We start from the raw sequence: 71,589 nt of genomic DNA on the forward strand, positions 1-71,589 counted from the left end.
CCTGAGTTTGCACATGTAACGATAACATTTCTGAATATGCGGTGTCCGCTATTAACACGTACGGCGTCATGAGTTTGCTTATGTGATGTCAGACATCTGCACACGTTTTTTCAGGAGTTTCTGCATGTGGTGCCAGGAGGTTGCACGTGGGGTTTCATGAGGTGGTATATCAGGCGTGAAGTGATAGTGTTGTCACTTGTTAGGAGTTTGTGCATGTGGTGCCAGGAGAGCTTGTACGTATTGTTTAAGGGGTTTGCACATCTGGTTTCCGGTGTGTACACATGAGGCGCAAGAAGTTTGCACATGTGGTTTCAGTAGTTTTCACATCTGCTGTCAAGTGTTTGCACATGCGTTAACGGGGAGTTTGCATGTGTGGTTTCATGTGCACATCTGTTGTGAAGTGTTGGCACATGTCCTGTCATTTGTCAGGACTTTGCGCATGTGGTGCCAGGAGGTTGCACGTGGGGTTTCATGAGGTGGTATATCAGGCGTGAAGTGATAGTGTTGTCACTTGTTAGGAGTTTGCGCAGTAGGTGCCAGGAGAGCTTGTACATATTGTTTAAGGGGTTTGCACATCTGGTTTCCGGTGTGTACACATGAGGCGCAAGAAGTTTGCACATGTGGTTTCAGTAGTTTTCACATCTGCTGTCAAGTGTTTGCACATGCGTTAACGGGGAGTTTGCATGTGTGGTTTCATGTGCACATCTGTTGTGAAGTGTTGGCACATGTCCTGTCATTTGTCAGGACTTTGCGCATGTGGTGCCAGGAGTTTGACTGAGTGGTTTCAAGAGTTTGCACATCAGTCGTGAAGTGCTTGCACGTGTAGTTTGCGCATGTGGTGCCCGGAGTTTGACTGAATGGTTTCAAGTGTTTGCACATCTGTAGTGAAGTGTTTGCACGTGTAGTTTGCGCATGTGGTGCCAGGAGTTTGACTGAGTGGTTTCAAGAGTTTGCACATCAGTCGTGAAGTGTTTGCACGTGTAGCTTGCGCATGTGGTGCCAGGAGTTTGACTGAGTGGTTTCAAGAGTTTGCACATCAGTCGTGAAGTGTTTGCGCATGTGGTGCCAGGAGTTTGACTGAGTGGTTTCAAGAGTTTGCACATCTGTCGTGAAGTGTTTGCACGTGTGGTTTGCGCATGTGGTGCCCGGAGTTTGACTGAGTGGTTTTATGTGTTTGCACATCAGTTGTGAAGTGTTGGCACATGTCCTGTCATTTGTCAGGACTTTGCGCATGTGGTGCCCGGAGTTTGACTGACTGGTTTTAGGAGTTGACAAATCTTGTGTAAAGTGTTTGCTCATGAGTTGACGGGGGTTTGCACATCTCTCTCCCCCCAACTCTTACACACACTTAAGATTAGAAATGCCGTGAGAATGAGCTGTCACCCGCCCCCCATGCCCTGCTAATCACCCCCCTGACATGCAAGTACTAACTCCCCATCACGATTTCAATTGCCTAAAAATGTGTACATGCAAAAGCAGCTGCTAAGAATGAAACGCTTTACATTAGTAATTGGCTGTCCTTTGTTAACTGTTAGTGGATGTGTGTATGTGTGTGGTCTGACCAGCACCCCAGTGCCAAGGCCTGGCTCCCTTAGTGTAGCGACTTCTACGTGTCTTAAACCCGCATTATTTCTGTTTTTCTACAGAAAGTGTTTGCAGGCGGTGCACTTTTACGGTAGGACACGTTGTGCCAAATGAAAGTATAATAACTTGGCAGATTGCAAATTGGTCTCCCCCTTTCGGCATATCCACAAACATACACAGATATTAAGGCCCACCTTGAGCACCCCAAATCTTAGCGTTGTAATGGTCTACCAGTATAAACACTATGCTCAGTTTCATTTTGCTTAAATAACAGTACCTTGTTTGTAATGGTAAACCCATTGAAATGTTGTTTTTGTTTTGCACTTATACCTGTTTGCAGTGCACCTCAATGAATCCAATTGGAAATTGCAAATAGGGCTGGCACTGGGCTGGGCTGGCTTCTTAGTGAGCCTGGCTGGGAGGGACTGGAGGAGGTGGAGTTTGCCCTGGCTGGGCTGGGCTTCAGCATTGCAAGCCTTGAGGGGGTGGAGTTTATCCGGGCCCAGGCTGGGCTGGGCTTCAGCATTGCAAGCCTTGAGGAGGTGGAGTTTGCCCCGGCTGGGCTGGGCTGGGCTTCAGTATTTCAAGCCTTGAGGAGGTGGAGTTTACCTGGGCCCAGGCTGGGCTGGGCTTCAGCATTGCAAGCCTTGAGGAGGTGGAGTTTGCCCAGGCTGGGCTGGGCTTCAGCATTGCAACCCTTGAGGGGGTGGAGTTTATCCGGGCCCAGGCTGGGCTGGGCTTCAGTATTGGAAGCCTTGAGGAGGTGGAGTTTGCCCAGGCTGGGCTGGGCTGCTTCAGCATTGGAAGCATGGAGGAGGTAGAGTTTCCCGGGCCCAGGCTGGGCTGGGCTTCAGCATTGCAAGCCTGGAGGAGGTGGAGTTTGCCCAGGCTGGGCTGCTTCAGCATTGGAAGCATGGAGGAGGTGGAGTTTCCCGGGCCCAGGCTGGGCTGGGCTTCAGCATTGCAAGCCTTGAGGAGGTGGAGTTTGCCCAGGCTGGGCTGGGCTGCTTCAGCTTTGCAAGCCTGGAGGAGGCGGAGTTTGAGCAGCCTGGGACTCAAGGAGGTGGAGTTTGCCCGGGCTCAGGCTGAACATTCCAGAATCACCAGCACGTGTCACAGTACAGCTCTGTTTGGGCTCCATCTAAAACCCTGCAGCCTGTCACACTTCCAAATGCTACAAGCTACGGAAATGTAAGGTGAGCACTGTTACCCTCGTTTTCCTCTTCCCTTTCTGTCTCGTGGCCTTCTTCCCCTCTGCTATCCCTTTTCTTCTTCCCTTTCAGTCTCGTGGCCTTCTTTCCCTCTGTTCTGCTTCCCCCTCTTTGTTTAAATCTAGTTCTGTGTGGTTGAGCATGGGACAAAAGGGGGGAACGGTGACCATCGATGTGACACATCACGTGTAGTCAGTAGTGCAGTCTTCCAACAGTCAGTCGCCTCAAGAAACAGGAGAGTACAGGCTACCTACGCCCGTTTGGAATTACCTAGCCCGAAATCTAGAGCATCATTTCAGGGTGGGAGGAACGATGAGGCCGATTAACCTGAGGATCAAGGATCAGGGAATGTTATGGGCAACAGGGCACTGCAAGGGTGTTGCTTGGAGGCAGAAACTACTGATGGGCATTAGAGTTGCTCCATGCTGCAGAGGGGGTGGGTGGGCAGTGGTCTGTCGCTCCCATACTTTTTATTTTGAAGTTTCACTGTTCCTATACTTTTATTTTAAAAATAAACTGTTCCGGAATGGTTTCGTTTTGAAATAAAAGTGTAGGAAGAAGTTGAAGCATGCACTTCGGTGCACCGCACTGCACCTTCCCATAGCAGGTATATTTGTTTTGGGGTTTGGATTGTGTGTGGGAGGGGGCGCAGGGATGGGGTTTGTGGGGAGAAGGGCAGACCAGCAGGGAACATACTTCCATTACTTCTTTTTGTACACCTGGAGGCACTTGCCTGTAACAGGTGGGACTAAACCACTCTTCTGCTTGGGCGCGGCTGGGGAGCCATCTTTCTGTCTACGAGGCGCGTCGGTGGGGGATGAGCACATTTCGTGACCTGTGACGGGTGTCATTGCCAGGAATCTGCCTGTGAGTTAGGATTTGCCTTCTTCCCATAAGCATGGGACAAAACCATGCTGCCTCGGGGCAGAGACAACGGGAAGGGCTGAGGTCTGTGAGAGGTTGAGAAAAAGCCAGCATTTTTTTTGTGAGTGGTACGTTGACCAGTGCTGGCGCTAGGGCCGGCTCTCGCCGGATGACGGATCCGGCCAGAGTCAGTTATGGGGGAGTGGGGGGGGGGGGTGTTAAAAAAATCACCCGCGAACTAGCTGTAACTTCCACTGGTGACCCGTGCAAGGGGTCACAAGAGGAAGTTACAGGCCTCGGCCCGGACCCATATTATTAATTTATTTGTGCAGTGTTCGTCGGATACATGGACCCAAATTATATATTTATTCATGCAATGTTTGTGGGATACCTGACTATGCGACGAACATTGCATAAATGAATAAATAAAGCGGGTCCATGTCACAACGATGCAGCCACCCAACTGCTTTCGGAGGGGAGCTGCAGGAGCTGTGCCAGGTGTGTGGTCCAAGTAAAAGAAAACGTTGTTTATGGCGAAGTACGAACATAAATCACCCTGTTTGAATAGTACCCACGTTTTATTTTTTATAGAATGGGATGAAAAAGGTGCATTTTAAAGAATATTTACTCAGCAAGATGGGTCTAAACTATTATGTGCAGTGTGAAGTAACTCATCACCAGTGCCATGGAAGTGGTATAAAGTTGAACTGATATATAGTTTGTAAAAGAAGCAGCATGAAAGAAATAGCGCCATTTAAAACTCTTATTTTGGACCTTTCCTTTAATCTGAGGTCAACTGTCAGCTCTGCCCCCCTAAACCCTGTCTCCCCGGCAGCGCCCCCCAAACTTCGCCCCCGCCCTTGTAGGCTGAGACCCCCCCCTAATTCATTTCCACCACTGATGGTGACCTCACTCTGCCTCTTGTGAAGGCGGAGGCTCGGACTGTTTTCCATATGTGGAGGAAGGGCCTAACACGCCCCGGAAGATCAGATATAACACGAAACACTACAGGTGTAGCCAGACGTTGCGCAAAACCAGCCTGGTACCTTATGCTAGGCGGGCAAAATAAGCTCTCTTTTTGCCAGTCCGGGGTAGGGCGAATGGTGGTGTGGAAGGTGGCAAATGCCCTGTTGCTGTCAAGAGTGGGGAAGAGCCACCTGCTGCCTCTACCAGTTTCGTTTGCGGAAAACAAACTGCTTTGTGTAAAGGGATGGTGGAGACCATTCACACCACTCCTGTGAATGTGAGAGGGCGCAGGAGCGCAATAGCGACCATTCACACCACCCCCTGTGAAGGTGAGAGGGCCCAATAGCGACCATTCACACCACCCCCTGTGAAGGTGAGAGGGCGCAGGAGCACAATAGCGACCATTCACACCACCCCCTGTGAAGGTGAGAGGGCCCAATAGCGACCATTCACACCACCCCTGTGAAGGTGAGAGGGCGCAGGAGCGCAATGGCGACCATTCACACCACCCCCTGTGAAGGTGAGAGGGCGCAGGAGCGCAATAGCGACCATTCACACCACCCCCTGTGAAGGTGAGAGGGCGCAGGAGCGCAATAGCGACCATTCACACCACCCCCTGTGAAGGTGAGAGGGCCCAATAGCGACCAATCACACCAGCCTCTGTGAAGGTGAGAGGGCGCAGGAGCCCAATAGCGACCTTTCACACCAACCTCTGAAGGGGAGAGGGCGTAGGGGCGCAATAGCGACCATTCACACCACCCCCTGTGAAGGTGAGAGGGCGCAGGAGCGTAATAGCGACCAATCACACCACCCCCTGTGAAGGTGAGAGGGCGCAGGAGCCCAATAGCGATCTTTCACACCACTCCCTGTGAAGGTGAGAGGGCGCAGTAGCGACCATTCACACCACCCCCTGTGAAGGTGAGAGGGCGCAGGAGCGCAATAGCGACCATTCACACCAACCTCTGAAGGGGAGAGGGCGTAGGGGCGCAATAGCGACCATTCACACCACCCCCTGTGAAGGTGAGAGGGCGCAGGAGCGTAATAGCGACCAATCACACCACCCCCTGTGAAGGTGAGAGGGCGCAGGAGCGCAATAGTGACGTTTCACACCACCCCCTGTGAAGGTGAGAGGGCGCAGGAGCGCAATAGCGACCTTTCACACCACCCCCTGTGAAGGTGAGAGGGCGCAGGAGCGCAATAGCGCGTGCCTCGTGGGTCCCACCATGGAAGGGCCGACTCTTCCAGCCAATTAAAGGTCTCGGGGACTCACATACCCTACTCACCCTTTAGATACCAGTCAAGTAGTTTATCTGATAGCCAGGCTGTGCTGATGGATGGCTTTCTTTGGTTGGGAGGGGATAGATGTTGCATTCTCTGAGTAGAGGTGGGGGGAGGGGTATTGAAGATCCTTCCAGATGCCTGGGGATGGAGTAGACACTGTTCGGCCAGATGTGTATTTCCCCTTGTTTCTGCTTTCCTCAGCACCCGCGGTTCATTTTGTCCTTATCAGTGGCGATGCATTTTGCAAAACATGCCTTTTGTTGAAATGGCAAAACTAGTTTTCCTGCCTTTTGCTTGTCTCGTTCTGTGGAAACATGCTTGTAAAATAATTGTTGGTGTGCCAACAAAAGGCATGTTGCAGTGCTGTGCAGTGCAGTGCCCCTCCCTCCCCAAGGACCAGTGCTGGTACATGGACGGTTGGCAGAACAGAACCTTTCTTCGGAAAGTGAATGGCGCACATGCAGCGGGGGCCAGCTCGAAGGGCCTGGCAGAATTCATCCAGACGTCTCGGGAATTCACGGATGCGCGAGGGCCTTCTTTAGAAGAAGGTCATGAAATGCTGAAGCCACGGTGCATGTGTAGAGCGCGGGGGCTTTGTGTACATCGGGAAGTGGGCCACCTGTTGCAGCCGGGAAGGGGGGGGGGTGGTGCTGCAGATCATGTGTCTGGCCGTTTTGCTGCATTGGGCATGCGTCAGATGCGGTTTCTGGTGCTAGAAAGGACTCGGGGTGGCCCTTTATTGCTGGCGTCATTCCCTTCTTGCCAAATCATTGGATGCATGCACCGCAGGGAAACGGGGGCCCCTGCAACCGCAGCAGGATGGAGCCAGGATCTTTTCTCACTAGGATGTGTGATAGTTTTACATTATGAATACAGTCAATCCCTGGGCAAGGTGACTGCCCGGAGCAGCTCCCAGACTGAAAAGCCACCCAAGGCTTTGCCCTCTGGTGACCAGGTGCTTTTAGACGCCCCCTTCTGACCACCAGTACCGTCCTCAGCTACTGATAACGCACCCTTTTCCCATCCAGATCAAGTGTAGGGTGGCCCAATACAGACGGAAAAAAAACAACAATACAATAAGTAACTAAAAGGCCCTGGGTCACTTTCTTCAGCACCTCCCCAGGTGCTTAATACTCATGCCTTTCTGCAGAGCTCCTGTCTTCACTAGCAGGGCAGATAGCTCAGTGAGTTAAGTGGTATCTGTCGAGGGCCCTCTCGGTGTTCCATCCTTCCACTGGACCATGCTAGCAGCGCTGTTTATTGTTACCTCTGAGAGAAGAGAAGCCCGGCCACTACCTTGGGAAGGAGACTTCTTGGCAATGAGCGCCTAGTCTTTCACAAGCAGGGCATCTAAGCACAAGGTGTTCAAGGTGGTGTGAGTGGATTGTCTAAGGGGGAGCAGGGGTACAGGACAGGCCAAGGGAAATGCTTAAGAATTGCTGGGTGCCCTCCGAAACACACACACAGAGGTGGAGCGACAGGCGTGAAACACTGCAGGGCACCAGGGAACGGAAATAAAGTTTATCTCTTTTTATGCCACCACCTGGAGATTTAAAGGCAGTAATCTCCTCGCCAATGTAACACAATATAAGACCTGCTACCTAACGAGACTAGGGATGACAACGCAAGATTGCAGTGAGGGAACATTTTAGAAGTGGGAGGTGAGGGTTTATAAGGTCCGGGACACACTCATTGGGCAAGGTCTAAAATGTATTCTAGTGCCTATTTGTTCCTTTCTAGTCTTGGTGAAAAAATGTTATTTTCCTCTTGTAGTGCATCAGAGGGCAGACTAGAGAGTGCATTGGCTGAGAGCCTGGAGGAAAGCAGAGCACCTTCCGGATCTCATGTTACAATTGAGGTAAAATGTGGGCTGAGAGGAAGAGATGACTACTACTAGTGGGAGGATGGGGGGGAGGGCTCGTGGGCCTATTGATTGTATTTGCCTCCATATACCTGACAAGTCGGCTAGATTTCGTTTCGTGTTGTTGCTAATGCACTTCTAGCGCTTGCAGACTCACTCCCACCCCAACCACCAGCTCCTTCCCACACAGTACCTTCAATCATGGGTGGACTGGCCTATAGAGAACTCTGGGGATTTTCCGGTAGGCCTCTACACCCTGGGCCTCTTCTGTGATGACCCTTTTTATTTCCACATTTTCACATAGGAAAGGGGTTGGGCTTGCTGAAAATATGTAATATGGGGCCAATTTGAACATTATTTCCAGGGCCTCTTGGTCCAGTCCACCCCTGCTTTCAATCCACCCGACTCCTTCCCCAACCACGCTCCGGGATTGGGTTTGTTGCCCTGTGTCAACTTCTGTGAGGGTCCAAGACATATGCCACTATCCATCCATTTGAGTCTGTCCTACAAAAGTTCTTTGCGAGCGAGTTACGGCACGGGTCATATGTTTATAATTAAAAATCTAACCTATGATTTTATACTTGCACCAAATAGTGGAGGTTTGTTGCAAAGAATCTTCATATCTATGTTTATTACACAACTTTTATTACATGTCTTAAAATCCCTGAACGTACATTAGGCTTACATTGATTTTTCAGGTCGACATTATTTTGCATTCTGGGACTTAAAGTTTACCATTCTGGATGTAAAATTTTAAGCCACAATATCATTTTGGCTTTTGGGATTTACATGTTCATGTGGCTTTAATGCCCAGTGATGGCGGGGGAGGCAGTTGTTTGTAAATTAAAATGAAGGGAGAGAGGGGTGACTGGGGCAAGTGGTTCTCCATCCCATCATTTTATTTAGCAAATGACGTGTCCCTTCCCCCTGCTCGAGTCTGTCAGACGCGTTCTGTGCCTCACGTCAGATGGCGCCAGGGTCTTTAAACCCCTCAGGTGGAAAGGGGCCACGAGTCACTCTGAAGGGGGTTACTCTACAGCAGCTGCCCCGATTATTTGCAGTGCCACCATCAGTGCCAGCAGCAGGTTTTGAACACGGCGATATATTAGTTACATTCATTCAGGAGTTTTAAATGTGGGCTTTGAGCACTCACCTTAAAATTTCAAGCTGTGTTTGCTGGGTCCCTCCGGCTGTCACTTTGATCCCATGTTATCACCTCAGTCATTGCCTTAACAATCGTCTGTCCCACTTCTTAGCTATGGCATTTCGCAGGCCATAGGCAATTGGGCAATGGGCATGTAGTGTTTCAGATCCATGTTGGCCGGTGGTCATCTCCTGTGACTGTCTTGATTCAAGACACAAGATGGACATCCAGCAGGGATCTGAAACACTAAATGCACATTTGCCTGCCCCAATGCCCATATAAATCCTTCTTCGTTAGTCACTAGAATCACTGCGGCAGTCGGAGGCGCACCTGTGGTGTTAGAGTATACATTATAATGCAGACAAAAGAAATATAGCCCGTGGGTGGGTGGGGTTGCTAAATTTATACAGTGCAGCTAGAGCAACTGTTAGGTGAAGTAGTGAAAACCAAATCCAACAATGATGAATGCATTGCAAATAGGGCTGGGCTGGCAGTGTGTTGTTCACTGAACCTGGGGGACTGGAGGAGGTGGAGTTTGCCCGGGCCCAGGGAGGGTTGGCTTCAGCAAGCCTGGGAGTGGTGGAGGTGGAGTTTGCCCGGGCCCAGGGTGGGCTGGCTTCAGCAAGCCTGTTTCTGTTTTTCAAGTGTACTGCAGTGCACTTCAATGAATGCATTGCAAATAGGGCTGGGCTGGCTGTGTTGTTCACTGAACCTGGGGGACTGGAGGAGGTGGAGTTTGCCCAGGCTGGGCTGGCTTTAGCAAGTCTGAGGGGAGGAGGCAGAGTTTTCCCAGGCCCAGGCTGGGCTAGCTTCAGAAAGCCTGTGAGGGGAGGAGGTGGAGTTTTCCGGGCTGGGCTGGCTCAGCAGCCTGGACTCCCTAGAGGAGGTGGGGTTTGGTTTCAGCAAGCATGGGAGTGGGAGGAGGTAGAGTTTGTCCAGGCTGGGCTGGCCTTAGCAGCCTGGGAGTGGAGGAGGTGGAGTTTGCCCAGGCTGGGCTGGCCTTTGCAGCCTGGGAGTGGAGGAGGTGGAGTTTGCCCAGGCTGGGCTGCCCCTCACTGCCTGGGAGTGAAGGAGGTGGAGTTTGCCCAGGCTGGGCTGGCCTTTGCAGCCTGGGAGTGGAGGAGGTGGAGTTTGCCCAACCCAGGCTGGAACATTCCTGAATTGTGCAGTGTCAGATATGGTTGAGGTTTGGGCTCCATAACCTGCTGTGACACTTCCAAACCTATGTGCTGTGACTGCTTGTACCACGGATTTCAACGGTTCCAGGAAGGTCAGCAGCCCCCACACCTATCCTCTTTTTCTTCCCTCCCTTCTCATGGCCTTCTTTCCCTCTGTCCTGCTTCTCCCCCTTTGTTCAAATCTAGTGCTGTATGATTATTGCCCCTTAATAAGTGTAATTGCTACTTATATGTGTTGTTATTATCTATCTACTATCTTGTGAAGGTCTATATTTTTAAACAATTGAACCCATTTGGGTGCATCAGGCAAGGACATCTGGCTGTCACGCTAAGTTGTCAGCACCAGCGCGTGACAAACTGTCCCCTGAGCTGTGCGCTCCATATACTGATAGTGAGGGACATGTTGTGTAAGGAGCGGGTCTTAAAAAGAGGCGGGTTCTACTAGTGCTGAAGAATGGCGTTGCAGTTGGAAGCTCGGGAAGGGGTGTGTGAGATAGTGTCCCAAACTGAGCTAAAGGAGATGTGCCCAGGGAGTTGCGATCACGTGGTACGAGGGTGGGTTGAGGTAGGGTTCATGCATTCACCAATGTTCCCAATAGTTGGGGTGACGCCAGGTTCTGAGACCTACCATGCCGTGGTCGAAGTGTGCAGGAGCGGGGAAACCCATGCTTTTCTATTTTGCATTTCACTGTTCCTATACTTTTATTTTTTATAAAGAAACCGCTCCGGAATGGGTTCTTTTTAAAATAAAAGTATAGGAACTATTAGAAAGTCTGCCGTCTGATCCGAGTAAGGGTTGTGATATCTCTGCAGCTGTGCCCGTGTTTTTCTGCATTAAATGCATGCAACCACTAAGGGCGCAGGCCCAGCCACAGCACGATTTCTACAGAGGGCGTGTGTTCCTATTGGAGTAAAGTACTCACTTTATGTTCCCGAGTTTCCCTTCAGTGAAGTCTGCAGAGTGACACAGAACGCTCTTAAGATTCTTCTGCTAGTGCGCCATTTCAGGACACCCCAGGGCACCGGCTCACACTTAAAGGTAAGCCAGCCTTATAATTAACCAGTCGTTTCATCCCTGGGCCTGGCCAAGTTCTATGGCAATCTGTCAGCAAACGAGTAAACGCACAAATGTTAATTTTATATTTGCATTTCATGACCGTTGGTTGGGAACCACATTGCATATGAATAGAGATCTTTGCCTTGCCAATACAACGGTCATGAAATACAAAAGTTAAAAGCTCAGTTTACTTGTGGTTTTTTTTCTATTACTTGAAAACCCGTGTTTTAATTCAGTTGTGTTGCTGTGGTGGGCGGGAGCGGTGCTCCTATACTTTATTTTAAACGTTTTACTTTTCCTATACTTTTATTTTAAAAAGAAACCATTCCGGATAGGTTTCGTCTTAAAAAAAAAGCGTAAGTAGAAGTTGAAATGTGGACCTCCATGCACTGCACTCAACATTCCCTTAAACAGCAGGTGTTTTGTTTGGGGTTTTGAATTGCGTGTGGGGGGAGCGAGATGATGGGGTTTGGGGGAGCGTGGTGAAGTCAGCACGAAGCATTGCTCCACTACTTTTCGCACACATCGACCACTGAGCCATCCTCCCTTACTCGTGTCTTGGGAATGGTTTTCGTTTAGAGACCTGTGTTTATGTAAGGGATTTGTTTTTGAATGAGCACATGGTCACTTTTGGCGGTTAAGTGATTGCCGCGTGAGGCCTTGCAAGGCAGTAACAAGCCTATGCTCTAATGGCAGAATGCACTTGCTGGTGCTAGGCAGTACTTTGCACCCCGAGGACTAGTGTTGTGTAGGATTCCTACAGAAAAACCCTCCACTGAGGTGTTCTTTCTGCCCCACCCCTACCAACTTCCTTCTACTTCCAACTCCTTATTATCGCTTGCACCTGCAAGGTCAAATCTGCAAGCTAATAACTGTTCCCATAAAGTGACAGGTGAACACCATCCTCCCGAAAAATATTGAAGTCCTCATATACTATTTCATTGTGCTCCAAAACCAACACTTTAGCCAAGCCACATTTTACCATCTCTATTGACACTCTTACTCGCCCGCTCTATTGAACCCTCACTTACTGCTCTCCTCCAAATTCCTTGGCAACAGTTTTGTCCACCCTACACTAGCCTTGGGCCATATATCCCGGACTCATACCAAATCCCTCTTCATTTTTCTCAGCAGAGCCACACCTGTGTCTCTTACTAGGTCATTCTCCAAAGCATGAATTATCACCCCACCCTCTGGAGGCTCTCTTTCAACCCCACCAACATAGGCAGCTGCTTATCCCAACGAAGCTCCCCTAAACCTGACCAGCTTACCAGCATCACTTTGTAGCTGAACCCCAATTGGGCGCCCAAAAACCCTTTTCTCCTCCTCCTTCCCCACCCAGTTAACAATAGAGTGGCCCACAATTCAAATCTGCGGCATTTCCCCCGACCTCCGCACTGCATCTGAAAAAGAAATTACAATATCACTTTCCAGTCACGATCATCCCGCAACATTCAGCCATCCCCTGCGCCCCCTGTCCATATTTCAAACAGCCCCTTTACCCAAGTCCCTGATATACCATTGTAGTTACCCTTGTACCTACACCGACCCCAACTTTTCACCGTATCTTCAGATAAACCCAACCGACTACCTTCAGATGCCGCACCCATCCTAAATGAATGAGTTCCAAACTCCTACACCTTTCCCCCACCCCTACCAACGCCTTCCTCAGACAACCCATCCTCCTTGATCAGCTCCTTATTCCCACTACGGAAACACCCCCCGGTCCTTTCCTACCTGGCCCCCTATAATTCGCAGCTTTAACACCCATCCTTTAAACAATGCACCTACCCCACTTAGACCCCTGTTCTTCCTCTATCCTACTACCCTTCTGTTCACCCTTGCCCCCTGCCCTCCATCACCTTCCTACTATTGCGCTGTGTTGCCCACCCTTCAACGAGGGCCCAGTGGACCCCCGTCCATGCAGGCCCTTTTTTCCTGATTACTCCTCCCACCACTGCACCAGGAGCCAAACCTGCGCCCCCGTCCATGCAGTCCAATCCATATAACTTAATCTTCCAACACCATGCGTCCATTACGTCCATTACACCATGTTTCCAACCTGCACCAGGGGCCCTCGTGCACCCCCGTCCATGCAGTCACCTCTCCTCATTTCCCCAACTGCACCAAGGGCCAAACGAGCCAAGTTCCTCCTGTGCTGTGCATACTCAGTTCCTGCGCTAGCATGTGCCCTGTCTACTGCCCCTCCTGCAAACCGGGGCTACTACCGTGCGCTCGAAGTTGCGATATCCTCTTAACCTCTGTGAGTCTCTCCTCATTAACTCTGTGCCGCTATAACCCTCTCACGTCCCCCCAAAGCTTGCTCACCTTGTCGTGTTGCAAGCGTGAGAGCTTCGTCGCCATCCTCCATGCCCTCCCAACGACGGCCACCACCCCTAACATTTTTCACAGTTACATCCCCCTGTGGCCCTCCCCCACCCTACCTAAACGTCTTCCTCCTCACCCCCTCCAACATCCTTGGGATCGCCCCCAAAACCTCTCCCCAACCTTTGCACCCCCCTCCGTTTCCGATGGAACCTACAGGAACCCCCCGCTTTAACTGGCATACAGTCCTTCCCCCCACCTCCATGCCCCACTCCTCGCCCTTTCCCTCTGTCCCCTGCCTGAAAACAATGTGTAATCGGATGCCGACCCGCACACCTGCTGCACTCGTTTTTAAATTTACACATTATCCTTGTGCAGCCTTCTTTATTGAACGCCCAACATGCTGCTGAGGGCTGACCTCTGCCTTATCTCCCCACCCCTTCCGGGGTGGGGCGACCAAGAAAGGGCCGGTAAGGCACGGTTAAGCTGCTTGCCGTGTGTACCGTTGGAGCTGGCCTTGTCGGCGCCATCCATTGCAACCAGAGATCCATAGCCATTTCCCCCCAAACCGCCCAACTGTCCTCGGCCAACCTTTCTCTAAATTCGTCATGAAGCACCCACGCGAAGCCCCCAAAACTCGTGAATGCCTTTCTAATCATTCCCTTTGCCCGCTCTTGGCAAGGGTAACAGGAAAGCTTCCTTTCAGAAAACCCCCGAAATTCCCAGTGCCCAACTACACGCACTAAACCTAACAAGATCTACGGAGCCCCCAACACGTACAAAGAAGGGCTTTAAAATCAGCCCTTATATATTTATTTTTTTATTCAGTGCCCCCCCCCCCCCAGTCAACCAACCAACCTAAAACCCTGGCAACTGCCCCTATTGCCCCCCCTAGCTCCTTAATTGGTCCAAGACTTACAACCCCTCCCCTACATATCAAGGCTGCCACTTCTCAGAAGGGCTTAGAAGCAGCAGTACACGCCGCCTACTGGAGGCGTGCGGGCGGAACCGCACCGCTATGCCCTGAGGAAAACCTGCCGTGCCTCTCCCCACTCAATACAATAATAACAGTGAGGTCCCTTCAAGGGATCCGCACTGCCACATCTGGCCGTGACCTCTGGCCCCAGCAGCTCCCTCACACGGGGCGATGAACGCACCCCAACACCTATCCCAAATCCCCCCAACCAGCACGGGAACACTACAGCAGGGGACAATTTTTTGCCCCGGAGGGGCTTGCCGTCCGCCCAGCAGCAGCTCTCCTCCAAACAGAGCCCCAGGGACCGGCAGCTACCACACTTCCCAACGAACTTCCAGCAACATGTAGGACCGGATTGCCTAAGCCCTGCCCCCCCTCTAAAGGATACCACAAGGAGGCTGCACAAATAAAATGCGGTAAGGGGGGGGTACCTTATCTATGGTACCCCCGGCTATTGCATAAACTTATTATATTTATTTTTTTATTATCCACAATAGTATTACTTAGGCCCAAGCCTAACCTCCCCCACTACCTACCAGAAACCCTACCTCCTTTCACTACCCGCCAACCTAGGCCCAGATCAGGGAAGGCTCAGGAGCAGGCAACCTGGACAAACGCTCGTCCTAATCGTCACCTGCTCCCGAACCTTCCCTGCCCCCCTTAAATAGCCCTGGAAGCACCCTATGCTCAGGCCAGCTAGCTGGCCTGTGCAGCGCCCACAATATCCCCGGGGAAACGCTTTGCGTTCCCCCCGGGGCCCCTCTTTGTAGCTTGTGGGGGTACTGTACCACGATATTGCTCTGGTCTTTACATGGTAGGTTTCTTTGCTAATTATTCTCCTGTTTGATTCCCGAATTCCTTGCAGAACTGTTGGTGTCCACTCTTTTTAGGACCATCTATTTCAAGCGGGTCTTTTCGATACCTATAGCGTTTAATAAAACTTGTATTTCTGTTTGCAGCCTCAGATCAACAGGTATTATTACTCAATTCAGTGGCACTTTACAAAACTCAATGGGTCTTGGTTAAGTGGATATGTATTTATTTATTTTAGGAGTTAATTGTATTGCATAATGCACCGCATATGATGTTGTAAGAAAAGGTTATCATTTGCAGGTGGTTAGAATCTTACTTGATGCTGGACTGGTCCTCCATCCCCTACCCTTCAGTTGCTATCCTGGGTGTGGGAGGGTTTAGTCGAAGGCTAGTTTTTAGAGGTTTTCTGCTACAGATAGTTTGGATCGTTGAGGTTGTTTCATACACTTGGCCCTTGAAGCAGCAACCTTGTTTGAGTAGCTTGAGGCATCTATTTGCTGATGGCTGTTTTTTAGAGGGGGTGAAAGGGATACATTCTGTAGGGGGTGAAGGAGATAGATTTTCTTGGTAATGTTGCCCATTTCTCCTGTAGGTCTTGTCTACGGTTCAGTATGTCTTGAATTTGATTCTGCACTGGGAGCCAGATGAGGGCGTAGGGGGATGGTTTCAATTAGTCCTGTTTTCCGATACTCTGGCACATTTCGGCAGCCTGATCTTTCAACTTACTGGCGAGTTTCTTTGGGAGTCCAGTGTAGAGAATGTTCAAGTAGTCTGTTTGTGCCATCACCAAGGCTCTCATCAATTAATGGTTTGAAGGGTTTTCCTGAGTAGGCACAGTTGGTAGCTGGTCAGTCTGAGAAAAGTGTTAAAAATGAGTCCTAGGTTTATCTCTGGCTTATATGGGTCTGTGGCATGCGCATTCGCTGTTCACACGTTTGTGTGATGCATGCTTGCATCCGAGGGTGCACACATATGCGTGTGACTGAATAGTGATCGGCCCAGCCAGTATTTTAAAAAAGTGTCCTCCACATGTCAAGATTGCAGTGGGGGAAGGGAACATGTTTGGGAGGGGAAGGTTATAAGGACCGGGACACACTCACTGTTTGGGCAAGGTCTAAAATGTATTCTGCCTATTTGTTCTTTTCTAGCCTTGGTGAAAACATTTTATTTTCCTCTTGTAGTTCATCAGAGGGGAGAGTGCAATTTGGCTGAGAGTCTGGAGGAAAGCAGAGCACCTTCCGCATCTTATATTACAATTGAGACAAGATGTGGGCTGAGAGGAAGAGATGAGCTGACTACTACTAGTGGGAGGAGGGCATTATGGGCCTATTGATTGTATTGCCACTATCCATTTATGCAAGACAAGTCGGCTACATTTCGTTTTTTTTTTGTCGTTGCAAAAACGCTTCTAGCGCTTGCAGACTCACTCCAACCCCCAGCTCCTTCCCAGCACATTCAATCAGGGGTGGACTGGCCTATTAGAGAACTCTAGAGATTTTGCCAGGAGGCCTCTGCACCCTGGGTCTATTTTGTGTGATAACCTATTTTATTTCCACATTTTCTCATGGGAAAAGGGTTGGGCTTGTTGAAAATGTGTAATATGGGGCCACTTTGAAAGGCCTCTTTTGGTCCAGACCACCCCTGCCTTCAATCCACCCGCCTCCTTCCTCCCCAACCACACTCCATGATTGGGCCTGTTTCCCTGTGTTAACTGTTGCCCTGTGTTAACTTCTGCAGGCTTACCAACCCATATGATTTAACATTGTGGCTGGAAGGTAGGTTTGGTGCAGCACTACTATCCATCCAAATGAGTCTGTCCTACAAATGTTCTTTGTGAGCGAGTTATGTCACGGGTCATATGAAAAAGTAACCACATATGATCTTATACTTGCACCAAATAGTGGAGGTTTGTTGCAAAGAATCTGCATATCTATGTTTGTTTATTACACAACTTCTTTTATTGCACGTCTTAAAATCACTTAAAGTTACTGTGGGCTTAAATAGATTTTTCAGGTCGACATTATTTTGCATTCTGGGACTTACAGCTGTGTTTGCAGAGTTTGCTGGATCCCTGTGGCTGTCACTTTCCTCCCATGTTAACACCTCAGTCATTGCCTTAACAACCATCTGTTCCATCCACTTCTTAGCTATAGCATTTTGCAGGCCAGGGGCAATTGGGCATGTAGTGTTTCACATCCATGCTGGCTGACCATCGCTTGTGACTGTCTTAAACCCGCACTATTTCTGTTTTCCTACAGAAAGTGTTTCCAGACGGCGCACTTTTACGTGGAGGAGTAGGACAGCAGTTCACTTCACGTTGTGCCAAATGAAAGTATAATAACTTGGCAGACTGCAAATTGGTCTCCCTCTTTCGGTTGATTAAGACTGCATATCCACAAACATTATGCGCAGATATCAAGGCCCACCTTGAGCACTCCAAATCAATGTTATTATCTAATTTGGAGTCAAGGGTAGGAGAGATCCTTGTGAAAGCAGACACAGTTCTCAAGACACTGATTGTTAATCCTGTACAAACTAAAAAAGGAAATAGAACGGATGGACTGGATCTCAACTATTGACGATATGCATAGCTCAGTCCGTTCAAATTCATTCTTAGTGGTTAAGAAATTGGAGTTTCCCAAGGTACCTAGTGAAATTCCCTGATTGGAAGGCTAGGAAAAACTTCCTTAGACTCCGGCTGAATTTGGTTCACACTGGTGAGGTTCTCGCCAGATGGGGGCAGGGGAGTCTGCCAATAAACTGTGTGTGATATGTAAGAACCCGGAGAAGCAAACCTTAAAACACCTCCTGATAGATTGTGAGGGCACTTAGCTCACAAGAGCAGCTTTTTCCAAATATTTGTGGGCAGAAGTGATGGAATACCAACAGGTATGTTTTGGGATAGACTTATCTCTGGTTGTGAGACAGCGTTGACAAGAAAGGTGATACAGGTCATTGAAAGAAGCAATATTATCACCTGAATGTCGTGCCCCTTCATACTTGGCCTTTATCTTTGAATCCTCTTCCTTATTTGTCTCTTTGGGTTCTGGTGGACTAAATTGTGTTCTTCATTTTTTGGGGGAAATTATATGTATATATGTTAATGACAATGTTTTCATTTTTTTTTAGTATTGTGAAGTTATTTTACATTTTGATCTGTATTTTGTTTTTGATACATATATTGAAGTTTAAAAATGAATCTGCGCTTAAAAGGTTTTTGTAACCATATACAAAAAATAAAAAAAAAGAATAATACCCATTCCAGGAGAGTCAAGTCACTGGTGGCTCCCGGTACATTATAAGCATTTTGAAAAATGATTCCCTTCCCCCAGCCCAGTTTTCTTTAATCTTTTGCTGATTGGCATGCTTTGGTGAAGTGAAGCGCACTTTTTCTTTTTTCACAAGTGTTTAGCGTTCCTGAGCTCTCGGGCAAGGCAGCATTGTGCTCTTTTTGCAAATTCTGTAGCGTTTGCAAAAAAGAGTACAATGGAGGAAGACCTTTAATGGGTGCTTGGGTGGCAGCTTCCACATAGCAGAACTTTCAAGTGTATGGACAGACGCATTCCCTGGTTGAAAGCTCGAATACGGATGGTGTCTGTCAAAGCGCAAGGGCAGACAGTTGTGCCACGCTGGTGCGGTGAGCAGCACCAAGCTCTGTTTGTTGTCTTGTTTCTGGTCCTGTCATGCCATGACTCTGTAGTTCAGCCAAGGCGAGTCAACATAACCCAAAATATAAGGGGGGGCTAAAGCCCGGTCTGCTCAATGGCCGTTGCGCCATAGAGTATGTGTTTGGGTGGGTCACACATGGAACTAAGCCAACTTCCACAAACCTGAATTGCGCTTGATAGAGACAAAATATATATAATGCATGACAAGACGGAGGGCCTATCTCGGCATCTTTATCTATGATCCCGCATGTCATTGCGGTTTTCCAAACTGGGCTCTTTTTACTGAGGGTGCTCCGGAAAGGTTCTACCCTTCCTGCCCCCGCATCTTCGGCCCAGGGTTGTTGCCTCTTGTTTCCAGTAGGTTGGATTACTGTAATGCTCTATATCTGGCCCAACCAGTTGGCCTAATCCATCGGCTACAGCTGCTTCAAAACATGGCTGCTCGGATAGCCACAGACACACCACACCGTATGGCTCTCACATCAGCCCAGTGTTACATCGCCTGCATTGGCTCCCGGTGAAACAGAATTGTTTTCAAATATCTGTCCTTCACTGGGCCTACCATCAAGTTGGAGAGGATTTTCTCTAGGACAAATTTCAACCTTACACTCCTTGTCTACCATTGCGTTCTGGCAATGCTTGCTTGGCCTTCAGCGAACGGGGGGCCGGCCTTCTTGGTGGCCCGCTAATAAACTTTGGAACAGTCTTCCCTCTCAACTCAGGTTGACTGGGAACCACCTGCTCTTTCGCCGTTTGTTAAAAACTGAACTTTTCATTCAGTTTTGAGGGTCGCTTCCATAGTTCTGTGGACATCCGCGCGCCAAGATGCCCTTGGGCGAATCTGCGCGCTATAAGGACTCTAACATAACACCTACCCTCCTCCTCCCATTCCTACAACTGACTCCTTCCCTGACACAGCCCTTGCCGATCTCAACCTCTATCTCCAACACTCTTGACACTCCTGCCCCTGCCATAAGGATCCGACTGAAGCCTTCCAAAAAGTGCAACTCTAGGTACGACTCCGACCTGGCTGCCCGTAAACGCAAATGTAGGGCAGCAGAGCGGAAATGGAACTCATTGAGCAGACCATCTGACAAACTGACCTGCACCCTCCTTCAAAAGCAATATCAACTCTGCATCCGCTCAAAAAAAAGTCTTTATTCAAGTCTGCATGTCCGAGGCATCAAACAACACAGCCACACTTTTCAAAGTCTGAAAGGAACTGGCCAATCCTTCAGTAGCCTCTTCTTCTGTCACAACCACACAGGACCTTTGCTCGGCCCTGGCTACCCACTTCATCACAAAAACCCAAGACATCCTTTTCTCCCCCTCTTCCACTCCACAGCACACACCAACACTGGAGCCTCCCTTGGCCCTCTCCTTTTACCCTCCTCTCTCTCACCGGTCACACCTGATGATGTCACCAGACAACTCCGGTCTATGGAGGCTTCATCCAAACAGGTGGACCCCTGCCCCTCAAAAACCATTAAGGACAATATTGATTCCTTCGCCCCAGCCTTGGCTGATCTCTAATCTCTCCTTCTCAACTGGAGTTTTCCCAACTGCCCTTAAGCACTCCCTTGTGCACCCTCTGCTCAAGAAACCCCCTGCCAACCCTCCATTCTGGCAAACTACCGCCCTATCTCCATCATTCCCTTCTTGGGCAAACTTCTGGAGAAATTGGCTGTCACACAACTGACCTCCCACACTGAATCTATTGGCTGCTTCCATGATCATCAGTCTGGATTTAGAGCATCCAAAGGCACAGAAACTGCTCTTCTGAACACCCGTGAAGACCTGCTCTCAAATCCTAACACTAACACTCCCTCTGTCCTCATTCTCCTTGACCTCTCCTCTGCCTTTGACACAATTGACCACAATATCCTGATCTCATGGCTCATTGACATCATGGGAGTTACAGGTCAGGCTCTGGCATGGTTAATCTCCTTTCTCTCCAACCGCCCATCCCAGGTGGAACTCAGCCTTTCCTTCGGCAACTGCTCTCTCAACCTGTGGCGTTCCCCAGGGTTCTAACCTCTCCCCCTGGTTCATCAACGTATATATGGCTGCCTTGGCATGTGTGATTGCCACTTTCACCTCTAAATTCCAGTGTTAAGCAAATGACACGCAACTATCTTTCAGGCTACCCTTAGCCGCCTACTCCTTCTCGCTCTTATCTGACTGTCTGCTATTCATTCATGGTGTGCTGCCAACAACCTCTGCCTCAACGCCAGTAAGACTGAGATTGTTCACATTGGAACCCCTGCTCCCGCTTTTCCACTTTCACTCTGTCCGGCCTCCCTTGGCCCTGCGCCCGCACCCACATGCAAGGCAAAAAACCTCAGGGTCATCTTCGACTCCACTCTATCCTTCTCCTCTCACATCGCTGACATCTCAAAAAAGTTAACTATCAGCTACACCTCCTCAGAGGTCCTCTACCTTTCCTCACTTTCCCCCAGCGGCGTACTGTCTCTAGAGCCTTGGTTCTCTAGGCTGGACTATTGCAACAGCCTCTTCTTCCTCCCTTCTTAGGCCCTGTGCCCTCTGCAACTCATCCAGAACAGAACCGCAAGACTTATGCTTGGCCTCAAGCCCAGTGACTGCATCTCTCCGACGCTGAAATCCCTTCACTGGCTCCCCGTGGCTGCAAGGATCAAGTTCAAGACCCTCTGCATTGTCCACAAGGCTTTCTTTGGCCTGGGACCTACCTACCTACAACGCTGCCTACCTTAATAATGTCCCCCATGAGCTCATCTACCTCCAACCTTCTGCGAGTGAGCCGGTTCTCCAAGCAGCAATTTGGAGGGAGATCCCTATCCTCAGCAGGTGCCTTCATCTGGAATTGCCTACCTGCCCTCCTCCGTCTTGAGCCTGACCTTCTTAAGTTCCAGAAACTCTTCAAGACCTTCCTCTTCTCCGCTTCCTTTGCTCTCCCTCTACTCTGCTAACCTAGCTCTCTGCCCTCTCCATCTCTCCCTCCTCTTCCTTACAGCTTGCTAACTGGCTGCCTGGTGTACCTCAGAGTCTCACAGGTCCCGGGCACCCCTGCCAGTCCTCTCTCGCACTTGCCTCAGGTTCCTACACCCCCCACCTTCACGGCACTTAGAAATAACCCAAGAGAGTGGCTCTCTCTGCACTTACCCCATTCCTCACCGTCTGGGTGCACTTGGACCTCCCCGAAGATCGTCTGTCTGTTCTCCCCTATCTTCCCTTAATTGTATTGCTAAAACTGCAGAATCGCTGTCAGGCCTATTTGCTGTGTCTCAATTGTTATTTGTATGTTACTTACTTACTCTTGCTTGTGCAGACTATTATCCTTTCAGCATTTCAAGGGCTCTGAATGAAACACTTTCTTGTGTGTAGGCGCTATATAAATGAACAATTACAATTGCATAACATGTGTTGTTCTGCTCAGGAGACTCAATGGAATTAAATAATTAAGCCATTTGGCCTGTGAATGGACCAGCTGCCACAGCCTGGGCTGTTTGATTAGCGGTGTGATGGTTCTTTAAAAGGTGTTGAAAGATATTTAAGTGCTTGTGTATTAAGGGATTGTGCTGAGGTAAGACGTTGCATGGGACAACCAGCACAGTGTACCCAGGGACGGACTGGGGCAAAACAATTGTCTCTGGCACCAATGAAAAAGTGGCCATAGTCACAAATGGAAGTTCATTGCTTTTGTGACGGACTGTTTATATGATGCAAATTGTGCAATTTAAAGAATATTTATTCAGCAACAATGGTCAAAACTACCAGCCGCATGGTAATTTCTTCACACAGGAAAGTGACGAGCATCTTGTCCAAAACAATAGTCCCTTAAATGAGCCATAAATATAAATTGCTCCTAATTAAAAACTCTCCTTGACTTTGCGTGGCTCCTCTTCTTATTCATAATGGTGGGTAGCCGAGTATTGTGTGCTTTTTATACTGTAAATGTTCTGAAAGTACACTTTTTATCCAATAGGTATCCAGCAGAATACGTTGTCCATAGGTGCAGTGAAACCGTGGAAAGGACTCAAGACACAGAACTTGACAATATTTATCACAAGGTGAGTGTGCAGTGGGCGGTGAGATCTCTGCAACCTGCATAAATAAGTGTTTTGCTTTTTTCATTGAAATGATTAATTGTTGAATTCACAAGTAGTAAAGAGAATGGGAATTCCCTTTGCCATGTGATATTCTAGTGCCCTTATTTAGATTTTGCATTTATGAATTTCAATATCTGCAGAAATGCCGAACCGTGATCGTGGCATTGCACGAAAATATGTGTCTAGTGCATTGAAGAGAAAAAGGAAGATGGAACTGAATGTGGATAAACAATCACAGAAAGAGTCTTTACTCCGATTCATAACTGGAATGTCTCTTGAAAATGTTTCCTCTGAAGTCATCCCCGTTCTAAAGTCTGAAGAAAAGAATCTGACTGGGGCAAGAGAAAGAAAATGCTGCCACTAGCACAGTCTACCAATCCCAAGGTCCAGAGCAAGAAATAGGACAAGGGCAGGTGGAAGAAACATGTACCACCACCACATCCCAACAACTGGAGCAAGAGATAAATCAGTGGCAGGAGGAAGAAGCTGTCGCTAGCGCAGCTATCACACCCCAAAGTGTAGCGATAGGCATCCGACAGGAGGAAAAAGAGCCCCTGCATTCAAGTGTAGAGCAGGAAAGTGCCACCGTCAGTTCAGTCTGCTCATCACAAGATCTGCAGGAAGATGGAGCAGTGACTGAGAAAAGGAAAGATGAAACGGTTGAACTGAGACAAACACAAATTGATGATGGTCCTGGGAAATGGCCTACCAGTTTAGATGATAAAAGTCGCTGCTACCAAGAGGAAAGAGGAGCAAGTCAGGCTCAATGTAAAATATCCAAATCTTTTCCATGTGACAAAGCAAATCGCTCTTTCAATCCTATTTATTTTAAAAGGCAAATGAATAATGGAAAACAAATTAGTCACCAAATGGCTACATTATTCTGCAAAAAAATGCAGTCGTTTGCTTCTGCTGTAAATTATTAACTCTTTCTTCACTCACTCAGCTTGTCAGCATTGGCTTTTGTGACTGGCAACATATTGGGCGACAATTAAAAGAACACGAGAATTCAGTAGAACACTTGAAAAATATTCAGAAATTGCTGAAACTAGAAATTCAGCTACAAAAGAAATGCACAATTGATGAGCAAAATCTTGCTCACCTCCAAGAGGAGACGATGCACTGGAGGAATGTGCTGGCAAGACTCCCTACAATCACTCAGTATCTAGAAGGACATAACCTTGCATTCCGTGGAAGCGTTGATCAGATTAACCACCCCCACAGTGGTAGTTTTTTAGGGTTTGGTGAACTTTTAGGTAAATTTGACCCTGTGATGAAGGAACACATTTGCAAAGTTAGCACGCATTACACTCATACTCACTATCTCGGCGAACAAATTCCGAATGAAATGATTGGGCTGATGTCTGAGATGTTCCAGAAGGTAATCCAGATCTTAAAACAAAATCGGCGTGCGTTTTTCACTCCTTGTGCATATCACAACTGAAAGCAGCTTCATCTCCTTATTCAACACAATTTTTTTGGTGTAATTCAACGGCTTTACACCTTGTTCTCTACATCACCAAAAAGATGGAAAGTGCTGACAGAAGTAGGTGTGTCGCTCTCCCTAAAAGGTCTCTGTTACTCGTTGGGAATGTCGTGTTGAAAGTGTTAAAGCACTTAGGTTGCAGGCCAGTTTAATACATGAAGCACTTCTTCAGGACGCTGAATGTGCTAATGATGTGAAAATAAGAAGTGAATCTACATCACTAGCATCAGAGCTTGCATCATGTGAAATCCATATGCTTGGTAACATGGTATGACATGTATGACATATTAGAGGTAAACACTGTCTGTAAAATTATGCAGAACATGCAACTTGATGTGAGGTGTCTGTAAAGCATGTTCAGGAAGTTCTGACTTTTGACAAAATATCGACAGGGTGGTTTTACAGTAGCGCTAATTTCAACAAATGAAATAGCAGACGAATTGGAGTTTTCAAAGAATTTAAACGTGGCAGAAGAATTTCAAAGAAAAATAAAATGTTTGATTACGAGGGTGCAGACATGTCAGTAGAGGACCCACAGCAACAATTGTGCACTCCGTTTTTTGACGCTGTGGTTGATTCAGCAACAGCACGCATTGAAAGGAGATTTGAGCAACTAAACAATCACCAGAAACTATTTGGCTTTCTCCTTGGCATTTTCAGCCTAACAAACCAGATCAGTGCATACCCAAAGAAATATTGTGAGGAGCTGGAACATCTATCAGATAGTAAAGCATGTGGTGCTCGATTATCTGATATAGATGGCATAGAACTGGTTTTTTTTTTTTTTTTTTTTGAAAATCAATTTTTATTAAGTTTTGTATATGTAGTACTACATTACATAGCATGTGTAAGCATGAGTTAACAAACAACCAATCGTAACACCCCACCTCCCCCTCCCCCCTGTCCCTCCCTCCACCCCCTACAGTTCAAGTTCTCGTTAGTTGCTTGTTGCTTGTTTGACAGACTTTCCTGAGACAGTAGTATCGTTCCACAGTGCACTTGGCGCGCCGAGATCATGGGTCCAACTGGGAGAAGTTCACAATCAGGTCGGTGTGCAATGGTCCAGCGCCCCAGGGGGAAGACCCCAGGCGCGGGGTGTTAAGTTGGTCGGCCGTATTTGTCAAAAAAGGGGAGCCAGATTTCCTCGATGTTGGACTTGGACTCATCGAGTAGGTGTGTGAGAAACTCCATGTCCGCACCTTGGTCACCCACGTTTTTTCCCCCGGCATTTCCGGGTGTTTCCATTTTTGTGCAAGGCAGCATCTGGCTGCCACCAACATGATTTGGAGCATATGGTCTTGAGTGCCCTCCTGACCCTCCCCAATGTTGATTCCAAAGAGGAGGAGCCAAGGGCAGGGAGACAGCTCAACCCTGTCCATGATCCAGGCGAGTACCTTTTCCCAATAGTTTTGGACCACTGGGCATCCCCACCACATGTGGATATAGTCCCCCCTCTCAGTCCTACATTTCCAGCAGTGTGGGTCATATCCTGGTTTTATCCTAGCAATCCTCTGGGGGGTAGTGCCATCGGTGTAATATCTTGAGGACTTGATGGCGATATTGGAGGGAGGCTGTGGATCGGTTGGCCCGCTTGCACATCTCCGCCCATCTTTCATCATCAATCTCCTCTCCTAGGTCCCTACCCCACTGTGCGCGTGCCGGTGGAGGATCCCTGGGGACAGAACAGGAAGAGTTTGTAAAGGCGAGATATTATCCCCTTGGAACCCCTCGCAGACAGGAGAAGCTTTTCGAACTCCGTGAGATCCCTCCTGAGGGTGTCGCCCCAGGATGGCTCGGTGAGGACACCCTTAATCTGGATGTAGCGAAAGGGGGACAGGGTGCCAATTCCCAGAGCCTCCTCGAGATCACTTAAGGGCAGGAAAGAACCCTTCACCCACAGATGGCCGGTCCTACTAAGGCCTGCCTCAAACCACGACTGATACGCCGCTGGTTCTGCTATTTTGGCCAGGAAGGGAGGGGCCCAGATGCAGCTCAACGGGGACGGCCACGTCGTGAGCGACCGATGGTAACCTCCTTCTCCCCACAGGGACCACAGCACCTTCAAGATTGGATGATTCAGGGCGCTTCTGGGGATCTTTTTCCTTGGGACCCAAAGCCATTCCTCTATTGTGACCGGGGCAAGGGGCCTGTTATCCATGGCAACCCATTGTTTTTTCATATCTGGGGAGAAGTGATCAACCAAAACTCTCAGCTGAGAAGCTCTGTGATACGTTTCCAGGTCAGGATACCCCACTCCCCCATCTTCCTTAGCCCTAGTCAACACTTCGTAGGAAATCCTATGCTTTTTGCCTGACCAGAGGAAGTTGAGCAGGACTCGCTTCGTTTCTATAAAGAAAGTCTTGGGGATTATCACCGGGAGCATTTGGAAGAGAAATAAAAACTTTGGGAGGAGAACCATTTTTATGAGATTAAGGCGCGCCATCCAGGAGAGCCCTGATCCCACCCACCTCAACATCTCTTCTGATTGCGGACCAGTGGGGGGGGAGCTAGCTGTGTACAGTTCCTCAAGGTCACGGGTAATCTGCACTCCCAAGTACCGGAATCCCTCTTCAGTCTGTCTAAAGGGGAGCCCTTTCACAAAGGCCATCTCCGGATCTGACAGGTTCCCACCCATAAATGCCACTGACTTATCCAGATTGACTTTATAACCCGATAGTTCCCCATAGCGCGAGAGGCCCTGTAATAACCGGGGGACTGTTTGGGGCGGTCTGGTGACATAGAGTAAGGCGTCGTCCCCGAAGAGGCAGATTTTGCATTGCATGTCTCCCATCTGTACTCCCCTAATAGCCTCGTCATTGCGGACTGAGATTGCCCATGGTTCCATTACTAGTGCATAAATTAGCGGGGACAGGGAATGTCCCTGCCTTGTACCACGTTGGAGGGGGAACTCTCACGATTCTGTTCCGCTTGCCAAAACTCTAGCTGAGGAGGAAGTGTAAAGCACAGCCATCCACCCAAGCCACCTAGGACCCAAGCCACCTAGGACCCACCCCCAGAGATGCGAAAACCTTCCCCATGAAAGCCCAGCTGACCCTGTCGAAGGCTTTCTCCGCATCGAGAGCCAGTAAAAGAGCCCCCTCGTCCCGGACCCCCACTGTGGCAAGTATATGGAGTGTCTTCCGTATGTTGTCAGAGCCCTGCCTGTTGAGGACGAATCCCGCTTGGTCAGGGTGTATCAGGCGTGGAAGGCAGTTCTCAAGTCTGGAGGCCAAGATTCTGGTAAAAATCTTGGCATCTAAGTTAAGGAGTGAGATGGGTCTATAGGACCCACATTCTGTCCGGTCTTTACCGGACTTGGGTATGACGGTGATGAGGGCTTGCAGAAACATCAGTGGAATTGAGTTTCGGCTCCTAATCTGATTGAACAGTTTGGCCAAGGGCTTCACCAAGATCTGGGTCTGTTTATAGAAATCAGCCGTGTAGCCGCCCCCCCCCAGTGCCTTTCCTGCCTTCAGTCTGTTAATGGCGCTCTCCACCTCTTCCTCTGAAATCTCCCCCTCAAGGGCCCCTAGGTCTTCGTCGGATAGCTTGGGGAGGGGGTGCTCCGCCGAGTAGGCTGAGATACCCTCCAGTTATTTGTCTGCTTGCCTGGAATAAAGTTTGCTGTTAATAGTCAGCAAAGCAGTCCGCTATTCCCTCCCGGCCCCTGTGAGTCCTACCTTCCCTATCGCTAAGCTGGGCAACCCCCGTTTCCACCCTGCAGCCCCGGGACCTTTGTGCCAAAAGAGTTCCCACCCTGTCTCCCCGTTCATAGTATCTTTGCTTGGTGTACCGCATTTTCTTAATAACCTCCCCTATAAGAACCGTGTGTAGCTCGTCTTTTGCCCTGCATCTCCTCCAGAAGTGCGTCTCTGTCTATCCTGGGAGCGCCCAGTCTGGCCCGCAAGACGCCCCGGAGCTTGCCCTCAATCAGGCCCCTTTCCCGTTTACGTCTCGAGCCATCTGCTATGAGGAGACCCCTAAACGTGGCCTTTCCGGCTTCCCATACTGTGGACATGTCGGTCTCACCATTGTCATTCGTCTCAAAGTAAGCTGACATTTCTTGTTTCATAAAGTCCCGAAACGCGGGATCCCTAAGAAACGTGTTGTTGCACCGCCAACGGGTGGATCTTGGGGCGACAGGCAGTGACCAGTCGGCCACAAGCAATTCGTGGTCCGACCACGTTATGGCCTCCACCCTCGGCTGTTGAACCACCCCGTCCCCCTCTTCGGAGATTAGCATGAGATCAATTCTAGTGTAGGTACAATGCTGTTCTTCCCAAAAATGTAGTGCTTTACAAGTTCTTCAATACATTTACTCAGAAAATATTAGAGGAAATGTATCCAAATTGTGTATTTGCCGTAAGAATCCTGCTTACCATCCCAGTTACTGTTGCATATGCGGAACCAAGTATTTCACACCTGAAGCTGAATAAGACATACCTGCGCCCGACAATGTCCCAGGAACATCTATCAGGACTTGCACTTCTCTCAATCGAGGGAGAAATTGCTGCATCCTTAGACTACAGTGACTGATTGATGCGTTCGTAAAAATTAAAAATAGAAAAAAGTATTTTAATTGTACTTCTGAATTGTCATGGATACTAAGGCGAGTCGTAAAATTTAGATACAGTTTGGTCAGCCAGCTTCCGAATATGTAAGAATGCCTTTATACTGCACTTATCACCACTGTAGTGGTACAAGAACACTGAAACATAAGCAAACATAACATTCCGGTCCCTGTATTGAACTTCAAGGAAATTAAATAGCTTATGCTGAACCTTTGAAGAATGGAATGTGAGTAATTGAGTGTTGTGTAATATTATACCTGCTTGTTTCATTTCTTAATGTGTTTTTTGGGACAGAATACATATAGTACTTCTGTACTTACCTGTCTAAATTGTATTATTGGGTGCGTCACTGTGTGGACTCATTGTGGCCCCAATTTACACTCTCCTGAGAATAGCTGTGACTGCTCTCAACGTTTACTTTGATTGGGTTTTGGCTAACCTCTCACAGTTCTCCAGTTCACTATAACTAGGGTGGCCTCCTAAAATCTGTCCCCCAGGTCAGATTCTAGAAATCCATCTTAACAGGTCTTTTGGTGGAATGCCACAAACAGTAATCCCAATGATTTTTAATAAAATGCCCAATACTGGAGGTAGAATAAGTTCTCAAGAGTTACTGTCTCATATACATCCACATAAGGGCACCCCTACTCCCTTAGGTTTGTTAGTGCCATAGTAATTCTTCCAACGTGCAACTGGTGAATCTAAAGAAAGGCCTCTAGGATGGAACTTAAATGCCCAAAACTGACTGGCTAGTGGTAGGCTTCCTTGGCAGTGCATGGGCGCTAGGACAGGCTCTCAATTTATAGGCCCTACGTAAGTGTTTTACCTCTGTACTGGTTTATTTTAAATTTCTGGATTTTCCCACTCTGGGGCATTGTTAAAATTAGGAAGAACAATTAACCCTTCTTGTGATGTCACTTCCTGTGATGTCATCCCATGCTAATTAAGGGTCCCCCCACTTAACTTGCCGCACGTGGCCCCGCAAATCCTAGGACCGGCCTCCGCCCACATGCCAAAACCGTGGGCTAAATAAATGGCTCTAAATCGACGCACTGGTCTGATAACGAGTATGGCGCACCCTTTCTAAAGAGCTATTGGTACTGTGACCTATATCCAATGTTTTGTAACTAGTCAACCCAATATCAAACATTTCGCTCGATCCTGTTCCCTGCCAATATTCCCCTTTGTAGCATAAAAACTGCTCATTACCGGGCCCCTTTATTGGCACTACTTTTGAAAACCATGCATGTTCACGTTAATGTATCCCTTTGGCCCTTCAATACTTAACAATCTTCAATTGTGACCAATTAGTCACCTTGTTGTGTTAGTTTTCCACTTAATAACCCAGCAGTCCCAACCTGTGCAGTTGGTGGCCTCCCTCTTTCAATTTTGCAGCGTACCCTTCTACAACGGGACAGCATGTTTTCATGCTCATCAAATATTGTACTGTGCAGTGCTCTTGCTAGAAATATCTTGCTGCTGGATTTGCTGGGTCTGTGATGTGGACCATCGCTTTATCAAGGTTTTGCAAATGAAAACTTCTGTTGTCCTCCCCAAAAAGGCTACCTTAATGCAGCTGTCTGTTTGAAACATGCTCCGGTGTTTCCTCTGCCGAGCAGCGTTGCTAAGGCAACATTCTTGAAGATGCTACTTTTGCCCGGGGATTGATCCTTCCTTCTTGCTTACACTCATAGTGAGCCAACCCCCCAATCAAACATAGTTTCTTGGCTGCCCTCTTCGGTCCTTTTTCCTCCTTCCCATTTTGTCCCAACACAGTAAGTAATGTGTGCTTCAGTTTGTTGTCATTGCGGTCCTGCACTTCACGTCACGGCCAGTGTTGCCATGTCCGCTAATAATAAGCGACTTTGGGCTAGTTTTTTCCCCAAAGTCGCTTATATTTTAACGTGTATTGTTCCGCTTATTCACTTCACCGAAGAGGCCCTCTAAGCTTAATTAGAAATGAATTAAATAGGAGCAGCTCTAACCCATGCGGCTAAGTTTCATTAGCAGCAGGGGCCGGCGGTGCGTGAAGCGAACAAGCGCAACAATAAGCCACGTTCACAGGAAAGTTAACTCCCATTTCAAATTTGAAATGGGAGTTGACTTTCTCGTGGGTGTGGGTTTACGCTCTGGCTCAACCTTTTCCACGTTTCCTCTACTGAAATGAGTCGCTGTCTTCTGATGCTCCTCTCAACACAACCCTCGGCATACAGAAGCAACACATCCCATAAGTTGTCAGATCACATGTGTGTCTTGTGTCAAGAGGGGCGTTGCAAAGGAGACTCCGGACAGGGTGAGGCAAACAGCATCAATGGACTAAGGCTGCATTATATTAATAAACACAGACCTGCGTACCAGTGAAGGCAAAGGCTCAACGTGGTTAAAATTAATTTTATGGATTGTAGTAACGAAAGGTCCCACCAGCATGCTTCATTGCAAACAAAACATTTACAGGAGAAACACACGCACATAATGTTATGTGAGAGATCCAGTCTCACAAAAAACAATTTTATTTAAGCATTTTCCTGTTGATATGTGCCACTTTGGCATGTATACCTTCACAATGGCAGGGTGTTATACTACAGTAAATACAGTAAATACCTGCGAATGTGTTAACATGCACACAAACAGATCACTCACATTTAGCTTGAGAATATCTCCGAAAATAAGTGCTAAGTGGCAATAATCCCCTAAAAACAAAATATTTTCAAATTTAGTGTCAAAGACTTTTCTGGCAAGCAATGAAGATTATCCCTGCTAGCTGTGCAGGGAGTATTAATTCTATTAAAGACTAGGAGGCGAGCATTATGTTTCAACTTCAATTTATTACTCTTCAGCAGTTTCAACAAAAACACACAAGAAAACTCTGAAAAGTGTCTATAATAAACTTTTCTTTTCTTAAACTTCAACTCCCAAGGTCTCTGTAGTCCAATCCTGCACCGCCCAGCTATGACATACATCCTGTCCCTGGGCTCCTGCGCTGCTCCTCTCCTTTACGTGCTCTGAACAGACTCTTGAACTTTATAACCATGTCCCGCCAACAATGCGAAGACTCCAATTCGTCAAAGGAGGTGATGCGCTCTCGCTTTCCCTTTTCCCAACTGGAGCTCTGATGCTGCAGCTCAGCGCTCTGTTATTCTTCTGCTCTTCCCCTAAGGAATATACAATGAACAAATATAGGTTGGCGTCCATGTTCTGTTGCAATCTACTAACATCACATTATAAACAGTACATGATCGAGTGGGAATTTAATGCTCGCCTCCTAGTCTTTAATAGAATTAATACTCTGCACACCTCGCAGAGATAATCTTCATTCTATGACAAGACTGGAGGGCCAGCATTATGCTTGTTCAAAGCTTCCCCAACACTGTAACAGCTAGGCCTTCAGTCGGCTTGAAATAAAACTATTTAAATGTATGATTACTAGCCCAATCCGCTGCTAGCATAATCTCTCTCAGTGACACACCTGTCGTAAAGGCTCTGATAGCCATCACGCCTCTTACAGAATGCACCCTGTATATTCCCAAATCAATGCCTGCTGCTTGCATTACTTCTTTAACCCATCTCGCGACAGTGGTGATTGCTACCGCCTGAAAAGGCTTCCTACGGGCAATTGGCAATTGAGTGGTACCAGCTGCTCTGCAGTCTGCTGTCCTATTTTCATACTCTTTAATGCAACTTGCTGCGCACCATTTCAGGTTACTCAGGAAATAAGGATAATGGACCGTATTGGTCCCCGTTTTAATCCTTTTTACTATGGAGAAAGTCACTCCTTCTCAGTGATCCAGATAAGATTTTGAGGTGGGAGTATTTTACGCATGCTTTTTCAAATTAAAGAGTAAATGCAATATCAATAGAGTAAAAATGTGTGTTCTCCTCTGCAAGAGAGTAAAACGTATCCAACACATACTATCGAATAGTATATTTTAAAGTGCAATATGCAGAGAGTTGATGGAAGTCTTTGTTGAAAGTAACAGCTTTCAGGTTTTACTGTGTTTGTTCCAAGTACATTTTTCTAAACAAATACAGTAAAACATTAACACTGCCAGTTTCGGGTAAAGGCTTCCCTCGCTACTCTGCCTAACAAAATGCAAATGCGCACATCCAGTGGTGCACCTAGACTAAAATGTAGGCGGGGGCTAGCCCTTCAAATGTTGGGAGGGGCACTAACTTCAGAGACGGTGGAGGAGTGGCAAACTTACTTGTGTAGGGGCATCTAACTTCATTACTCATTGTAATGAGACTATTCCAGTGAAGCTCCAATGTTACAATCAGTTATCTCTCAATTTTAAGTCTGAAACCCCCACTTCTTGCAGATCCTGAAGGTCCTAGAAAGAGTGAAAATGGCAGATGGAGTGCAATGAAAGATTCAATATCATAACATAACGGGACATTGCAGAGTGTGGGGCAATTCTCTGGACGGCCCAAGCAACTTCAGTGGCTGGGAGCAACAGGGGAGAAAATGTAATGTTGGTTCTACCGCAGTCCGCTATACTAGAATCTCTGGTGCATTGACTGGCTGGTGAGAATGTCTGCCTGTCAAATACAGTGTTACGAGACTGGGGGAGGGCCAGTGCAGCAATAATGCAATTCTATACGACCCGTATATAATTGCATTATTGCTGCACTGTGATGTGCCTGTGTTTAACAGTTAACTGCTCACACAATTTTTCTGGAAGATTGGCTCTTCCTATAGGAAGGAGGGGCTCAGGGAGAAACTGTCACGCAGTGGCTGAATCCACCTGTTATTGATGTTCAAGCATCTGCATCGCCTGGACGATTTGCAGATTCCACTTGTGAGGCTGCTAGGTCTGACTCTTTGTAATTGGCCGACCGTTGAAGAGATTTACTGCACTGTTAAAGTCAGCTGTAAAAGGACAGGATTGTGTGACCTTGTGCTGCACGGTGTTGCAGAGCTATGAATGGGTTTGCTAGGGTCACACTTGGCAGTCTGCTTAAAGGCCCTGCTTCATCACTGAAGATGGATAAATCATATTCAACTCAATGTTAATGTTAAAGGCTGTTTATACTGTGCGCTATCACCACTGGAATGTTCCCCTGGCGCTCTGGCGGATGTGAATGGAAAAAGGGTAGTGTGGGTTAGTAGGCTTCAGTGTGAAAAGTGCAAGAGATCTGTGATGTGCTGTTGGGAGCTTCAGTGCGGTTAATACCGTTCGCTGTGCTTAGGTGTGCTTTTCGTTTGGTAGCTGTCATGTGCTGTTGTGTGAAGACTGGTCTGTTTTGTTGTTGCAGAGTAGTGAAATGCGTGCGGTTTGTTGTGCTTCGAGGTATGATTGAGTTTAGTCTATTGAGAGGTGTATGCAGAGGGGCGAGTGAGTTTTTAGTAGGGTTGGTTAGCTGTATCACTATCTAGATGTGACACATGCTAATATTCATAATGCCGTCTAGTGTGATGCATGCTAATCTCCACAATTCTATCTAGATGTGGTGCATGCTAATCTTCACAGTTCTATTTAGATGTGACACAATGCTAATTTTCATAGTTCTATCTAGATGTGACGCAAGGCTAATTCATTTTCACAGTTCTACCTAGATGTGACGCAAGCTAATATTCACAATTCTATCTAGATGTGACGCAAAGCTAATTTTCACAGTTCTATCTAGATGTGACGCATATTAATCCACACAATTCTGACTAGATGTGATGCAAGCTAATCGTCACAGTTCTGTCTAGATGTGACTCAAGCTAATCTTCACAATTCTATCTATATGTGATGTATGCTTGGTTGACAGGAAGTATTTATTTACAGCTACGAAACTGCATACATTCTCGGAGTAAACTCTATGTATGAAGGCAAGTTATTAACATCGTTATAGTTATGCATGCAATGCTTTGTTGCTAGTAATCTCCCTAAATTACACCTGCACCTCTTCCTCGTCCCAGTGCTTTGGAATTAATCCACATTAACATTGTCTTACATTAAGGGAGGATGGTACATAGCAGTGTAGAGGAGGCCCCAAATAAAGCCTGCACTCCAGTATCCCATTTTCAAGTACCAGGAACATTCACACCGAAATATGTGACGTATGATGAGCAAATAAACCAGCAGAGAGCCGCAGTAGGGCTCTGTCCAGTACATAACAGAAGAACAATACCTATTGAAGTACCAATAACCAGACAACCATGGACAGTAAGGTACCCATTAAGAAAACCCTACCAGCAAATTAAACGAAATGAAGATTTCTTAAGTACTGTCCAGGAAGAAACCAAAAAGTCCTTAATGAAAGATGAATGGTGACGTCACGAGGGCCTGGACTAACGCACCCATAGAAGATATGACGACCCAATGATACGAAGAGACGGAAGGCAATGCATAAAAATATTGCAAAACTGAAAGGAGAGAACGTTGATGAAAGACAAAGGAGCTTAAACTGTAAGCAGGATGAAGATATTCAACCGCTAACGCCTGTACATGTGCTTGTAACCGCAAGAAAGCTAAGACAACAGTGCGTCTTGCTATGCTAAGTAGAAGAATAGAGCGGCAAGCGCCATTATACACAATCTACCTCAAAACGAAGCATGTTATATAAGTGCAATCCACTTTACACAAAAGCAGAATTAACTCAGGTTACTAGAGGTCAAACAGGACAGGATTCGTATTGCAGCTAAAACGAGAAGAGATGGCTGAATCAAAACTCAGCAGAGGCAACATGAGCCAGGAAGAGCCAAGGTCAGATCAATAGAAGGAGCGAACAGTAGCTTCGCGGAATCGAAACTTAAGAACAGAATAGCCTATCTCAGGAGGGCTGAGATAAGGAGGCGCAGGCAGGTGGCAAGCCGAATAAGAATTAAATGCACAAATTGAAGGAAGCTAGGCAAATTTATGGTGTGAGCAGCACGTGACCATCCGAGCAAGAAGAAGCATGGATTCACACCTACGCATGGCTTTCGCCCAGACAGAGATATCATAACTTTTTCTAACAAGAAGATGCAGTTTCGAAGCCGACCACAGCCAACTAATTGACACATAGCCACTAAAGTAATGATGGATTGAGGGAAGGCAGGGTGAATCTTAGGGCACCCTGCACCTGGCTGGCCATTCTGCGTGCTGCTAAGTGAAGTGGAGATTTATGCATGTGGTTGAAGCCAACCCAATCACAATGGACCAAATAATCTAGGGTTCTATAGATAGTAGAACCAATGGGACGTCATACTCATAGTGATGTCTACTAGAGTACTGTTAGAAGGAAGGGCTTAGACGCCCACCTGATAGTGTTTATCCAATCATCTTACTCCGTTACCATATACAGATATAGTACCTATAGTAAAGTTACCTTTTCCTAACCAATAGAATTGCATGTTAACTTTTGAGTGTTAGACGTCAATGATGACGAGTTTGGGTATAAATGTTATTGTTTGTATGAAGTTCGAGGGAGTTGAAGCGAGACGGACTATCACATCACTGTTGATTTCCATGTTTCCCCGTTTTTGTACTTGTCATTAAACGGGCTCCCCTTTGCCAAACCATTGAGTTGTCCTTATTGATTGGTGTTGGAGTAAGAGGACCTGCACCCCCATCCATCTCAAGGTGCAGCTGTCTTGTCTTAAAGTACTCTGGAGCAAACCCCGACTCTATGGGCCGGCCGGGGGTCTCCCCAGTACAGCATTTGTGTTTTTGATATCAATTATGTCATACACATTTTAAATTTCTGGGCTCTGTATGCGTTTTGTTATTTCTGATAGTTTAATCCTAATAGGCTCGCAGGATTATCTCATTGCAGTAATCCAGTGAGTGGCGGATGCTTGTCCAGGTCAATGGGCCCTTCAGCAGAGATACTTATACTGCTTTTACTGGTAGAATGGTCCAAATGCCGTTTACAAAAGGAAATATGAAGTCATAGTAAAAAATAATGACACAAACTATAAACAAACGTGTACTACACAATGTGTATTGCTAATCCACTCTTTTGCCAGTCAAATGCGAATGCCTGCATTTGACACGAGGTTGCATTGAACACGATTTTAGTCATTTGACACACTGTGCTGTAGACATCACACAGGTCGACCTCCACCACCCAGAAGTTGTATTTCCACAGTCTGCTGGAGACATCACTAATATGTGAGGGACATGGACAATCGTGCAGGATACATTAGACGCTGCAGATCTCTGCCATTTATTCCCTAACTCTAAACATGCTTAGTGTTCTCCTTAAACAGAAGATAGTCCATGAAGAACACTTTTTAGAGAGTTATGTCTGCTTGGGGGAGGATCCCGTTAAAGAGTACCCGAAAGATTGGGCTTTTGTCGAGGTACTATTAATGTACCACATCCAAAAAAAATACATGTTATGTCCCTTCTCCATGGATCGAACATGAGTGGTAGCAAATAACCCTGTTCAGATTCAGCCAAATAAATCAAGGTCCATGCATGACTTTGTTGGTACTTCCGCTTCATGCCGGTCCATGTCCCCAATCAAACTCACCAGACAGAACCTGTGCGTTTTGAAGAATTGATTAAAAAAAAGTAACCGCTTGCAGCGATTTCTATGCTAAGCACATGCCCTTTCCACCATGCCCAAAAGTGTGCGTCCTACTCCTATTACAGTAATATGGGACAGCAGTTCATGCAAAGCTAGCATTTGCTAAATATGTGTTCCAGTGCCATCTACTGGAAAAAAAGGTTAGGGGAATTCACAAAAAAGTACTGTGTCCAGCCTGCGTAAAGGGTACGAAAATAAAATGTGGCATATTTACATTATTTTACTGCGTAAAAAGCCCCAATACACACCAAATCTGGAGGGCTGCTCCTTCTGGACCAAAATATCTATTAATCTCCAGCCCCTTGACATCTGATACTCGCTTACATGATATTAAGCACAACAGCATTGCTAATTTGCCTGATAGCTGTTTCAGTGACAGATATCTATCTGTTGGCCAGCTCTCCAATAGTCGCAGCACTACTGTTACGTCACATACAGTATTATATCTAGGCTCGGTGGCACCTTATATCTAACTCCTCTGATGAGCCTTACCACTGCCGGATGTTCACCTGCTGGGAACCCTTCAATTGGCAAGTGTCCCGCTGAAATCGCCGATCTGTACACACCTATGGTGCGAAATGCTCTTCCGTCTTTCAACAATTGTTCTAAGAAATTCAGAATCGACACTACAGGGGCCAAAATTGGATGAAGATGTCTCCCTTTACACCAGTTTGACCATTTGGCCCAAGCCATGTCATAGCTCCTCCTAGTGGATAGGGCCCAAGATTTTGCGATGAGCTCTGCAGCTGCAGCACCCAGCGTCTCCTGATATCCTGCACGCGACGAGCTGGAGAGTCCCTTTCACTCTCAGAGGATGATACGACCCAGCTGGTTCCGTGAGCAGTCGGTCTCCTTCCGAAAGGACCAGGGGCCAATCCGCTGTTAGCTCCATAAGCGTCGGAAACCATACTTGTGACTTCCAAAATTAATTTTGCCCTCTCCCTCCGACACTTCGCTAGAACTCTGCTCAGCATCACAAAGGGGGGAAATGCATAGTGTGGTCCTCCCGACCATTCCTGTAGGAATGCATCCGGACCTTGCGCCTCCGGGTCTAGTCTCCAGCTGAAGTAATGCGTTGTCTGAGTATTGAGCCGGGATGCAATGAGGTCTATGTGTACCGGACCCCACTTCGCACTCGGAACCTGAAATACTGCTGGATCCAGTTTCCAGTCACTGGAGTCCGTCATTCTGCTACTACATTCAGCGCCCAGGGCAGGTATTCTGCTGTCACTGATGTTCCTGACTGGAGGCAAAAGTGCCAAAAATCTTTCACTAGCTCCGCTAACAACTTGGACTTTGCTCCTCCTAGCTGATTTATGTAGCGGACTGCCAAGATGTTGTCCATCTCTAGCAGGACGCACGACTTCACTTTCCCTCTCGTGAATGCTTTGATCGCAAATGAACCTGCCAGGAGTTCTAAGCAATTTATGTGCAGTCGAAGTTCCTCTTCGCTCGAATTCCCTCCTGTCTCTAGCTCTCTGCATCTCGCCCCCCAACCTAATTGTCTGGCGTCTGACTCTATCACTAGGTCTGGGCGATCTCCGAAGCTGGACGTCCACTCCAGGCGTCCATATTCTTCAACCACCATTCCAGTTTCGTGATGGACTCCTGATCTAAAGGTACTTGCTGATGATAATTTAAACCTTGCTGCAAGTGTTTTATCTTCAGTCTCTGCAGAGCTCGGTAATGCAACGTGCCTGGGAATTTGTCCTGAATGGAGGCTGCTAGCAACCCCACTATCCTCGCCAGGACTCTGAGCGAGAAATCACTTGCTTGCTCAGATACGCTCTGATCTCCCTTTTGATATCTCTTATCTTTCGTGCCGGTAGCTCTAGCATTGCTTTCCTGGTGTCTAGGACAAATCTCAGGAAATCTAGCCTCTGCGCTGGCTTGGTGTCTGAATTTTCCACGTTCACTAGGAAACCTAGCGACAATAGTAATTCTTGCACCCACATTGTCTGGTACATTAGTACGTGACTGTCTTCTGCTAGGAGTAGCAGGTCGTCTTAGATATATAATTAGCCTGATACCTTTCTCTCGGATCGCCGCTGCTACTGTCTTCATCAGTTTGATAAATGCCCAGGGAGCTGATGCAAGCCTGAATGGCATCGTCTTGAATTGGCACAGCTGCTTGTTCCAGTAAAAAGCTAGGAACGTCCTGTAATCCTCTTGCACCTGTAACGTTAGGTAGGCGTCTTTCAGGTCTAGCCTCGTCAGCCAGTCTCCCTCTCTAAGGGTGTCTCTGAGCTGATGGATCCCTTCCATCTTGAAATGACGGTACACAATCCAGCTGTTAATTCCTTTAGATTTATAACCGGCCGAACTTTCTCCTTCCTGTGCACTAAAAACATATTGCTCACAAACCTGGGGAATAGTGTGCACCTCTCTATGGCATCTTTCTGCGCTAGTAGGTTTAGTTCCTGATCTAAACATTGTTGCTCTGCTAGGGATAAGTGCTGCTGGTGTGGCCAATCTATCTGTAAAGGCGGCTGTATGAATTCCAGCTGCAGACCTCTTACGGTTTCCAAATCCAAGCATCGCTGGAAAGCGTGTGCCAATTTCCCCAAAACATATTTGTTTTTCCCACTACTGGAGGATAACTCTCTTCTCTCACCTGGTGTAAAGCTTTGTCCACGACCAGCTCCTCTTCCTCTGCGCCCTCTAGGGAAATGTCCCTTGGCTGGGAAGAAGGTCTCCTGCTGTTTGTTTTCCCAGTATTGGGCTCTGGGATTAGGGGGCCTTCTTCCTCCCTTCGATCGACCGGCCGCACGACCCCTGAAGCGGCCGGTCCCGGCAAAAACTCTGTTCGGAAACACTTTCCATATGGAGGCCTGCGCCTTTTCCAGTGATGTGTAAGTACCGACGAAGAGGGCCATCTCCTTCCCAAAGGTCTCTCAGAAAAGCAGGCCTTGCGCTCCTTCTCCGGCTTCATATGATGCAAGGTCGCTCAGCTTCGGATCAATCTTTAGCAGCAGACCTCTCCTTCTCTCCAAAGAAATGGTGCAGTTTGCGTTGCCCAAAAGGCAGACCACCCTTTGTGCCCAGCTTGCTAGTGCGTCAGGGTCTACTTCCTCCCCTGTATCCTTAGCTCTTTTTCCTAAGGCCATTATTTTGGCGAGAGACCCTGACAAATCCAGCTTCTTCGCTTCACAGCTCTTCTACGATCTGGTAATTCCTTTATGCAGATCCTTACTGGTCTTAGACACGAAGGTAAACATCTTGACATCTTGGGATCCAGCTCAGGGGTCTCTGCTACCTTGCCTGGAAGATCTGGGCATGGGCAGTCCGCACGCAGGCGTTTCATCACCTCTTTGTCGAGAGCTTTATGCAATCTCATGGTCATATACTGCGCGACCCTAGGGGAGGGCTGCCAGTCTGAGGATCTCGGGTTCCCGATACTGTCCGTGTCAAACATGTCCACTGTGTCCTCATCCTCTGCTACCTTCTCTCCTTCATGAGAGGGCAGGCCACCCTCTGCCGGCTCCTCTACCGAGCCTGGGTCATCCTCTCCTATTATCTTCCCCTGGAGTGGGGGTTGTGAGGCCTGGCGTTGCAGAAAAGCATCTTTAAGCTTAGCAAACATGTCGTCTCCCTCCGGGGTTCTCTGTTTATTCCTGTATGTTGAGCCCGGGGGGTCATAAGAGGGTTTCCTCTTTTGGCCTGATGAGCCCGGGGGGTCATAAGAGGGTTTCCTCTTTCGGGCCTGTGTACTCCCCTTCGACCCTGTCTTCGAGGGTTCTGTGGGCGTGCTTCCGGTCTCCTTGGTGCTCTCACGAGGCTGATTCAGCACTTTCTTGAAGCTGGCAGCGCGATCTAGAAGCTGCTCCTCCTCGCTCCACTCAAACTGTGACATATTCCTCAAACGTGCTGTGTGCTTGATACCTGAAACAGGTGTCTTTTGCATTCCCACGCCTGGTCTGATGCTTCTGATTATAGCACCAGACCGTCTCTTGTCTCTATAATGGGCTGCTCGCGCCCAATTCAACACTCCCTGGTGGCTGTATGGTCCTTAGCAGGTTGGATGTGCCTGCATTTGAGGGAAGGAAAACCCTTCTGTCCTTCGCAGGTTATCGGCCCGCTCTGTAGCTGTTTTACAGCTTATTCGACGCTTATCTGCTGAAGAGCAGTGATAGAAGAGAAGGCTCCCAGGGACAGGATGTGTGTCATAGCTGGGCTGTGCAGGATTGGCTACAGAGACCTTGGGAGTTGTAGTTTAAGAAAAGAAAAGTTAATTATGGACACTTTTCAGAGTTTTCTTGTGTGTTTTTGTTGAAACTGCTGAAGAGTAATAAGTTGAAGCATAATGCTCGCCTTCAGTCTTGTCATAGAATGGTACAACTTCAAATGTAGACATTGCCCCTCCCCAGTCATTTACCGACTGCATGGGTAAAGAGAGCACCCACATATGCACTTCACATTTTAAATATCAACAATATGTGTAATGTAAGTGGTGTCAGTGCCTGCATTCACTTGTTGCAGCGCTGCAGAGTCTCTGGGTCGAGGCCTTGTGCTGTGAGTGAGGGCATGGTGGGGCGGGCTAGCCATGCTGACTGAAGATGCAGAGAGTAACAGGCACTTGTGGTGAGGCGGGTGCAGCATTCCACATCAGAGAAGCAATTGTGGTAAGTGATGACGGTGTATATGTCCTTCTAGCTCCAACCACTGCTGGACTCGCTGGACTAACCCTGGCTGTCTCCGCTATCCATCTCCGTCTCTTGTGACAAGATGGAGAGCGGCACACCTAACTGAAGTCCTATTCTATGGCCAGCTCTCATGGAGGGACTTGAGCGAGAACCCGGTAGAGCGCAGCTGTCACTGTTGGTGCTTCAACTAGACCAGCGGATTTGCCCGCAGATGTGGATCAGCATGTTGGCAGTGTTGCAGCAAGAAGTGGAGATTGACTGTGGAGGCTTTTGTGTAGGACTTTGATAACTCACCTTGGCGGCTTTAGAGTGAGTCAGTGGTGCACCTAGACTAAATGGGTGCGAGTGGCTTACCATTCACATGTTGGGACTTCAGAGACTGGAGGCAGGTAAAACAATCTTTCTTCACTTCAAGTACTAAACCCACATTACGATTTAATTTGTCTAAAAATTGATGCATACGAATGCAGGTGCTAGAATGTCAACAGGTGTAACCGCGCTATGGTGGTGGTGGTGGGACTGTTGCAGCCAGTCTTGGGCCTTGGCTTTATGATGCACTTCTAAGTCCAGACCTAGCTTATGGCTTGTGGTGTGCATAACAGAGTGTGCTAACAAAATTGTAGGGCCTCTCTGATCTCAATCCACCAAAGCTGTTAAGATGACTCCTGTATCAGCAGTGTGTGAACCTTCACTAAATGATAGTGTGCTGCTTTGAATGCTATGGAAAAAGGAACTGGAACAGTTTGTGGTTGTGCATGCACCCATTGCACACAAAAGTAAAACATTTTGGTTTGGGCTTTTAGGTGTCGTATAGGCCAAAACTATTGCATTGGAGTATAGATAGGGAAGACCATCCAGTCCTGTTTTTTCTCTTTTTGATTCTGGGATTTGAAGTTCTCCAGCATGGGGTCTGGCATGGATTCACATGCTCATGAATATTCCCCGTCGTCAGGCTGGGAATCCTCGGTAAAGAAAAAAATCAGTATCAGTTTCGTTTCTGATCTGTCTTTCGTAGTAGTAACCATCACTGATCTCTGCGTCATACTGACCACAGCCAATGACTGCCCTCTACCTAAGCCCCGCCTCTGGCAGCCATCTTCAGATTTTTACCGCACGTTCAAGTGTTGGGATCCTCGTGCTATTGCCCTCGAGCGTTAGTGCTATTTTTTCACGTTGTTTCTCAGAAAAATGTCTCTTTTTTCGGTCAAAAGAGCCTCAAGCACCACCGTTTCTTCATCCGATCAACGGGGACCCGTGTCGGATTCGTCTACGCCCCTCAAGGGTGAAGATTTCGTCAAGCCACGCTTTTGGAGGACTCCAGAAGTTTCTCAGGCCCATCTCGAACATGGCCCAGGAGAAGGGAAGCTCGACGCCCGGAAAGCTGTTCAGGGTCTGCCCTGGATGCCAGCTTCAGAATGTCTTTAAGGAGGACGAACACTCCCTTTGCCTTTATTGCCTACATGAGGACAAGACGCACGTGGAGAAGGACTGTGCGTTTTGCTGCAATATGTCGGAGCGGACCATGAAGGACCGCCATCAACGTCTCGCCAACTGGCTGGAAGGAAAGAGCCCGTCAGGCGAGAAGAAGAAGTCCGAGCGGTCTTCTAAGACCTTTGAGGGCGCCCCGGCGACGGGGGTCCAACAGAAGGCCAAGCACCGCGAGTCCGCTGGCACCGGGAGCGCCGAACGGTCGGGCTCTACGGGCGCCAGGCAGGGCGCATCCTCCCCGGCGCCATCAACCACGAGCCAACGCTCTGGCTCGGGAAAGAGGAAGGCCGAGCACCCGGCAAAACTCCTGGAGAGACCCCGGTCGTGCCCTAAGGCCCCATCGGAGGGGGAGCGAGGTGGTGACCCTCCCCCCAAGGAGAAGGCGGTGAGCGCACCTAAGGTGGTGAAAGCCTTGATCCATCCGGCCAAGGCCTCTATCGAGACAGTCACGGCGGCCCTGGCTCAGCCTGTGGAGGCTACACCAGTGGTGGCGACCCCGGGGCCCAGAATCTCCCTGCCACCGCGGAGGGAGTCCTCTTTCATGCCCATCAACAGGACCCCCGTGAAACCTCCGACGGAGAAGAAAAAGGGGGGGCAGGAGGTCGTCGTGGACTCGGCCTCAACCTCTGAGGAGGAGCTGATCGAAGTCTTAGGCCACGGCTCTGGCGTGGAAGAAGGCCATCCTGTCGGGAGGGACCCCGATGTGGAAGACGACGAGGGCGTCGAGGATGCCGACGGGGCTCCTGATCGCCCGTCGGATCTCCCTCAACCAGCGCCGAAAGACAACTCGGCGGCCATTTTGTTGGCTATACAGTCCTTATGCTCGGAGATAAGGACGAGACTGCCGTTACCACCAACGGAGGAACCGCTCCCGACGGGGGACCTGGAGCCAGGCCCTTCTGGGAGCCCTCCCCCTAAGAGAAGGATTCATCCTCCACCTCCTTTTCAGCCATCGCGCCCTTTTCAGCCCTCCTCCCCGTCCACGACACGTGGGGATGATACGGGGACTGACACGGCCGCAACGGGTACAGACAACGAGGTTTACGACGAGGATCTCCCGTCGTCACCTCCCACCCGGGCTTCCCCGCCCGACGAGATTGGATCGTTTCACTCCATGATCGCCAGGGCATCCGAGCTTTTCCAGCTCTGCCCGGAAGAGAAGGAAGGTTTCCTTTATCAACGGCGCGAGACCAAGAGGAAGACGGTCCTTGCTGTACCTCTACTAGACGATATTTGGGATGAGGGACTCGCCCTCCTCAAGAACCCATCTACGACGCTGGCTAGAAGGGATCGGTACGAGAAGAAGTACTGGGTCCCGGACGCGGCCCCCTTGTGCCTTCGGGCACAGCCGACCCCGGACTCGGTCGTCTCCGCGGCGGCCAGGAAGAAAGCGGGAGGGGGCGCGGCCTCTACGTCAACCTCCCCGCCGGACGGCGAGGGAAAGAAATTAGACACGATGGGACGCAGAGTCATCTCGTCGGCAGCGACGACGATTAAGGCGGCCAACGCCTTGGCTATCGTAGCCCGCTACGACAGGGAGTTGTGGTACAAACTGGCCCCCCTGCTGGACTTCCTACCAGACGACAAGAGGGCGGAAGCCCTAGAGATCTTGCAGGAAGGAGAGGTGGCGTCTGACCACGCCATTACGATTGCGACGGACATCGCTGACACTGGATTTCGCCAGTTGGGCAACGGCGTTTGCCTTAGGCGGCGTGGATGGCTCAAGGCTACTGACTTCCGTCAGGACGTGCAAACCAGAGTCTTGGACATGCCGTTCGACGGAAACAACCTGTTTGGGAAAACAGTGGACGATTCCCTTCAAGCCATCAAGGCGGACACGGAGACGGCCCGGGCTCTTGGGGTTCTCCAGCAACGGCGGCCGCCCTTTCGGAGCGGCAGAGGCAAACAGGGTGCCTCCAAAGGTTCCAGCGGCGGATTTTCCACCTACCGTCAAGCGGCCCGTTCGTCGTCACAGGAAGCTTACAGGGGACGAGGCAAGTCAGGTGGACCCCGCCGTCGTCGCCAAGGAGGACAAGGCGGCAAAGCCTCGTCGAAGCAGGACTGAACCGGCCGTGGGGTCGGGCCCCCACCGAAGCACCCCGGTGGGAGGCCGGCTGGCAAGCTTCGTCAGCGTGTGGGAGTCCATCTCCACCGACCGTTGGGTGCTGGACGCCCTAGCTCAGGGTCACGCGCTCGAGTTTCTAAAGAGGTGCCCGCGCGTCCCCCCTATGGCCAGGAAAGAACATCATATCCCTCAACTTCTCTTGGAGGTAAAGGCGATGCTCAAGAAGGGCGCCATCGAGCTCGTCCCAAAGAGGCTTCGGGGCTCCGGAGTTTACTCAAGATACTTCCTCGTGAAGAAGAAGACGGGAGGATGGCGTCCCATCCTGGACCTACGACGACTGAACAAATTCATCAAGGCACAGAAGTTCCGGATGGTCACCCTCCAACACGTCCTGGGTCAACTGGAGGAGGGCGATTTCCTGTCGTCGTTGGATTTGGAGGATGCCTACTTCCATATTCCCATCCTAAAGGGACACCGAAAGTTTCTCAGGTTCGTGGTCCAAGGGCGTCACTACCAGTTCAGAACCCTTCCCTTCGGATTGAGGTTGGCACCCAGGGTGTTCACCAAGTGCCTTGCACCGGTGGCGGCGCAGCTGCGCCGAGAAGTGATCCACGTCTACCCCTACCTGGACGACTGGCTCATCCGAGCAAAGACGAAGGAGCTCGCCGTGGAGCACACGGCAAGGACCGTCCAACTACTCACGGACCTGGGATTCTCCATAAACTATGCCAAGTCCCACCTGGTGCCCGCGCAAGACGCTCTGTTTCTGGGAGCGAAGCTCGACACAGTGTCGCTTCTGGCCCCTCCGTCGGAGGAAAGGACGAGGGCCATCTTGAGCAAGGTGCAGCGGATGCTGGTTGCGGACGCGGCCAGGGTGAGGTCCATCAAGTCCCTCCTCGGAATGATGTCTTCTTGCATTTATCTCATCCGCCTGTGCAGGCTCCGGATGCGCCCGTTGCAGGAGTTCCTGGACGCGCGCTGGATCCAGACGACGGGCAGCTTCGAGGAGAGGATCACACTCGACGAGAGTTTCCGACGAGCGATAAGGTGGTGGGGCACCCGCGCTCATCTGACGGCGGGAATGGACTTCCAGACGCCCGGCCACCAGGAGACAGTGACCACGGATGCCTCCCTGGAAGGGTGGGGAGCGCACACCGAAAATCTGCACGCGAGAGGCCTTTGGCTTCCGACGGAGAAGTCCCTCCATATCAACGTCCTGGAGCTCCGTGCAGTGTTTTGGGCCCTCAGGTCCTTTCTTCCGTCCCTCAAGGGCAAGGTGGTGAGGATCTTCACCGACAACACCACCACCATGTTCTACATCAGGAAGCAGGGCGGTACCAGATCCCCAGGCCTGTCCAAGGAGGCGCAGGATCTGTGGCATTGGGCCGTCGCCCAAGGGATATTTCTGGTGCCGTTTCATCTGGCAGGGATAAAAAACACCATTGCCGACTCGCTCAGCAGAGAGCTGCGCTCGTGCCACGAGTGGGAACTACGACAGGATCTAGTGGACCGCCTCTTCCGACGGTGGGGCACACCCCCGATCGATCTGTTCGCGACGGCGACGAACTCCAAGTGCCGGGGGTTCGCCAGCAGGTTTCCCCAGCCGAGGAGCATGGGCGATGCTTTCTCGTTCCCCTGGGAGGGCCTGTTTCTATACGCGTTCCCTCCATTGCCATTGCTGATCCGGCTCATCAACCAGCTCAAGAGGTCACAGTGCAGGATGATCCTCGTCGCACTTGCGTGGCCGAGGCAGATATGGTTCCCGGACCTTCTGGACTTGTCAGCGTCCCCGTCAATCAAGCTGCCAGTGGACGCGGATCTTCTCTCCAGGGAAGGAGGCGCCATCCTCCATCACGACCCGAAGTCGCTGAACTTGCAGGCCTGGCTCCTGCAGCGTTAGAGTTTGGAGGATACGACATACCGGCCGACTGCAGAGAGGTTCTTGCAAAGGCCAGGGCGCCCTCAACTCTTAAATGCTATGGACACAAATGGAAGAGGTTCCCTGTCTGGTGCCACGCACAGAAGATTAACCCTCTACGGATTACGGCTCCCCAGGTACTGCCGTACCTTCTGACGCTGGCCAAGGCTGGACTGGTGCACGCGTCCATCAAGATTCATCTTGCTGCGATCTCCCGATACACCAGAACCACGGGGCGGACGTCTTTGTGGTCTCATCGTCTGGTGAAAGAATTCATGAAGGGACTGTTCAGATCGTTCCCGCCGGTGAAGGCCCCGGCGTGGGAGCTCAACGTGGTGCTGGCCAAGCTCATGGGACCTCCGTTCGAGCCTATGCACTCGGCTCCGTTGAAGTTGTTGTCGTGGAAAACAGCGTTTCTTGTGGCCATCACCTCCGCACGAAGAGTGGGAGAGATCCAGGCCCTTTCCTGCAAACCCCCGTACTTGACTTTTCACGACACGAGGGTAGTGCTCAGGACGCACCCCTCCTTCATGCCTAAGGTGCCGTCGGACTTCCACCTCAACGAACCCTTGGTGTTGCCTGTTTTCTTCCCGTCGCCTTCGTCGCCGGCCGAAAGGACTTTGCACTCGCTGGATGTGGCTAGAGCGCTGAAGTTTTACGTGGACCGCACAAAGTGTTTTCGGAAGACGTCACAACTTTTTGTGAACTTTGGACCTGTCAATCAGGGGAAGGCTCTCTCAAAGGCTTCCATTTCCAGATGGCTCTCCGGCTGTATCATGTACTGTCATCGGTTGGCAAACCGACCGCTGCCTGGCCGTCCGAGAGCCCATTCCACCAGAGCGATCGCAGCTACCACGGCGTTCCTATCTGGTGTGCCCTTGCTGGACATCTGCAGGGCTGCTACGTGGAGGTCGACGCACACCTTCACGAAATTCTACTGCGTCGATCGGGATTCCAGGGAGGAGTCCAGGGTCGGCCAAGCAGTGCTGCGCAATCTGTTCGCCTAAGGTGAGCCTGGTGAGGAGGTAAGAATTGCTTAATGTTGAGTTTGATGTAATGCTTAATGTTGAGCCTTTGCCACCTCCCGTGGTTGTGTATGTGTGTACTGCTATGTATTCTTTATTCATGAGCATGTGAATCCATGCCAGACCCCATGCTGGAGAAGGAACAAGTTACTTACCTGTAACTGTTGTTCTCCAGCATGGGTCTGGCATGGATTCACATGCGAACCCTCCCGCCTACCCCTCTGCGGCTCTTCACATGGTCATACTGCCACTTCACGTGCTACCAAATCTGAAGATGGCTGCCAGAGGCGGGGCTTAGGTAGAGGGCAGTCATTGGCTGTGGTCAGTATGACGCAGAGATCAGAGATTGGTTACTACTACGAAAGACAGCTCAGAAACGAAACTGATACTGATTTTTTTCTTTACCGAGGATTCCCAGCCTGACGACGGGGAATATTCATGAGCATGTGAATCCATGCCAGACCCATGCTGGAGAACAACAGTTACAGGTAAGTAACTTGTTCCTTTTTCCCCACTTGTAATTTAAGAAAGCAATAAGTCCCAGAAGTCCAGGCAAAAACAGCACTAGATTGCTTTCTCGCACATGGCCATGGAAAACATTAGAGCTCTGCAAGGCAGTATTAATGTGGGCCTGAAATACACCATTTTAATATTTGTACCAATTGCAGTATGAAAGGTAAGTGCCTAAACTGTACAGTGGGTTAAAATTCCAGCATCACTATTTAAACAACTTGTGTGATCCTGGGTAAATAATTGAATCTCTTCCAGTAAAGCGCACTGGTCTGAGCAGAGACAACATTAATTTCCTCACCGTTTTCTGCCAGTCACCAGTCGGGCGACAGACCAGAGAAGCCAATGGTGTACTTTTAAATAACATATATACATGAAATGGAAACTAGATACTACTAAATGTCAGAAAAATGCAATTATAATCAAATATATTTTGTTGTAACACATGTGTTCTATCTATGTATATTTAGGCTATTGTTATGTTTCTTACTTTTGAGACCTAGCCACAGAATTTTAAGGGTGCGCTTGTTTTCTCTGCTTATTTGGATAGAAGTCAGCTTGTTTTGAAAGGGCATTCAGCTTATTTTTTCTTTCCCACCTGGCAACACTGATAAAGGCATTTGCTGTCTCTCCTCTCCTAGGCCCAGAATGGAACGAGACTGGTCACGTGAACCATCCATGAGGCACAAGCGCAAGTCAAGAGTGCCAAAGAAAGTTCTGAAACCCCAACAAAAGCCTGCACCAGAGCCCTCATCGCACAGGCCTCTCCTAGACCCCCAGATTTCCAGAAGGAAGCGGACCCGCCCATCAGAACGTTCCAGAGCAGCTCCAAGAATTAGGCGATATCGGCCAGGTGCTCTGGCGCTAAAGGAGATCCGGAAGTATCAAAAGAGCACATGCCTGCTTATCCAAAAGCTTCCGTTCGCGCGACTGGTCCGTGACATCTGCTTAAAGTATACCAGGGGGGTGGATTTCCGCTGGCAGGGACAAGCACTTCTTGCACTTCAAGAAGCCACAGAAGCGTTCATGGTGCTTCTCCTCCAGGATTCCTACTACTGTACTCTCCATGCCAAACGAATCACGCTGCATGCTCAAGACATGCAACTTGCACGCCGCTTGCGTGGGCTCGATGATGGACTTGGTTGACTTAGTAAGAACGAGTGCAGCTTTCACCAGGATCATCATTAGCCAGAGTCTAAGAACCCCTGTGCACCTAGGTGCCACTCTACTTGTTTGTATGCAATAAAATGACTCCTCCAGTCAATTTGTAAGTGTTTTCCTAACTCCTATGTTTTCCTTATTGTGCTTTTAATGAAGTTGAGCTGCATTGCTTTTAATGTTCATGCAGCTAATTTCCCCAAGCTGCTCCAATTCTTAGCTGCTCCCATTATTCCTATGTCTGACCCCAGCACTCGCGTATTCTTACCTCCTGTCCTGTGCCCTAATCACACTTTTCCACTGCATCGTCTCCCTCTGGTTAAGGTTCCTCTGCATGCCTCATTACTTATTATGACAACACTTCTATTGTATACTTTTAGTGTCTGCTGTTTGCAGTGCCGGTCAGCTCTGTTGTTCCTGCTCATCAGTCTTTCCGCCTGCCTTTTTTGCCCCTGCAAGGTCGGCTGGCCATGTGTTTCCACATTTTAACTCTCTCTCCACCCTCTGCAATGCTTTCTCCCCTTCTAATCAGCATTTCTAGACTCCTATTTTTTATTTTCTATTGAATGTTTGTATATTGTAAGTATGGTGGGTGCCGAATCTGCCAAGGTTCATACAGGTTGCAGTTCACACTCTATATTCAGTGCAGTGCAGGATCAGCAAGCACCCTTAGATCATCTGACAGGGGTCAGACATCAGCCACTTCAGGAACAGTTGGACTCCAGGGTACGTTGACTGCTGTTAAGCCTTTCAGGTAGCTCCTCTCTTTTTCACATTACTCTCTTGTCTCCATGTTGGGGTAAACAAAGTAGTGAAAGGTGGTGAGAGATCAAAAGGTGGAAGGAAAGACAGTGGAAGTAGAGATGGTAAGACATCAGGAGGAGGCAGCGATACATCAGGAAGGCAAGGCGGTGAACAAGAAGGAGGGAAAAGTGACAGTACATTACAATGAGAGGAGGAATAGCCTAGGAAGGCTTGTCAGAAGAAGGAGAAACTCCAGGTATGCCACAGACCTGGCTGATCAGAGTGGAGAACAAACATTTGGCTCTGTGGTGTAAGAGGGTGGGATGTAAGAGGATAGGTAAATGTGTAGACAGAAGGCTCGTAGGAATGAGATCCCATCGGTGGAGGAGGTAGAGTGAGATTGGGTCCTGGGAAGTTCCCTGGTCAGAGAACAAGACCAGTATCACATTATTCCTAATGATCACCTCTGTTGGCCGAGCCTTTGGTGGAAACTTTATGACTGGGCTTGATCACAAACAACCTAGCCTCCTTCCAGTGCCTTGTGTGTGGGGGCAGCTAGACCCAGCGACACAGACGGACAGGTCTATCAATTATTATTATTATTTTTAATTGTAACATTAGTTTTACAAAAGAAAACTTTTCATTACATCACTTTCTCAGTTCCTTACAAACATTTTAAAATAAATGTATCCTATTACGCAATCCTCCACACCCCCTATGAAGTCTTAACAGATCCTCAAATCAGCAACTGTGTGTCAAATAGCGTCCGTAGAATTACGGCACATGTTAACTTAGCATTGTCTCCTGAAATCGTCGAAAACCACCAGTGTTCCATATTTCCGTTTAAGGGGGCAAACTTCAAGTGTAAACTTCGTTGTAACAATAACACTTGCTTTACCCATAGCATCTCTTTAGTTTTTTATAGATTCAGATGGAATCTTAAAATTGATCTCTGGTAACGGGATGGAAATTTAGTTAAGTATCTCGCCGTTTCATCAATGCCATGTGCCGTTGGGCCATTGTTGATTGCAGATGCACATTGTTGATTGCAGATGCAAGATTATTTTGATTTTCTGTGTTTATTATCCAATTCTATTTCCTTAATTTTATTTTAGCTGCTTGTGGATTTAACAGTACTTTTTCCATTGAGACATCTGCCTCTTTCAAAATGTTTTTGATTTTCGCTTCCCATATTGAAAGCAGACTAGTATTCAATCGTGTAGTCGATAGACACAGTATTTCATAGGGTCTTGCCACCGGATTCAGCCACATTTTTTGCTGGACAGCCACTGGTTTCCACTAATTCATATCGTAATGCAGTCATTGAGACGTTTGAGGGCATTCAAAGTACTTTTCGCCAAAAACGGCATTCTGGTTGGTTCCACACGTTGGTACTAATCCAGCCAGCTTTGCTTGCAAAGGTTATGGTTGGCACCACTTTTTGTTGGTAAAATGATAGTAATGGTTTGAACGTGAATTTTCCATAGCTGGCATGCAGTTTGCATTCCTGTAATGCAAGCATTGTCATCCGGGATATCAAATCCTGTATCCAGCACCATTCTCTAATCTACATGTTGAATAATATCCCCAGGTAACGTATACTCTTTGTAACTTCCAAGTTTTCACCTGCTACTGACCATTTGAAATTTTTGTCATGTCTATTTTTTGTTCCAAATGTCATCATTTTAGATTTTCCGACGTTTATTCTTCGATCGTTTGCCAGTAAATAGCCTTGAAGCAAGGACAAATGTCTTTGTAACCCAATTTGGGTGTAGTCCATTAGCACTATGTCATCAGTATAGATTATCCAGCTGATTTGATGACCATTTATTTTAGGAGGAAAAGACATTGTATCTATCATCGCATTTGGCAAATCTATCAAGTTAATAAGAGAACCGGGAAGGAAACGAGGAACCCATACTGTTAGCCAAAGAAAAAAGGGCAGGATTTAAATACCACAGACTATGACAGAAGCGCTCACGGTTTGCCAGGAGGAAACTTGATTTATTTGGAAATCCAGAGACAAGATCATGTTATTTTGTTGCCTATTCTGATCGTTCAAAGGTGGGTGAGGAAAGGTTAAGCCATGTGACATTATCATTGACCATCCCAAAGCCAGGAGTTGTTCCTGGGAAACCAGTGTGGCTCCTTCAGAGGCTTTATGTTGGATACAGAGACTTTCTCAGGGTCCAGAGACATCACCCGTGAACGGACTACCCTACAGCCCCTTTGACAGTCCCCTACGTTATCCTCCGAGAAAAAAGGAAGGAAAAAGGGTGAGAAATTGATCAAGAGGTGGTGTTGTGGGTAAGAATTTTCAAAATATTTGTTGAGCATCCCAAATACTTGTCTTGGCATGAAGCCTCGCTGAACCTTGCAAAATGAGTTCCGCTTGTGTCCATCACGGGTGGAGTGCTCTGCTATGCCACTTCTCCAGCATTGGATCTTTCATGGATTCACATGCTTAGAATATTCCCCGTCGTCAGACTGGGACCCCTCGGTACACATATATAGCCTTTTCCAAAGGAAAACTTTCGACACTTTTGTGTCCTATCTACGTCCTTCTAGGACCCGCCAACGCATGCTCCGCAGGCCGTGCTAGTATAAGAGGCCCGCCCCCGCGGCTCCCCTTCAGATTTCAACCGTCTCCAAAGTAGTGGGATCTCCTCGTGTTGTCCTACTGTTTTGTACTAGGTTGCGTTATTGGATTTCGAGTAGTATACTGTCCTCTGTGTCAGGAAAAGCGCTGTTCCGTCCATGCGCGACATGCGGCTTAAAAAAGGTTTACGAGGGGGACGGACATATGGACTGCATATATTGCCTCCACCCTCACCATTCGGCGGATACCTGCGACATATGCAAGGGGTTTTCTCAAAAAACCCTCAAAGACCGGAACCGACGCCTGGTGGCATGGCTGAATGATGGAGCGGGGCATACCCCCCATTGGAGGTGGGCTCCACACAGTCGGCGAAAACATCACGCCGCGCGGCTTCGTCGGAACCACCGGCGAAGAAATCTAGACCGTCGGAAAAAGAGTCGTCTGGAAGTCACTCCACTAGAGACTCCTCGGCAAAGAAATCATCCTCATCAAAAAAGCATGAGAAGGAAAGGAAATCCTCCTCTGGTGATCATCACAGATCGACCACGAGTCGAGAGTCGAGTAAAAGCGGCCACAGTGTGGAGAAGGCGGGACCGCCAAAACCACCTGCGAAGTCTACGTCGTCGACGGCGGTCCAGTCATCGGCCGCCTCTCTGCCACTTGCACAGGGGGCATCCACCGTCCCGTCGACAATGGCGTCGACGAGGGCCTCGTCGACGGGGGTCCTACTGGAGGCCTGAAGTCTTTGACCCGACCCCCCCGGAGGCTTTGCTACAAGAACAAGCTATGTTGCTGTCCTCGGAGGAGGAGAACGAGAGAGTTGCTGGCCCAACAGACCTAGGGCTACGAGCGGCTGACAAGTCGTCGACGAGGGCATCCGTCACACCGGTATCTGCCCCTCTCCTCAATCCTCAATCGGTTTTGTCGTTGGATATTCTGTCCACGCTTCAGTCCTTGTTGCGGTCGTTGGACCAGCGACTACCCCAGGCAAGCCTACCACAGTCACCCGTCGACGAGCCGGGCCCGTCCCGTCAACTGACGCACCCACGCACGCCAATCTCAACACTGGCACAGGAGGAAGGTGAGCTGCCAGATTCGGAGTCTGACAGGGGAGCCATGTCGGATATCTCATTATCCCCCTCCAGGGATCCTACCTGGGAGTCAGAGGCGGAGTTGGAAAACCCCAGAAGCCCAGCTCACCCGTCCCCACCGGACGACATTGCGTCATTCCATTCTATGATGGAGAAGGCATGCAAAGAATTTGGTCTGTCCCAGGAAGAACAGAAAAAGGACTGTTTTTTGTTCGACCACATGGGCAAGAAAAGGTCGGTGTTCTCGATACCAATACTAGACCATGTATGGAAAGAGGGGTTGCAGACAATGAGACACCCATTCTGAGAACCAGCAGTGAAAGGACGCCTAGAAAAAAAGTTTAAGGCTCCAGAGTCTACCCCCAAGTGTTTATCCTCCCAACCAACACCGGACTCGGTGGTGTCGGCGGCAGCAGCGAGGAAGGCAAAGGCACAGCACAAGTGCACGACTCCTCCTGAGAACGAAGCGAGACGCCAAGATGCCTTTGTGCTCTCCGTGGGAGCGACCACAGTAAAGGCCGCAAACTCTCTGGCAATTGTGGCCAGATACGATAGAGAGATGTGGCACAGACTAGCTCCGCTGCTTGATCATCTTCCAGAAGAACAGAGGAAAGCGGCGATGCTACTGGTCCGAGAGGGTGAGGAAGCCTCAAATCACGCAATAAACATCGCGGTGGATCTCGCTGAGTCAGGCTTCAAGCAAGTCAACAATGGGGTGGTATTGCGTCGACAGTCGTGGCTTAAGTGTACCTACTTCAGGCCAGAAGTGCAATACAAGGTCTTAGATATGCCCTTTGAGGGAGACCTTCTTTTCGGTGAGAAGGTGGACGAGGCCCTAAAAGGAATGAAAGAAGATTCGGACACGGCACGTTCATTGGGTGCCCTCCAGAGTGGCAGAAGTTACAAGTCTTTTCGTCCCTTTAGAGGGGCTTCAGGTAATTCAAGATTCTCTTCTGGAGACAGATCCTTTGCCAGATCGGCTTACCCTTCCCAGGGATAACGGCGTGCCTCACAATCGGCTAACCGTCGACGAAACTTCCAGTCTTCCAGAAAACGACCATCATACCCATCGTCGTCGAGAGACAAGCAAAATAAAGATCAGCAGTGACATACCACGAACCGTTCTGGGGGGAAGAGTTTCAGCATATGTCGACGAATGGGAAAGGATAACGACGGACCAATGGGTGTTAGACACTATAAGAAACGGACACTCTCTGCAATTCAAACACAACCCTCCGCAAATCCCACCTGCGTTCACCGCTCAGTCCCATATGGAGGTACTGCAACAAGAGGTTACACTCATGTTAGCGAAGGGCGTGATAGAATTAGTTCCAACATCACAGAGAGGTCAAGGAGTCTACTCAAGATACTTCGTCGTTAAAAAGCCGAACGGCAAATGGCGTCCCATTCTAGACTTACGCGATCTCAACAAGTCCTTAAAGAGCCTGAAATTCAAGATGCTCACTCTGCAGGAAGTGATCCGCGCAGTTCAAAAGGGAGATTTCCTGGCGTCCCTGGATTTACAGGACGCATATTTCCATATTCCAATGTGTCGGAAACACAGGAAATTCCTACGTTTTGTAATAGGGCGAACTCACTACCAATTCACGGTTCTTCCTTTCGGGCTCAAGACCTCCCCCAGAACGTTCACAAAATGCCTGGCTCCAGTGGCTGCCTGGCTAAGGAAGCAAAGCCACCATGTATACCCATACCTCGACGACTGACTGGTAAGGGGATCCTCCCCAGCATCGACCAACACAAGTCTGCAAGCCACCATGCAGCTTCTACAACGGCTAGGATTCTCCATAAACTTCGAGAAATCCTCTCTGCGGCCATCGAGAACGCTGGTATTCTTGGGGGCACAGTTCGAGACTCAGTTAGGGCTGGTGAAACCTTCTCTGGACAGGACCTCAAGACTCATTCAACAAGCGGCCCGGCTACGGCGAAACACCAGGATCTCTGTGAGAAAGTATGTTTCGGTCCTAGGGGCCATGGCATCCTGCATCCATCTGGTGAGAAACTGTCGACTATTCATGAGGCCCGTCCAAGAATTCCTCGCGGACCGATGGACACAGGCTCAGGGATCGTGGTCGGACAGGATAACCATCGACGACGACAAGCTACGTCGGACCCTTCAGTGGTGGCAGAGTTCCCACAATCTGAACAACGGTGTGTCCCTACAGGAGCCGGAGTTTCAGAGCACCATAGTTACGGATGCGTCCCTAACCGGATGGGGAGCGCACATGGGTGCTCTCCAAACGCAAGGTCGCTGGTCTCCAACGGAGTCACTCCTACACATAAACGTACTGGAACTCAGAGCGGTACGATGGGCTTTGAAGGCGTTCCTACAACACATCAAGAGTTCGCGAGTGCGAATACTGACCGACAATACAACAGCCATGTTTTATCTGAGGAAACAAGGAGGGACACGATCAAGGACTCTTTCCATAGAAGCCCAGAAAACATGCATTGGGCATCGAAGCACGAAATTTCCCTCGTAGCTCATCACCTTCCAGGAGTGAGGAACGGCCAAGCCGACTCTCTCAGCAGAAGCATGGCCCAGATACACGAGTGGGAAATGGACACGGGTCACTTGAGGAAAGTGTTCGAGAAATGGGGTCACCCCCCTCTGGACACCTTCGCGACCAAAGACAACAAGAAATGCGAGCAATTTGCAAGCAGATGGCCCCAAGAGGGTTCGGTGGGGGAGGCGTTCTCATGGGGTCTGGCATGGATTCACATGCTCATGAATATTCCCCGTCGTCAGGCTGGGAATCCTCGGTAAAGAAAAAACCAGTATCAGTTTCGTTTCTGATCTGTCTTTCGTAGTAATAACCAATCACTGGTCTCTGCGTCATACTGACCACAGCCAATGACTGCCCTCTACCTAAGCACCGCCTCTGGCAGCCATCTTCAGATTTTTACCGCACGTTCATGTGTTGGGATCCTCGTGCTATTGCTCTCGAGCGTTAGTGCTTTTTTTTTCGCGCTTTTTCACAAAAAACTTCGATTCTTTCGGTCAAAGAGCCTCAAGCTCCACCGATCCTACATCCGATCAACGGGGACCCGTGTCGGATTCATCTGTGCCCCTCAAGGGTGAAGATTTCGTCGAGCTACACTTCGGAGGAATCCAGAAGCTTCTCAGGCCCGGTCTCGGAGATGGCCCAGGAGAAGGGAAGCTCGACGCCCGGAAAGCTGTTCAGGGTCTGCCCTGGATGCCAGCTGCAGAACGTCTTCAAGGAGGACGAACACTTTCTGCCTTTACTGCCTTCATGAGGACAAGACGCACGTGGAGAAGGACTGTGCGTTTTGCGGCAACATGTCGGAACGGACCATGAAGGACCGCCATCAACGTCTCGCCAACTGGCTGGAGGGTAAGAGCCCGTCTGGCGAGAAGAAGAAGAAATCCGAGCGGTCTTCTAAGACCTTTGAGGGCGCCCCGGCGACGGGGGCCCAACATAAGGCCAAGCACCGCGAGTCCGCTGGCACCGGGAGCGCCGAACGGTCGGGCTCTACGGGCGCCAGGCAGGGCGCACCCTCCCCGGCACCATCAACCACGAGCCAACGCTCTGGGTCGGGTAAGAGGAAGGCCGAGCACCCGGCGAAGCTCCTGGAGAGGCCCCGGTCGAGCTCTAAGGCACAGGAGGAGCGTGGCAGTGCCCCCTCCCTCAAGGATAAGGCGGTGAGCGCACCTAAGGTGGTGAAGGCCTTGATCCATCCGACCAAGCCCTCTATCGAAACGGTCGCGGCGGCCCTGGCTCAGCCTGTGGTGGCTGCACCAGTGGTGGCGACCTCAGGGCCCAGAATCTCCCTGCCTCCTCGGAGGGAGTCTTCCTTTGTGCCCATCGATAGGACCCCCGTGAAACCCTCCGTGGGGAAGAAGAAGGGGGGGTAGGGCGTCGTCGGAGATTCGGCCTCAACCTCAGAAGAGGAGCTGATCGAGGTCTTAAGCCACGGCCTAGGCGTGGAAGAAGGCCAGCCCGTCGGAATGGACCCCGACGCAGGTGACGACGACGACATCGTCGAGGATACCGACGGGGCCCCTGTTCGCCCGTCGGATTCCCCTCTGCCAGCGCCGCAAGACAACTCGGCGGCCATTTTGTTGGCCATACAGTCCTTATGCTCCGAGATAAGGACGAGGCTACCGTTACCGACGGAGGAACCTCTCCCGTCGGGGGATCCAGAACCGGGACCTTCTGGTGTTCCCCCTACCAAGAAAAGAAGGATCCATCCACCACCTCCTTTTCAACCGTCGCGCCCCTTCCAGCCCTCCTCCCCGTCCACCCGAGGGGATGATACGGGGACTGACACGGCAGCGACGGGTACGGACGACGAGGCATACGACGAGGATTTTCCGTCGTCGCCTCCCACCAGGGCTTCTCCGCCCGACGAGATCGGATCTTTCCACTCCATGATCTCCAGGGCTTCCGAGCTTTTCCAACTCTGCCCTGAGGAGAAGAAAAAGGAAGGCTTCCTTTATCAGCGGCGCGAGGCCAAGAGGAAGACGGTCCTCTCAGTGCCTCTGTTGGACGACATTTGGGATGAGGGCCTTTCCCTCCTCAAGAACCCTTCCACGACGCCAGCTAGAAGAGACCGGTACGAGAAAAAGTACCGGGTCCCGGACACGGCCCCCCTGTGCCTCCGGGCGCAGCCTACCCCGGACTCCGTCGTCTCCGCGGCAGCCAGGAAGAAAGCGGGGGGGGGGGGTGCGGCCTCCACATCGACTTCCCCGCCGGACGGCGAGGGAAAGAAATTGGATGCTATGGGACGTAGAGTCATCTCGTCGGCAGCGACGACGATTAAAGCGGCCAACGCCTTGGCTATCGTGGCCCGCTATGACAGGGAGCTCTGGTACAAGATAGCTCCCCTGCTGGATTTTCTGCCGGACGACAAGAGGGCGGAGGCCCTTGAGATCCTGCAGGAAGGTGAGGTGGCCTCGGACCACGCCATCACCGTGGCGACGGACATCGCCGACACCGGGTTCCGCCAGCTGGGCAACGGCGTTTGCCTTCGACGTCGTGGATGGCTCAAAGCTACGGATTTCCGGCAGGACGTCCAGACCAGAGTCCTGGACATGCCCTTCGACGGGAACAACCTGTTTGGGAAGACAGTGGACGATTCCCTTCAGGCCATCAAGGCGGATACTGAGACAGCCCGGGCCCTTGGAGTCCTGCAACGACGGACGCCCTTTCGGAGCGGCGGAGGCAAGGGCGCCTCCAAAGGTTCCGGCGGCGGTTTCGCTTCCTACCGTCAAGCGGCCCGCTCGTCGTCGCAAGAGGCCTACAGAGGACGAGGCAAGTCTAGCGGACCCCGCCGTCGTCGCCAAGGAGGTCAAGGCGGCAAGGCCGCGCCCAAGCAGGATTGAACCGGCCGTGGGGTCGGGCCCCCACCGAAGCACCCCGGTGGGAGGCCGGCTGGCGGGCTTCGTCAGCGTGTGGGAGTCCATCTCCACCGACCGTTGGGTGCTGGACGCCCTGGCCCGGGGCCACGCGCTCGAGTTTCAAAGAAGGTGCCCGCGCGTCCCCCCCGTGGCCAGGAAAGAACTTCACGTCCCTCAACTTCTCCTGGAGGTAAAGGCGATGCTCAGAAAGGGCGCCATCGAACTCGTCCCAAAGAGGCTTCGGGGCTCCGGAGTCTACTCGAGATACTTCCTCGTGAAGAAGAAGACGGGAGGATGGCGCCCCATCCTGGACCTGCGACGCCTGAACAAGTTCATCAAGGCGCAGAAGTTCCGGATGGTCACCCTCCAGCACGTCCTGGGTCAGCTGGAGGAAGGAGACTTCCTATCGTCGTTGGATTTGGAGGATGCCTACTTCCACATTCCCATCCTAAAGGGGCACCGCAAATTCCTCAGATTCGTGGTCCAAGGGCGTCATTACCAGTTCAAAGCCCTTCCCTTCGGATTACGGTCGGCACCCAGGGTATTCACCAAGTGCCTCGCACCGGTGGCGGCGCAGCTGCGCCGCGAGGGGATTCACGTCTACCCCTACCTGGACGACTGGCTCATCCGCGCCAAGACGAGGGAGCTCGCCGTGGTCCACACGGCAAGGACCGTCCAACTCCTCACGGACCTGGGATTCTCCGTGAACTACGCCAAATCCCACCTGGTGCCCGCGCAAGTCGCACTGTTTCTGGGAGCCAGGCTCGACACAGTGTCCCTTCTGGCCTCCCCGTCGGAGGAGAGGACCAGGACCATCTTGGGCAAGGTGCAACGGATGTTGGTGGCCGACGCGGCCAAAGTGAGGTCCATCAAGTCCCTCCTCGAGATGATGTCTTCCTGCATCTACCTCATTCCCATGTGCAGGCTCCGGATGCGCCCGTTGCAAGAATTCCTGGATGCGCGCTGGATCCAGACGACGGGCAGCTTCGAGGAAAGGATCAAGCTCGACGAGAGTTTCCGACGAGCGATACGGTGGTGGGGCACCCGCGCGCATTTGACGGCGGGCATGGACTTCCAGACCCCAGCCCACCAGGAGACCGTGACCACGGATGCCTCCCTGGAAGGGTGGGGAGCGCACACCGAAAATCTGCACGCAAGGGGACTCTGGCTCCCGACGGAGAAGTCCCTGCATATCAACGTCCTGGAGCTCCGTGCAGTGTTTTGGGCCCTCAGGTCCTTCCTTCCGTCCCTCAAGGGCAAGGTGGTGAGGATCTTCACCGACAACACCACCACCATGTTCTACATCAGGAAGCAGGGCGGTACCAGATCCCCAGGCCTGTCCAAGGAGGCGCAGGATCTGTGGCATTGGGCCGTCGCCCAAGGGATATTTCTGGTGCCGTTTCATCTGGCAGGGATAAAAAACACCATCGCCGACTCACTCAGCAAGGAGCTGCGCTCGTGCCACGAGTGGGAACTACGGCAGGATCTGGTGGATCGCCTCTTCCGACGGTGGGGCACACCCCAGATCGACCTGTTCGCGACGGCGACGAACACCAAGTGCCGGAGGTTCGCCAGCAGGTTTAACCAGACGAGGAGCATGGGCGATGCTTTCTCGTTCCCCTGGGAGGGCCTGTTCCTCTACGCGTTCCCTCCCTTGCCTCTGCTAATCCGGCTCGTCAACCAGCTCAAGAGGTCACGGTGCAGGATGATCCTCGTCGCACCTGCGTGGCCGAGGCAGATATGGTTCCCGGACCTTCTGGACTTGTCAGCGTCCCCGCCGATCAAGCTGCCGGCGGACGCGGATCTACTCTCCAGGGAAGGAGGCGCCATCCTCCACCACGACCCGAAGTCGCTGAACTTGCAGGCCTGGCTCCTGCAGCGCTAGAGTTTGGAGGATACGACATACCGGCCGATTGCAGAGAGGTTCTTGCAAAGGCCAGGGCGTCCTCGACTCTTAAATGCTACGGACACAAATGGAAGAGGTTCTCTGTCTGGTGCCACGCACAGAAGATTAACCCTCTACGGATTACGGCCCCCCAAGTACTGCCGTACCTGCTGACGCTGGCCAAAGCTGGTCTGGCACACGCGTCCATCAAGATTCATCTTGCTGCGATCTCCCGATACACCAGAACCACGGGGCGGACGTCCTTGTGGTCTCATCGTCTGGTGAAAGAGTTCATGAAGGGACTGTTCAGATCGTTCCCGCCGGTGAAGGCTCCGGCCCCGGCGTGGGAGCTCAACGTGGTGCTGACCAAGCTCATGGGACCTCCGTTCGAGCCTCCGCACTCGGCCCCGTTGAAGTTTCTATCGTGGAAAACAGCTTTTCTTGTGGCCATCACCTCCGCACGACGAGTGGGAGAGATCCAGGCCCTTTCCTGCAAGGCCCCGTACTTGACTTTCCACGACACGAGGATAGTGCTCAGGACGCACCCCTCCTTCATGCCCAAGGTACCGTCGGACTTCCATCTCAACGAACCCTTGGTGTTACCTGTGTTCTTCCCGTCGCCTTCGTCGCCGGCTGAGAGGACTTTGCACTCGCAGGATGTGGCTAGAGCGCTGAAGTTCTACGTGGACCGCACGAAGTGTTTTCGGAAGACGTCACAACTCTTTGTGAACTTTGGACCTGTCAATCAGGGGAAGGCTCTCTCGAAGGCTTCCATTTCCAGATGGCTCTCCGGCTGTATCATGTACTGTCACCGGTTGGCAAACCGACCGCTGCCTGGCCGTCCGAGAGCCCATTCCACCAGAGCGATCGCAGCTACCACGGCGTTCCTATCTGGTGTGCCCCTGCTGGACATATGCAGGGCTGCTACGTGGAGGTCGACGCACACCTTCACGAAATTCTTCTGCGTCGACCGGGATTCCAGGGAGGAGTCCAGGGTCGGCCAAGCAGTGCTGCGCAACCTGTTCGCCTGAGGTGAGCCTGGTGAGGAGGTAAGATGCTTAATGTTGAGTTTGATGTGATGCTTAATGTTGAGCCTTTGCCACCTCCCGTGGTTGTGCATGTGTGTACTGCTATGTATTCTTTATTCATGAGCATGTGAATCCATGCCAGACCCCATGCTGGAGAAGGAACAAGTTACTTACCTGTAACTGTTGTTCTCCAGCATGGGTCTGGCATGGATTCACATGCGAACCCTCCCGCCTACCCCTCTGCGGCTCTTCACTTGGTCATACTGCCACTTCACGTGCTTCCAAATCTGAAGATGGCTGCCAGAGGCGGTGCTTAGGTAGAGGGCAGTCATTGGCTGTGGTCAGTATGACGCAGAGACCAGTGATTGGTTATTACTACGAAAGACAGATCAGAAACGAAACTGATACTGGTTTTTTCTTTACCGAGGATTCCCAGCCTGACGACGGGGAATATTCATGAGCATGTGAATCCATGCCAGACCCATGCTGGAGAACAACAGTTACAGGTAAGTAACTTGTTCCTTCTCCTTCCCATGGACGGACATGTTCCTCTATGCTTTTCCCCCGTTTCCCCTCATACGGAAAACAATACAGTGGATACGCAGATACAATTGCCGGGTGATTCTAGTGACACCATACTGGCCGAGGCAACCGTAGTTCTCAGACCTCCTCCATCTATCGCTGGAACATCCCATAGCGTTTCCGAAGGTCCCGTACCTTCTATCCCGGGACAGAGGCACGGTGTGGCATCACGACCCGGACAATCTCAACCTTACGTCCTGGCTCCTGACTTCTCGGAGTTCGGCGCTTTAGACATTTCAGAGGATTGGCAAAAAATTCTACAGGCGGCTAGAGCCCCTTCTACGAACAAATCTTACTCCTATAAGTGGCGGAGATTCTGTGAATGGTGTAGAGGACAACGGGGCCTACAACCATTGTTGGTGACGCCAGAACAAGTTCTACCTTACCTGCTCCTCTTGGCAGAAAAGGGATTGTCCCCCTCATCGATAAAGGTACACCTGGCAGCCATCTCGAGGTTCACAAGGAAGAGGCAGTCGTCTCCTCTATTCAGTGACAGACTGGTAAAACACTTCATGCAGGGTTTATTTCGAGCTTTTCCCCCGGTGAAACGTTTTCCCCCGACGTGGAGCCTCAACACAGTGTTGGCAGGCTTGATGAAACCGCCTTTCGAGCCTATGGCCACGTCCGACATAAAATTCATTTCGTGGAAGTTGGCATTCTTGATAGCTATCACATCAGCCAGACGTATCTCGGAACTACAAGCGCTGGTCGTGCACCCGCCCTACCTAAGATTCTTTAGGACAAGGTAGTCCTGGCAACTAACCCTATGTTCGTCCCGAAGGTTCCGACGGTATATCACAAACACTCATCCGTGGTTCTGCCTACTTTCTTCGCCACTCCATCATCGGCAGCAGAAAAAACTCTTCATACCCTGGACGTTAAGAGGGCTCTGAAATTCTACCTACATCGTACACAAGACATCAGGGCTACTCGGCAACTGTTCGTCGCATATGGTCCGTCGACGAGAGGAAAAGCAATCTCTAAACAGGGATTGGCTAGATGGGTCTCGTCGACGATTGCTTTTTGTCACTCTAAGGCCGGAAGGCCACTGCAAGGACATCCTAGAGCTCATTCTACAAGGTTGATGTCCTCCTCAACAGCGTTATGGGCTGGAATTCCGCTGACGGACATATGCCAAGCTGCGGCATGGTCAGTGCCCCACACGTTTACCCGCCACTACTGCCTTGCCAGGCAGCATGCAGACGAGGTGCAGATGGGAAGAGCTGTCCTGCGCCATCTGTTTCAGTAAGGTAAGCTCCTCCCTGTGGAGATTCTGTTGTCTACCCTCTTAAGGGCGATATACTTTATGTGGGCAACGTTATATGACTTAACTTATCCCTACGGTAGATATGAATTGTGTAGTAGGGTGAGGATATATATTGTTACATTACATTCTCACCGCCGTCTCAAGTGTTACTGCTATACAATCTATTCTAAGCATTTGAATCCATGAAAGATCCAATGCTGGAGAAGGGAATAGTTTCTTACCTGTAACTCCATTTCTCCAGCATTGGTATCTTTCATGGATTCACATGCGCCCGCCAACCTCCCCGTATGTAATGTATGTGATAAAGTTAACCCTTCCTACTTTGGAGGGGCCGAAATCTGAAGGGGAGCCGCGGGGGCGGGCCTCATATACTAGCACGGCCTGCGGAGCATGCGTAGGCGGGTCCTAGAAGGACGTAGATAGGACACAAAAGTGTCGAAAGTTTTCCTTTGGAAAAGGCTATATATGTGTACCGAGGGGTCCCAGTCTGACGACGGGGAATATTCTAAGCATGTGAATCCATGAAAGATACCAATGCTGGAGAAATGGAGTTACAGGTAAGAAACTATTCCCTTCTCCCACACTGTGTAATTATCCGAAGTCACCAAGCTCGCACCCTTTCTGGGCACCTCCTCCATTCCTCAGTCCTGCAATTAATCTCACCTTGGGGCCAAACTACCCTGCACTCTCAAACAGAATCTAGCTTTCATTATTGTGGGAATGGGCAGGGGTGGGCTCTAGAGGTCCTCCACCTTGTAATTACCTGAAAATGTGTGCCCATCTCTGCTCCCCTGGAAACCACAAACAAACTTGCAACACCCAAAGAAAGCTGTTGCTTGGTCTCCCCTCCCCTGGAAACCACACAAACGTATACCTGGTAACCACGTGTTGTATTCCTGGGTTGGAGCAACAGCCTTATATAAGACGTGTGGAGAGGGAATAGGAGTATCTTATTTTTTGGCTGCTGGCGGTGTGTGCTGACCGTGGGGTTGAGGGCAGAGAGGACTCCTATCTAGGGCACCCTTTTTCCCATTCTACCCTTCATTTTCTCCCTCTTACCCAAACGGTTCTATTTCACATCTCTGCCCTGCACACCCCTCTCTCTCTCTTTGTCTGTGTGTGTCTCTTTCTCCTCTCTGACTCCCTTGTGTGCCCGTGTGTGCTCTCTCACTGGGTGCCTGCTCTCTCTCGCCTGCAGCCTTTCTCTTTTTGTTCCTCTGTCTCTCAACCCTCTTGTCTCTACCAACCCCATGCCCCCACTTCCTTCCCTTTGGGTCCCTGCTCCCTGTGTATCCAGGAAGTATCCCGGCCCCAGGTTCTATGCCAGTGGGTGTGCCTAGCTAGTACAGTGTGTCTAATTGATCCTGCTGGCAATCGGCTTACTCCTCTTCCTTCCGTGTAACCTGCTTGTTATTACCAGAGTGGGGAGCCAATCCATCTGCGTGCACAACACACACTCGCCGGGTCTGTGGACTTCCTGGTCTAAAACTGGCTCTGATTGGAGTCTCCCACACAGCCTCCCCCATTTTGGCCTGCCTCACACTTCCACATCGGCCTTTTCCTGGAATAATCGAAGAGGTGAGCATGCACAATGAAGAACTAAACCTGCTGTGACCAAGGTGACGAAAGCAAATGATGTCACAGCTGGAACTGACACACATAGACGCATTGGACACGAAGCATATAAGACACAGACCGTCAAGCTACACAAACAGTAGGTCAAATTGTAATTTGACATGAAGAATATGCTTGCATCCAATAGGTTAGGAAACGCATATCCCATAGATGCTGAAATGCAAGACTCACAACAATACACATATAGCCTGCTTAATGCAAAAGCACAACAAGAATGAGTGGCCATGTAAAACAAGATGGACAGCACAGCCACATTCGAGGGTATGGAAGGCATCAGGAAAACAATGGGGCCTGCAAACTGAAAGGGTCTGCTGAATTGGCTAAACCCACAGGGCCGAGCAATAGAAGGTTGCTGCCCAACCATTGCCAAGGTTACAACAGGAAGGGGAGATTTGGGCTGGCACTGAAGAGGACGGAAGATAATACCCCTTCCTGGGAAAAGCATATTCCTCATAGATTAGGCCAGGGATTATACAACTCATTGAAAACCAGGTGCTCCCTAGTAAGAGACAATATTGAAGGAAAGTAGCTCGAACAAGTCCCTAAAGGGCAAAAAAGGGGAAAAAAACGTATCCAAACAGACTAAAATCCCAGTAAAAGAGGTGCAAAATAATTCAAAACGTGCTCTCGTCACACGCAACCTAGAGTTGAAAACAGCCTATTCATTAATGCTAGATACAGAACTGCACCTGCCAGCAACTCATTAAGATTTCTCGGAACTACGATATGGGACATGGTTCAGTTCAATGCTGATGGCCTAGGAATGGGAAATGCTAAGTTACAATTAAGAAAATGGGAGGCCACCAGGGGGTGCACAGGCAATGGCTGTCTGACTCCCGAGCTCCGTCCATGACCAGGTCGCAGTGAGGATTGAGCCCCACCCCCCCGAAACACCCCCACGGAGAACAAAGGAGCCGGACCGTGCTGTGAATCCCCGGGGCCCCCGCCGAGAAGAACAGCGACGCTCGGGGTCCCTTGGAAGGCGGAGATCCAGACTCGCAGCTTCTGCTGCGAAACGCCTCAGAGGGACCGAGCGGCTGCGGGGCCGGGGGAGGAGCCTCGGCCCGCTAGGTTGGGATCGACCCCCCACGCCGCCACAGGCCCCCAGCCCCACGCAAGCTGTCTACTGAGCGGGGCTTCCTCGGGGACCGGGCCCAACACATCCGATCGAGGCGGCGGCCTCTGTTCTCTTCTCCCGCGAGTGCGGTGCGGGCCGTCGGAGACTGGTGCCCGGACGCAGGGAGGGCGCATTCCCCCCCGATTCGGGCCCCGGACAGGTAGGGGTGGTGGTGCCGGGGCCGGGAGTCCCCCCCCCTGCCATTGCACCTGCCAACCCCGAGGAGCCTCCGGAGCTCCGGCGCGGAGCGGGGGAGACACCAGGACTAGGCTGTAACACCCCTGCGGGGGGGTGCATCCTCCGCCAGCGGAGCGTTCCACGGCTGGAGGGTGGGGTGCCCTTGGAAGGGCCCCCACCATCACCAAAATCAGGACAGGGCTGTGGCCCAACACCCCGCAGCAAGCAAGACAGCCCCCTTCCGTCTCAGGAGTGCATTGAGGACACCGGAGGCCCAGGGGTATCAGCTCTGGGTGCCAGGCCCCCCCCAGAGGCGGGCGGGGTGTGTGCCCGCCCAGCTGTGACCCTGCCAAGTACTGTGAGGATATACTGAAGTAAGAGGGGGGCAGCCCCCCCTACATTCCGTCTTTCCCCAGAGGGCCCCTCCGCCAGTGTGGCACCGGTGGGCCTGCGAGGTGATCTTGCAGCCCCCCACAGAACGGTGGCCCACTCATCGGCGAGCCCGGGGGCAATCAAGTGAGCTGGCAAAGGACCTTGCAAAAATACTGCTACCAAGAGCCAGGATTAAACAATAGCGGCACGCCCCACGTCAGTGAAATGGCCCATCCCGAAGCCTCGACACCCTCAACGGCAGCTATGGAAAGTGGCTTTGCCTCAATTTTACAAGAGATAAGGGACATGCGCTCTGACATTGCCCAAAAGTTTGAAAAAATGGATTGACGGGTTGACTAAGTTGAGGATAGACTCCTTCAGGTTGAATCCAATCAATCGTCAACAACAACCCTAGAAGTGGAGACGATCATGAGGTTATCTGCCCTTGAAAAGAGGGAGGAGGAGAGGTCGAGACAAATGGACGATTTCGAAAATAGGGAACGGAGGAATAACCTCAGAGTTTTGGAGTTCCGGAAGCGGAGGGGGAGACGGAAAGAGAGGTCACCCGAGTGGTGCGAGACGTTATTACCCTCCTCTTTAACGAAGAGATGACCACTGAACTCGCATTTGATCGGGTGCACAGAGCATGGGAACGGGCAGGGGGACCCCGATCGATTCTGGTCCGGTTCCACTATTACTCGGAGAAGATGCGGGTGCTGGAGGCTGCCAGGAAAGCTCAAGTGATTACGTACAACAACTCCCAGGTCTCCATTTTCCAAGACCTCTCCGCATACACATTGGCTAAACGTAGGATGTGTCGCCCCCTCACGCAGCTGCTGAAAGAGAAGGGGGTAAGGTACAGATGGGGCTACCCCTTCTCCTTAGCCTTTGAATACCTGGGCCAGTGGACAATGTTGATCACAGAGGAGGCCATCAAGGGAGCCATCCAGGACTATGTGACAGAGCCAACCCCTCGAAGGGGGCCAACTGGGCCGGTCCAAAGCGATGCAAATGGTCCGGGCCCTTTGAGTAAAGAAATCTGGTGCACGGAAATTTAGGAAAATGAACACACCCTCTCCTGCTAAGGAGGGAGAGCGAAATGATTCTGAGGGGTGAGCCCCTGGCGGTCCCAGCCAGTAACGGAGTGAGGGTGAGGATTACGGAGACGCCTGAAGTGTCCTGACCGCTTGCTGGTTGGGATCTGAAAAATAGGAGGCTATGCCGATTCCAGAGTCCCCCTGAATAGCAAGTAAAGCAGGGGAAATCGAGGGGACGACACGGGGGGGGGGGGTGTCACAGAATTGGGTCTTGAAATGATCGCCTGGCTGAGGAGGGCGGGCTGGTGGTCCGGCTAAAATGCCAGAAATGGTGGAACTAACTGGCTGGACGCCGGGGAGGGGGGTGGGGGAACACATATTAGTTGGGGTTTGTTTGTTTGATAGTGGGTGTGGGGGGCAGTTGGGGAAAAGTTCTAAAAGTGTCCAAACGGTGAGACAAGGGGAACGAGAAGGGAGGAGCGATGCGATGTTGTTGACCAATAGAGGAGGAAAAAGACTATGGCTGATGGCCGGCCGACCCTGGGAGTGGGTACCCTGAATGTGTGGGGACTGAACACCCCCACGAAGAGGTCTTTGGTTAGCAGGGAGTTCAGGAGGGCGAAACTTGACCTACTGTTCCTGCAAGAGACACACTGGGCAAGGGGGAAGGAACCCAAAATGCGAGGGGGGGGGAATCGAAGAAGTCTTTCATGCATCCCATAAGGGGAAAAAAAGAGGGGTGGCCATACTGGTGGCAAGGGACGTGGGTTTCGAGAAAGAGGCCATCCTGAAGGACCCCGAGGGTCGGTACCTGTTGGTCCGGGGCTCCCTACAGGGCTCCCCCCTAACCCTGGCAGTAGTGTATGGCCCGAACGAAGGGCAGGCCCAGTTCTGGGAAGAAGTAAGGGACAGGCTCAGCCTGTTCGTGCAAGGCCCACTGGTGGTGGGAGGGGATTTCAATATGGTCCTTGAGCCAACCATAGTTAGAATACGGGTGGGCCCCCAAAATCTCGGACCCGCGGATGAAGCAATGGCGCTGAATTTTCGGAGGGTGAATGGGGACCTGGGCCTGATGGATACAATCCCCACCCCCAGAACAGGGGCCCCCTCCTTTACCTATTATTCAGCCATCCATAATTCTTTCTCTAGGATAGACTACATCTTGGTGGACGAGATCCTCCGTCCATACGTTGCAGGCTATAGGATAGATCCTGTCCCCTGGTCAGACCACGATATGGTCCGAGTTACCCTCGCGATGGGTTGATGTAGAGAACGCAGAGGGCGCTGGAAATGTAATGACGCCCTATTAAAGGATGAGGTCCACGCCCAGGAGGTCTTGGACTCCATAACGGAGTTCTTTGAACTTAATGATAACCGGGAGGTGGCCACGCACACTCTATGGGACGCCTTTAAGGCAACCCTATGAGGGGTCCTCATAAAAATAGGTGCTCTGAAGAAAAGAGAGAGAGAGGCCCAGGAGAAAGCCCTGCGAGAAAAAATAACCCGCCTCCAACCGGGGATCTCCCCGGAACAAGCCCTAGAGCGTGACCGGGTGGCGGCGCTGGAGGACTATAGACTCCAGCAAAAAGACCTACTACTACATAAAACGGAGAGAAGTCTCCAAATGGTGAAGCAAAAATACTACGACAAAGGGGACAAAGCAGATAGGATCCTAGCATGGAAGTTGAGGGAGGTCCAGAGAAGTAGGAGGGTGAAGGAGGTGAGGGACGCCTGGGGGTGCCTAGGCTGCGACCCCCCCCCATATCGGAGAGGCCTTTCGCCAATACTACAAAACCCTCTATTCGTCTGAATATGACGGATGCGATTCCCAGATAGAAGACTTCTGAACTCCATACAGATCCCATCCCTTTCGAGGGAGATGGCAGAGGGGTTGGAGGGCCCGGTAATCGAAGACGAGGTGGATAAGGTGATTAGTGGGATGAAGGTGGGAACTTTTCCCGGGGAAGACGGCTTCACTGTCTATTTCTACAAGAGATTTTGCTCTTCCCTGGCCCCGTATCAAGTGAGAGTTTTCAACGCTGCGCTGGAGGGGGGCATCCTCCCTGAGTCCATGATGGGGGCCATATTAGCAGTTCTGCCCAAAGAGGGGAAGGATCTTGCGGATTGTTCATCCTATCGCCCCATATCGCAGTTAAATATTGATGTTAAGATCTTGGCCAAGGTGGTGGGGAGGCGGATGGAGGGAATAATGCCGAAGCTAGTCCATGGGGAGCAGGTGGGCTTCATTAGAGGAAGGCAAGCGTTGGATAATATCCGCAAAACAATAGACCTG

General features: G+C 50.2%; 1 protein-coding gene across 5 annotated transcripts; it reads left to right on the forward strand.

The window, feature by feature from the left end:
- Positions 1–2,657: 2,657 nt before the first annotated feature.
- LOC138566076 (histone H3-like centromeric protein A) lies at positions 2,658–50,476 on the forward strand. Of its 5 annotated transcripts, none has more exons than XR_011301831.1 (4): positions 2,658–2,780; positions 7,680–7,764; positions 22,893–22,977; positions 49,866–50,476. XR_011301831.1 is itself a non-coding variant. In XM_069643100.1 (3 exons), exons 1-3 carry the CDS (start codon positions 10,136–10,138, stop codon positions 50,368–50,370), a joined length of 636 nt encoding a protein of 211 aa, XP_069499201.1. In that variant the 5' UTR covers positions 10,104–10,135; the 3' UTR covers positions 50,371–50,476. The 5 variants fall into 5 exon arrangements, 1 of the variants encoding a protein (XP_069499201.1); XR_011301833.1 differs by having other exon boundaries at positions 2,685–2,775; XR_011301832.1 differs by lacking the exon at positions 7,680–7,764 and having other exon boundaries at positions 2,659–2,780.
- Positions 50,477–71,589: the final 21,113 nt, after the last annotated feature.

The sequence above is a fragment of the Ambystoma mexicanum genome, chromosome 2p (genome assembly GCF_040938575.1).
Source record: "Ambystoma mexicanum isolate Mex_15411 chromosome 2p, UKY_AmexF1_1, whole genome shotgun sequence".
Classification (NCBI taxonomy): domain Eukaryota; kingdom Metazoa; phylum Chordata; class Amphibia; order Caudata; family Ambystomatidae; genus Ambystoma; species Ambystoma mexicanum.

Bases quoted from the DNA above. Each gene is read 5' to 3' on its own strand.
- LOC138566076 (XM_069643100.1), top strand. From the start codon at position 10,136: ATGTGCTGTGACTGCTTGTACCACGGATTTCAACGGTTCCAGGAAG. The intron at 10,182-22,892 runs GTCAGCAGCCCC...TTTATCCAATAG, and splicing joins ATTTCAACGGTTCCAGGAAG to GTATCCAGCAGAATACGTTG. The intron at 22,978-49,865 runs GTGAGTGTGCAG...CTCCTCTCCTAG, and splicing joins TTGACAATATTTATCACAAG to GCCCAGAATGGAACGAGACT.